This window comes from Salvia splendens, chromosome 1 (genome assembly GCF_004379255.2).
Source record: "Salvia splendens isolate huo1 chromosome 1, SspV2, whole genome shotgun sequence".
NCBI classification, from domain to species: domain Eukaryota; kingdom Viridiplantae; phylum Streptophyta; class Magnoliopsida; order Lamiales; family Lamiaceae; genus Salvia; species Salvia splendens.
Genome location: NC_056032.1, coordinates 28,918,500 through 28,976,875, shown reverse-complemented (window position 1 = coordinate 28,976,875; position 58,376 = coordinate 28,918,500). Strand labels below are relative to the sequence as shown.

The following is a 58,376-nucleotide window of genomic DNA, read 5'->3' as shown; positions in this document are numbered from 1 at the left end:
CCCGAACCCACGTTGAGCTACAAGAAGACCTAATCAAACACATATGGGCGAAATTCGGCCACGAGTAGTGGGATTTTTTAATTTTATGAATTTAATTAAGTAATTTTTAATTTTTAGGATTTAAATTATGTAATTTTTAATTTTTAGGATTTAAATTATGTAATTTTTAATTTTTAAGACTTTAATTATGAAAATTTTAATTTTTAGGATTTTAATTATGTAATTTTTAATTTTTTTGTAGTTTGTAATATTACTACGGTTATTTTTAATGCATTTTAATATTATGGAAATGTTTTTATTTAAATTGAATAATAGAATGGTGGAACTCAATTTTTTACTATCTTCGTCCCTTGAAAATATATATAAACTATTTCCGTTTTGAATTATCCATTAAAAATGGAAACTTTCTAAAATTTTTATTTTAGGACCTGGACTCCATAATCTACTATCAATACTTCCATTGCTTTTTCTCATCTTCTCTTTTACTTAACTAATTTTTTTCTTCTCCAACTTTACCAATTTTTCTCTTACTTTACATATTATGCATTAAAACTCGTGTCGTTTCAAATATTTTTATTTTTTGAATAGTTTATATATGAATAAAGGCCAAAAGTGGTCATAAACATATATCCTTTGAATTATTGCATCCTGAACAAATGAAAAAGTACCAATTTAGTCTATTTCGGACGGAACCGTTAACGATCAATTGTTATTCAAGTTATTTTGACTTAATTATAATTTAAATTAGAATATTTAATTTTCTTTCTTATTTTTAAAGATAAAATTCTCTCTCTTGACACTCTCTCTCGACATTCTCTCCTCTCCTTCTCTCATTGATTTAAAAAAAACATAGCAATCAAATGCGCCGCTGTCGACGCCGTCGCTGGGGCGGGAGCTGCCGGCAAAGACTCTGGTTGTGTGAGTTGCGGCGGTGGTGTTTCTGGTGGACGAGAGGCCGTAGGAGAAGCCATGGACAGAGATGAGAGAGAATGAAAATTTGAGGGTGGGGGCCTTTAATTTATTGAGATTGATTAATGCAGAATGGGAAGGGATAGAGAGGAGTTGAGATTGAATTTTCTTGAATTCCAGTTTTGATTCCGGTGATGTGTGAATGAAATAGGGATGAGTGGTGGAAAGATCAAGACTAAGTGTGTTGAGAGAGAGAGTGTGGATGAGCAGCGTTAATGGCGAAACCACTGGGAACAACCGGAGAGTTTTTCAGGCGGCGCGAAGAGTGGCGGAAGGACCCAATGCTCACGAATCAGAGGCACCACGCAACCCCTTGCCTCGGCATCGCGCTCGTCGCCTTCGGAATGTACCTCGTCGGTATTGTCAAAGAAAGGAGCAATGCCCAGATTCTGTGAAGTGTAAAGTGTTCAATAATGCAGTGTTCAATCATAATTTACTTCTTCGACTTGTCTGTTATTTTCCTCTTTTTTTTTGGAAGCAATCGTACAAAGAGAGAGAAAGATAACTTAAATATTCTGTCAAAATAACTTAAATAACCCGTTAATTTTTAACGGTTTCGTCCAAAATGGACTAAGTTGATACTTTTTTCATTTGTTCAGGATGCAATAATTCAAAAGATAATTTTTAGGACTAAAATTATAAAATCATCATATGTTTAGGACCACTTTTAACTCTTACTCTTTATATATATTTCTGAATATGTCTCACAAAATTTTTGGAGTAGCACCATGTATGGTATTATTTCATAAAAAAAAACTAAACAAAATTCACAGCTCAATCTGCACATTTAGAAATACATGCAGTGCTAAGTACATGAGTACTCAGTGAACATATTGCCAAAAAAATACAAATATACATTTGAAAAAAATTTGTCAAGCCATCATCACTGTAATGGTCGGAAGTTTTTCTTAAAAGACTCGAGCTTACTAAATTCTTTGCAAGCTAAAGTTCAATTGAGTAATCTAAGGTCTTTCTGTAATTCGTTATATCTGAACATCTTGTGACGGGAAAATGACATAGTCCACTTTCCACGGTCACTGAACCAACAACCCTTACGATGACATAGTCCACATGTACACTAGTATGAGCAGGGGCTCTCCCCTTACTGGGATCTGATTTCAACTTATAACTTTTGGTATAGCACATTCGGTATAACCAAAACAAATATGCATCATCACATAAAATATTTATGGCAAGACGACATAATTTGCATAATAACCATTAGAGTTTTACAGTATCCAATCACTCGAAAGGTGATTTCTAGTATACAAAACCCTAACAATCTTCCACTTATACTCAAAACAGCTTTCGAGTATACAAAATAGTAGTGCACACGTCTAAATTTCTCCCACTTATACTGAAAGCGAGTTGAGGTCTTGAATGAGTCGAACTCCCATCCCTTCAACGTGGCACTCGAACGGTTTTACCGCCAAAGCCTTTGTAAAAGGATCTGCCAGGTTGTTCTCTGACGCAATCTTAACCACTTTTATGTCCCATCTCTGCACTATATCTCTAATGATATGATACTTCCGCTCTATGTGTTTGCTCGCTTTGTGAGCTCTTGGTTCTTTCGAGTTTGCCACAGCACCAGAATTGTCACAATAAATGGTGATGCTCTTGAACAGATTCGAAACCACACCTAAATCCATAAGGAAGTTCTTGAACCATACAACCTCTTTTGCAGCCTCCGAAACGGCCACATACTCGGCTTCCATGGTCGAGTCCGCGATGCATTTATGCTTCACACTCTTCCAAATTACGGCTCCACCTCCTAAGGTGAACACATATCCTGAAGTAGATTTTCTCGAGTCCTGATCAGCTTGAAAGTGTGAGTCAGTATATTCCAAAGGACAGAGCTCGGCTGCATTGTAAACTAGAGCATAGTCCTTAGTCCGTTTAAGGTACTTGAGTATGTTCTTTACGGCAGTCCAATGTCCTTGGCCCGGATTCGACTGATATCTTGCCACCATGCCAACAGCGAAGCAAATATCTGGTCTAGTACAAAGCATAGCATACATGAGACTTCCAACTGCCGAAGCATATGGAATCCTTCTCATTGCTTGTATCTCAGACGACGTTTTAGGGCACATCTCTTGAGATAAATGGATGCCATGTCTAAAAGGTAAGAAACCTTTCTTGGCGTCCTGCATGCTAAAACGACTAAGTACTGTTTCGATGTAAGATTCTTGAGATAAGCACAACATCTTCTTCTCTCGATTCCGAAGAACCTTGATCCCGAGGATGTGTCCCGCGTCTCCCATATCCTTCATCTCGAACTGGTTTGATAACCATGTTCGAACTGATGACAACATCTTTTTATTGTTTCCAATTAGAAGAATGTCATCTACATATAAAACTAAGAACACCACATTCCCCTTATCAACTTTCTTATATACGCAGCTTTCACTTGGGCACTTTTCGAATCCAAACATGCAAACAGTTTGATCGAAACATTGGTTCCACGATCTGGATGCTTGCTTGAGGCCATAAATGGCCTTCTTAAGCTTCCAAACCATGTGTTCTTTGCCCTTTATGGCATATCCTTCGGGTTGTTCCATGTAGATGGTCTCCTCAAGACTGCCGTTTAGAAACGCAGTCTTAACGTCCATCTGCCATACATCCCAATCCATATAAGCTGCAATAGACAACAGTATTCGGATCGATTTGAGCATGGCCACTGGGGAGAAGGTCTCATCATAATCGATGTCTTCCTTTTGGGTATACCCCTTGGCCACTAGTCTTGCTTTGAAGACTTTAACTCGTCCATCGGGTCCACGTTTACGTTTATATATCCACTTGCTCACAATGGCAGTACAACCTTCGGGTAGGACGGACAAATCGTAGACGTCTTTGTCTATCATAGATTGTAGTTCCGAATCCATTGCTTTTACCCATTCGCAATGATCGACATCTGCCTGTGCCTCCGCAAAGTTCCAGGGATCTAATACATTGACGTCTGAGGAGTGATCCATAGATTCTCCCAAACCAATGTATCTGTCGGGCTCATGTGAGACCCTCTCATTGCGGCGCGACACTACAATATTTTGAGTAGAAGTTGAAGTTTCGGGAATTATTTGTACACTTTGGTACTTGTTCTTGGTTAATGGAACTTGTGACAGAAGTTAGCTCATCAAGAGCCACTTCACTGCTGGGTTTATGATTCATTACATAGTCTTCCTCTAAGAATGTCGCGTGAGTGCTCACAATGACTTTCTTATCTCGCAGACTAAAGAATTCATAACCTTTCGTTCCTTTGGGGTATCCTATAAACAAACATACCTCCGTCCTAGATCCTAGCTTAGTTGGATCCTTTTCCAAAACATGAGCCGGGCAACCCCAAACCTTGAGATGTGCTAGATTGGGCTTACGCCCAGTCCACAACTCATATGGAGTTTTAGGTACGGATTTTGATGGTAAATTGTCTAAAATGTGACTTGCGGAAAGCAAGGCATGTCCCCAAAATGAAATAGGCAGACGTGCATAACTCATCATCGACTAACCATGTTTAATAAGGTCCTGTTCCTTCTTTCAGCCACGCCGTTCTGCTGGGGCGTACCCGGCGCAGTCAGTTGGGATTGAATTCCCACTTCCGATAAGTAGTCCAAAAATTCGGCACTGAGGTATTCGCCTGCACGATCAGATCGTAGGCATTTGATATTCTTCCCATGATACTTCTCCACAAGAGTCTTAAAGTCTTAAACTTGTCAAAAGACTCTGACTTGTGACGCATCAAGTAGACATATCCAATTTTCGAGAAGTCATCAATAAATGTGATGAAGTATCGAAAACCACCTCTTGCCTCAGTTGACATTGGTCCACATACATCGGAATGAACGAGCTCAAGTACTTCCTTGGCCCTATTGCCCTTAGCCTTAAAAGGCCTCTTGGTCATCTTGCCTTCTAAGCATGACTCACACTTATGAAAAGGTTCCTCCTCTAGACCTTTGATAAGATCTTGTTGAACAAGAGAATGGATCCTCCTTTCATTGGCATGACCAGGTCTAAGGTGCCACAAGTACGTTTCGTTCATTGAACTTGAAGGTTCCTTTCGTTTCTTTGAAATTTTCGATGTTGTATTGAGTTCTGATTTGCGATTTTTAAACTGTGTAGAAGTGACTGTGTACAAATTATTTTCCATGATACCACGACAGATATAAGAACCATCTTTCTTAATAACGCATTTGTCATTAAAAGAAATCGAATATCCATCATAAACCAATTTAGAAACTGAAATTAAATTTCTTCTAAAAGAAGGTATCAACAAAATATTCTTCAAAATAAAAAATCTATCACTACTAAAACGCAAATAAATGTCTCCCACTGCAACGGCTGCCACTTTGGTAGCGTCGCCCAGCTGGACTTCGATCTCACGATCATGTAGCCGTCTTGTCACCTGCATTAAGTCAGGATCAAAACAAATATAATCAGTGGCTCCTGTGTCAATAACCCAAGTGCAAATTGATGTCGAAGTCAAACAAGACTCGTCAACTAGAGCCTGATGCATACCTGTAGCCTTGCCCCGTTTAGGACAGTCTGGCTTCCAATGCCCCTTCTCTCCACACTTGAAACACTTCCCCGTGGGCTTCTTGTTAGCCCTCTTCTTCTTCTTTCCCTTAGCTATCTTGGCCGGTCCTGAGTTCGGTGCCTGCCTTTTTCCTTTGCTAGGCTTTAAGCCAGAGGAACGAGGCGCCGAAATCATCATGGCCGCCTTAGCCTGGACCATAAGGTCCTCTGCCGACTGAAGTTCAGTCAACAGCTCTGCCAAGGTATAATTCCTTTTGTTCATCTCGAAGTTGAGCTTGAACTGTTGGAAGCTAGGGGGAAGACTTTGAAGGATGATAGTCACCTGGGACTCGGGATCGATCGTCCCTCCCAAGACCTCAATTTGGTTGAGGTGGCCCATCATCTCGAGGACGTGGTCCCTCACAGACGAGCCTTCCTTCATTGTCTTCGACATGATACTCCGAAAGGCTTGAGACTTAGCCGTTCGATTCTGAGTACCAAAAAGATTCTTGAGATTCTGCATAATCTCGGCGGCAGTTTCCATAGCAGAATGCTGATGCTTGAGTACTGATGACATAGATGCCAACATGTAGCACTTAGCTATCTCATTCGCCTTATGCCACCGTCTATGTGCATCTCTGACTCCTGCCGCAGCGTTAGCCGCCGGTACTGGAGGTCGCGGGATGGTGAGCACAAAGATGTACTCATCTGCTGTGAGAACGATGTCCAAATTTTGTTTCCATTCTATGTAATTTTGGCCCTCGAGTTTATTTTCTTTGAGAATTGCAGAAAGAGGATTGAACGACATATTGACGATTTGGATTGCACTGCAAAACAGAGTATTTTACTATTGTCATAAACTTATGTAAGAAGTTTGATTAGATTAACCATAAAACTTTTCAAAATCTTACAACTGTAAAATTAAAATTTTGTACCCTCCAGAGGAAGTCAATACGCATTAAAATCTTACAGTTTTACTGGTCACAACACCGACGAATAGTCCAGAGACCACAGAGTGGCATGGCCGCCAAATGTTGCCTAAGCAAGACCATCTCTTTAGCATTACAGAGTCTTGTTTCTACAACACACTCTCATAACAATGCTTATGTGCTGCTAACAAGATCAAGCTATCTCATAAATTCTATGTGAACTTCTGAATCTCGTGGTTTCTTAGGATTATTGTCTCCACAGAGCAGGTGGCGATAATATTGGAAACCACATTCTAGTTCATACTATTTATATTTGAGAAGTCCGCCCTCATGAACTTGCTATTTTCTTAGGATTATTGTCCCCACAGAGCAGGTGACAATAATATTAGAAAAAGGCTTCATAAATTGCAGACCAATTGATGGAGACCATATACAAACGTTGAGTTCGTAATTATAGCTTAGATATTTCGGTTATGTTTTTTCTTTAATTATCCTTAGTCTTAGGGCAGAGAAAGACTTGGTCAAATTCTGTTGGTATTTAATCTACTGGATAATTAAATATTTTATTAATTGATATCTTCCTTTAGGGAATAATTATTCTAGAATATAATTCTTATTCATGTCTACTATAAGATATGACTAAAATAAATGAAGTATTTAACTCTTAATAAGACATGAAAAATTAAACTCAAATTAATTCCATGTTCAAGATTAGGAAGAGATATTTCATTATTTAATGTATTCATACATATCTATCCTTTTTAGGATCTTAGATATAAAAATATTAGGAAACTATTAAATTATTCTTATCCATATCATCTAGGAATCAAAATATTATTATTTATTTCCATAGATATAGAAAATAAAAAAAATATTCCTTAAATCTAGATAAATATTAGGAAACTATCAAATTATTCTCATCTATATCATCTAGGAATAAAATAATAATATTTATTTCCATAGATATAGATAATAATAAAAATATTTCTAAAATCTAGGTAAATCTTCCAAAAAGATTTTATTTCCATTAAATAATAATATTTTAATGATATCTTTTAATAAAATAATTAAATAATCATTAAAATAATCTTTCATCGTTATCTCATCGTACGAGGTTCGCACGAACAATGAACGATGAAAATCCGACGAGTTCTTCGTCGGACCACGACGCACGAAGCGTCTCGGCCACCAGCGCGCAGATGGCGCGCCAGCGGCTCGTCGGGTGTCGCTAGCGTCTCGGCCAGGAGCGTGCGCGGAGGCGTGGCTCCTCTCGGCCAGCGGCGAGCACCCGTCACAGCGTCTCGACTCGTCGGGTGCCGACGTTTCTTGGCCAGACGCGCACGCGGCGGCGTGCGCCTCTCGGCCAGCGTCTCGGCACCCGTCTCGGACATCCGAGCCGTCGGGTGGCGCAAGCTCTCGGCCAGCGGCGCGCACAGTGGCGCGCCCGCTCTCGGCCAACTCCAACCTTTCACCTAGGGTTCGGCCTGGCATCTCGGCACCTAGGCACGTTCCCGGTTGAACTGCCGTGCCACTCCATCAGCCGTGTCGACCTCGACCCGGGTTCCGTCTGGTGCGTGTGGTCTCGGCCGGCGGCGCGCACTAGCCCTACTCGTCTGCGCGTCGCCCCATGATCACGGCTCCCAGCTCCCACTGTCTCGACATCCCTACCTCGATCGCACATGGTGCGTTCGAGCAATTCAAGTTCTTTGATTCGATAGTTCTTGAGTTCATCATGCATAAAACTAAACAAAAACACCAAGAACATGCTTCGCAATCAAATAACACATGCATACATGAATTTCGCGAAATTTAAATCCAAATAATTAGAGCCAAAGACTGGCTCTGATACCAACTGAAGGGGCTGGCAGCGGAAGCGTGCGTTCAAAACGGATCACATGAATTTGATCTATTTAGCAGATTATTTAGACAAAATCTATTCGCGTAATTATCACATGTATCATGCTCATAACTTTAATTAAAACATGCTTTAGCACATAAAATCCCTAAAACATGCTTACTACGGAATTAACCAATTTACCTTGTTGATTCAATCAAGAATCGATGATGGCTTGCTCCGTGTCCACGTGAAGATATTCAATACAAGATCTCGGATCTTCTGACTGGTGTCCCGGACTATACGCTGATATTTGTGTGGGCAAATCTCACCAACGTACTAGGACTCGAATAATGGAAGACAGAACTCAGCTCACGGATGAGGCACAAATTTCGAGCTCTCTCTTTAGAGGGGGACGAAAATTTTGATAATAAATTGTTATGTTTTCTGTCTCCTTTATTCTCCTATTTATATAAGTCACATATTGGGCCCAGTCAGGGATATAAGGAAGAATTTGGATCAGGCCTCACCCAATTAGCTTTTTACTAATTAAATTGAACCCACAATTTAATATAAGCTTATATTGGAATATTACGAGCAGCTACTACAGAAGTAATATTGCACTGCCTTCCAAATCCGAAATTACAAGTATTCCGGGTTTCCTTTAATTGCATTTGATTCATTTCCCGCGCTTAAGATGGAAACATCCATTAATCAATTAATGTCTGCTATAGACTTAATTAATTAACATATTTCGAATTCCAAGAGTGGACTTAGCAATAAACTCTTATTTATTATTCATAGAGTAATCAAACTCCAACTAGCTAGGTTCCGAATAATAAAATATCGTTTCGAGCTCCTCTTGTGGATATTATCAAACGAGACTCTCCCCGCGCACGTTTCAACATAATAGCAATCCTAGCACCTCTAGATAATGATCACCACTACCCAATATACCTGGATCGTTGGGTTACGAAAAACTCACACCTTTGGTAAGTCAAAGTAGTGGATCCTCAATATCGTATGCTCAATGCTAACGTACATTGATTAAGAAATTAATTTTCAAGACCTTGTCTTTCAGTAGATAGCATAAAGACTCGTCTTGCTGTTAGATCCATTCAGTGCTATACCACACCAACGTCATCTTATTTCAATAAGGTTTAGAAATAATCGGACTGACATTGCAACCTTTCGCGATAGGTAGTCTACGCCTATCTAGGTTGTGAAATTCTTATTTTTCTTTGTTTAGAACTGACCGTGTTACCTTAAATTGGACGACGCCCACAACCGGTCTACTAAAACAAAGACTTAGACTTTGTTACGTTTGCTCATACATTTAAATATGTAATAAACAACCATTAAATGTAAAACATAACAATATTATGACAAAAATAATCTGTTGCATTTATTGAAAAATAACCATTAGAGTTTTACAGTAGCCAATCATTCGAAAGGTGATTTCTAGTATACAAAACCCTAACACACATAACTTGCTTCCACTTTAGCACAAACAGTTAAATTGTATTAATGTCAACGTTTATTTACACCTTGCATGTGAATGGCGCCCTTTACCTTTACATGTGCACTTAAAAAATGTCTGATGTCCTTTGGCAGCATTACTAACCACTTGATTCTACCTTGCAACGGGCCTGGTATGGAACTTACGAGATAAAGATTGGGAAAATGGTTAACGAGCTGAAAGATCTAAGATCCCCCCCAAAGTCTTTATGCTGCCATAGTATTTTATGATGATGTACTCTTGTCACTGAACTTTACTCTACTGCATGTTCTTTCTATGTAGTATTAATTTCCAAACTAAATTGATGCTGCTCCTTTTGTGCTTCAATTTGATGAGAAATCCTATTGCTAATTCATTATTTTGATTATATGCAGGTCGCTGCAGCTGGAGATTTGTGTGCTATTTGCCAGGAAAAGATGCACTCTCCAGTCCTTCTACGTTGCAACACACATATTTTGTGAGGACTGTGCTTCTGAGTGGTTGGTTTCTCTTCAGCATAATTCCAAAATATGTTGAGCAGTCGTCATTTCTTCTGGAGCTACAAATATATCGGCATTAGCAAAACATATCTATATGCAATGTGGTTCTCACCTTTGGTTTAGCTTATTTTGAGTTATTGTTATTTTGTGTTCCCAGGTTTGAGAGAGAACGGACTTGCCCTTTATGCCGGGCATTGGTGAAACCTGCAGATCTTAGCCTATTTTTGCAGTTATTTTGATCCAGGAAGTTTTCTGCTTTGAAGGACTCAAAGCATCCCTGTCCTGATCACACCATTTGCATAGGAAATCTTGATTGTAACTCTTATGTTGCCATTGACACGGTCTAACGTTGTAAAAGAAAATGTATGTGTAACTGGAGTTGCACTCTCTGTCAACAGTATAAGCAATATAGCAAAACCACAGTTTTGATGAACTCTCATGTCCACAGTTGTTTATTGCACCTTTTCTTGTTCGTTGACTTGGATTCAGAATGATGATAATCTAAAGCTGGTATTGCCGGCCGCCATGGGTGTGACTTTCTTGTCTAGTTCTTCCATAGTTCCATGTCCCAACTTTGCTGTCTTCCCCCATCTCGTGTGATCAACTATGTTGGTTGGTTGCTTTTCGATGCCTGTTCCCTTCTTCGCACACACCGATTCACACGAGCATTGATATTGCACTTAGACTAGGTCATTGGCGGAGGTCCTTCACTAGGGCTCCCGTCACGCATATTAGTTTTATAGTTCCGTGTTTGATCGTTTAGTTTCTTTGGACGGAGAGGAACGGCTGCAAGCATCGCGGTCGCACTTTCCATCACTCACATGTTATTTGGCAGGTTACTTATCATCTGCACACTTTTGTGCTGGCCGGCAGGCTAACCCCGATTCACTGTAGGGGGCGTTTCTTTTCGGAATAGAGTTTAAGAAAATGCTTATTGTGTTAAATGGAGTAAAAGAAAAGTAAGAGAGGAAAAAATAGAAAAAATGAAGTAGATAGGAGAGAGAATGAAGTAGGAAACGAAAAGTGAGTTTACTATTACTCCCCCGTTCCGCAGTAGTTAAGTAATTTTGCTATTTTGGTACGTTACATAACAGTAGAGTCGTTTCCTTTTCTAGCAACATTTCTTCTCTCTTGCTAAATATCATCTCTTATTTTATTTTCTCTTTATACTTTTTCATTTTCTACTTTATTCTTCTTTTATTTAACTCATTTAACAACTCAATATTTGTGTGATAGGGAAGGAATATAAATAAATCTGGATCAGATTTACATGTGTAGGGCCCACAAAATTAAAATTAAAATTAAAATTAAAATTAAAATTAAAATTAAAATTAAAATTAAAATTAAAATTAAAATTAAAATTAAAATTAAAATTAAAATTAAAATTAAAATTAAAATTAAAATTGAAATTGAAATGCAAGATATAAACTCGGTTTTGACATAAAACAATTTATTTATTTATGTATTCCGACGAAAATGACGTAAGCACATACTCCATTTCTCTATTCTTCAAATTTCTCATCTCCGGCGGTGCCTAGACAGAAAAACTTCAGCGCTACACGAAACAGATCTCTTCATCAACAACGACCTCAACAGAAACACTTTGGCTGTTGTCCGACTCATCTCCTCTCCCTCTTCTATTCGGTCGCCGCCGAAATTGCGACACAAGCCGATGACAAGAGGGGGTTATAATTAAGAAAGCTTGAAAATGTGAAAGCTTGAATCAACACCAACAGCTTCACCTCAAGCTGCAAGCTCCTCCGTATCCAAACTATACCTAACAGTATGCGAAATACAGATTAAGAATTAGAGACGAGATAATTGGAATCAAAACCAGAAATCAAACAACAGCTCCATTGCAATGGCTTGGCGCCGACGTGGACCTGCCTTCCGTGCATGGCGGCGGGCAGAACCAGCCGCGAATCGCCGAGTGGGAAGGCGGAGGTGGTGTCGCGAAGACTAGCGATGGCGACGGTGTCGAGTAACCGCGAGAAAGAGGAGAGAAACAACCGAACTTGGTTTCTGATTTTTTTAGATTTTTTAAGAAAGGAGATAGAGATGAAATGCTCACCTCTACCGACCGACGGGCTAACGGAGCTAGGGCTGAAGGGATTTTCAGGTTGGGGAGAATTTGGGGGAAAGTGGTGTGGGTGGAACGAAAATGAGGGGTATTTTCCCCTTCAATTCTGGGTGTAAACAGTTTAGAGCCTTCCCAATGGATTTAGAGCATCTCCAGTGGTTCTGGACATGCAATAGCCCTCCCATAGTCTTGTCACTGTCACATCATCAGCACTAAAATCCTTCTGCCACATCATCTGGACAAGCAACTGGACATGCAATAGCCCAGCCACATCACTGAATTATGAAAAACAAACAATTAACAATCACACAAAATACGGAATTAAATATACGACACATATACGCGAAAATATACTATTTTCATTTAAATTAAAAAGTACATTTAAAAAAATTACATAATTTTAAATAAAAACTAACGCCTTGCAATCCTCCGCGCCCATAACTCTTCAATTAAATCCTCTTGGAGTCGAATATGAGCATCCGTTTGACGTATGTCGGCATGTGCTTGGAGCAGGGCTTCTTCATCGTGAGGTACCCCACCTCGTACGTTGGCGGCGGCGACGCCGTGGCTTGGACCTGCTTCATTATCGTCGTTGGCCCAATTAGTCAGTTGTACACCTTCATCTTCGACAATCATGTTGTGCATGATAATACATGCGTATATTATATCAGCAATGCAGTCGACATTCCACAAACGCGTTGGGCCCTTAACTGCAGCCTATCGAGCCTGAAGCACGCCAAATGCGCGCTCCACGTCCTTTCGTGCCGACTCCTGCCGCGTCGCAAAGTAGGCCTTCTTCGCATCTGATGCGCACCGGATCGTCTTCACAAAGACGGGCCACCTAGGGTATATCCCATCCGCCAAGTAGTAGCCCATATCATGCTGGTTGGCGACAAAACTGATGGCCGGACCGACGCCCTGGCACTGCTCGTTGAAAAGGGATGACGAGTTGAGGACGTTTAGGTCGTTGTTCGGACCGGCTATCCCAAAATACGCATGCCAAATCCACAGTCGGTAATCAGCTACGGCCTCGAGAATCATCGTGGGATTCTTTCCCTTGTAGCCGGTCGTGTAGAACCCCTTCCAGGCAGCGGGACAGTTCTTCCACTCCCAATGCATACAATCTATGCTGTCTAACATTCCCGGGAACCCATGCTGATCCCCGTGCATCCGCAGTAGATCCCAACAATCTTCGGGGGTAGGCTTTCGGAGATACTGATCACCGAATACTTCAATCACGCCCTGACAGAAATACTCCATACATTCAATGGCAGTCGTCTCACCGATGTGGAGGTATTCGTCCCACATGTCTGCCGAAGTCCCGTAGGCCAACTGCCTGATTGCCGCAGTGCACTTTTGAATAGGGGTGTGGCCGGGTCTGCCAGCCGCATCGTGCCTGAAACGGAAATACAGATATCGATGTTCCAAAGCGTTAACAATACGCATAAACAAGTCTCGCCTTATCCTAAAACGACGCCTGAAATGGTTGGCGTTAAAACGCGGCTCCTCTGCAAAGTAATCTGTGAACAGGCGCTGATGTGCAGCTACATGATCACGATCAACCACTTCTCGACGGTGGACAACTGGTCGTGGGCGAGGTACCGCCGGCTGCATATAACTCTGCAGCCATTGATCAACCTCACGGCTCGTATAGGTATCTAGCTCTTCGTTCATCATACGCTCGTACTCATCAGCATCCCTACCACGGCCACCACCACTACCATCGGCATTACTCATTTCTCGTTGTTGATCTTGTACAGAAATTAAGATAGAGAGAGTACTCGTTAAAACAAGTGATGCGAATGAAATTGACGTCCAAAGCGCGTATGTATAGTGTTTCGAAAAATTAAAAAAAAAATTAAAAATCTGACGCCGGTATGACGCCGATCCGGGGCCTACAATGGTGCCATGTGGATCGGCGTGAGAATCGGCGTCAGCCCAAGAATCAGCGTGGGCACGCTGATTTTAACGTCGGTGCCGACGCCGCCATTGGAGATGCTCTTAGGGGTAGCCAGCCACATCATCAGCACTAAAAACTCATCCTGCCACATCATCAGGACAAGCAACTGGACAAGCAATAGGCTAGCCACAATAAACAAAATTATAAAAAATAAATAATTAACAATCACACAAAATACAGAATTAAATTTACGACACAGATACGGGAAAATTCAATAATAATAGTAAAATTTAAAAATTACATTAATTAAAAAAATTACATTAATATAAAAAAAATTACATTAATTAAAAAAAACCCTCTTTCACACACGAGCCCCCGCCTCACTCCTCGTGGCCGTCGCCGTCGTCGCCGCCATTGTCGCCGCTATCCGGGACCCCCACCTCTGCGGCATCTAAGCCCGCGTCTGAGCTCCCCAACCGTGCCGCGGAGGCATCCAAATCGACCCGCATACTCTCGAGCATTGAGTGAAGAAACCTCTTCTCCACGGGTCAGTTGCCACCCTCCATTCAACTAAGATCTTGTGCATCTGAGCCCACGTTTGTTGACGCGCGAAGAAGGCGAGCTCGGTTGGAGACGAGCCAACAGGGGGATGCCGACTAGACCTCCTGGGACCCTGGGCGACCCCTCTCGCTACCTGTTGCGCCCGCCTTTGCCCAACCGGGCGAGTGCGGCGAGTAAATGATGGAGGGGACGGGAACTCCTGAACATCCTCGGGAAGGTCGTGGGAACCGCAGCTGCTCCCACTGTAATCACCGTCATAGTTCAGTCGCTGCTTCTTCGGCCAGCCAGCATCGACACATGCCCGAAACTTCTCGGAGTCCATCAGGACCTCATTGCAGTTCCAGTAGGTGAACTCCTTATAAAGCCCGGGCACGGGGAAGACTTTCTCTGCTATCCTCCTGGAGTCCTCGTCAGTTTGTCCACTGGTCTGCATGCGGAGGGCGTTGGTGTACAAGCCCGAAAATCGGGAGACCGCAGCCCTGATTCGGTCCCACCCCTTCCGACACTCCTCCCCTCCGGGAAAAAATGCCTTGTAGGCTGCTGATATTTTAGCCCACAAGTTGACGATCCTCTGATTGTTCGAATGGAGGGGATCATCGCAAACACTCACCCAAGCCTTGGACAGCGCGACGTTCTCCGCATCCGTCCACTTCCTCCGTGCCGGGCTGTCGTCATCAGCCGGCTGCGACGACTCGCCGACCACCCTTTTGCCCTTCCCCATGCCCTTCTTCTTCTTTGGTGCGCCCCGACCCCGCACTACTCCCCCCGTTTGAAAGGGAGTGTCCGCATCCTCGAGATCTATCCCCAACCCTCTAAGGAGAAAGTCTCAGACCCAGTGAACTGCGTCTCCGATGGGGTTGATGTGTACGAAGAAGCAATCAAAAAATCAAAACTGGGGCGATAGACATTGTCCCCCCTGGCGTCCCCTGCATCCCGGGCTGCCACTCCGGCATCATCTGCATCCCGGGTTGCATCCCCGGTACCCCCTGCTAGCCCTGCATCCCCTGCCATCCTGGCATACTACCCCCGGCTGCCATCCCGGGCATCATCTGCTGCCAAGGGTACATGTTGTAGTACCTGGCCATCAGACCCCATCCACCTCCCACGGGTACTGTGGGAGTTTAAGACCCGCTCGTCACTGGAAACCCCTCGTTGTTGTTCTCCATTTTGCTTTATTGCTCTTGTACAGAAATTAAGTGAGAGAGAAAACTCGTTAAAACAAGCGGTGCGAATGAAAATGACGAGCAAATCGCGTATATATAGTGTTTCAAAATTTTTTTAAAAAAAGTGATGGTCGATCGCTCGCCGATCGCCCGCCTACAATGGCGGCCAGCCGATCGGCGAGCGCTCGGCCAGCGCCCGAGAATCGGCGTCCGCTAGCCGATTTTTTCACCGATTTTGCCCTAGCCGACTCCAATGGTTTGGCGAGCGAATCGGCTAGCGCCGGGAATCGGCTAGCCTGTCCGCTAGCCGCCATTAGAGATGCTCTTAGATCATCAGTAGTGGCACGGAATTCCCGGCGGAATTCCCAAAAACACCTCCTACCACGTCATACGGACTTCCCACTGCACTGCCACATCATAAGGACTTCCCACTGCACAGTAACGGACATCCCCAAGGACTTCCCAAAAGACTTCCCACAATTAAAAAAACCACAAATTCACAAATTAAACAATTTTCGGAATTAAACAATTTACAGAATTAAAATTTCGACCCAAATAGGGAAAAAACTTCCATTAAATAAAAAAAATTTAATGCAATAAACGGGAATTCCGCGCGGACGTCCGTGGGAGTCAACGCAATGGCGGACGTCCACACGCCCGTCGCGATGGAATTCCGCGTAACGCCGCGGAACTGTGGTGTCCTCGGTGGAATTCCGTATCCGTGTATACCATGCACAATGGTGGACGTCCGCCGCGGAATTCCGTCGAGACGGGTGCCATTGCTGATGCTCTTAGATAGTGTGGGGCTTGGCTTTTTCTTATAAAACTATCAAGGTGAACACAAGAATTTCCAAAGAATTGACCCCAATTCTTAACTCAACTTTTCAAAATAGAAAAATGACTAAACTATGGTAAAGCGGAGGAATACAAAACTAGTTTGGATTGAGCTTATTAGTTGAAGTTGTCTCCAAATTTTTTTTAGCTTTTTATAGAAGATGATATTGCAAGAGATGTTATAAATGATATAGTAAATGGTGCTAGAAGAGTTTAATTAATTTATGGTTTGGTTGTTAAGCATGAAACATGAAAACTCCATATGATATCCATAATAAGGATGTATCTTGGTTTTACATGATTTTAGATAAAAACAAAAAGAAAAATTTATATTCATTAGAACATTTTTTCTGAAATTAGCCAAAACTAGAAATTACAATGAGAGGTGCATGATATTACAACTCTTGAGTCTTGATATGAAAATGAACAAGAATTGTGTTAGCAACATACAACATGCCTGAGAATCCAACAAATCCACATTACATTTTGATTCTGATACGTATTTGTTTTCTGGAATTTATATAACTTGAATAATTTGATTGGATTGATATTGATATTGATATTGATATTGATGATTAATAATAGTGACGTGTCACACCTCAACTACCTTTTATTCCTTAAGTTGTCGCTGTTTTCCTCTTTATCTATTCGCCCTTCACCGTGCTTTTGGTCTTCCCTTGCCCACCGCCGCCGCCGCCGCTGCACCGACGTATCTACGAATCAGGTACATCACTCTCTCTCTTTCGTTCTCAATCGGATCCTCTAACCTCGATTTTTCTTCAACGCTTTAATCTTTCCGATTCTCAATCGTGAAAAAGTGTTGGACTGCATTAGGTCTATTTTCGTTGAATTCGAATCATGTTCCTAACAAATCTGAAACCTAGATGAATCTATTCATATCTGTTGTGTTGCGTTGTGATGTGCAGTTGCAAATGGATGTTGAGTCCGTGAGCAATTTGGGGGATTCATCCTCTTGCGCTTTATGCCATACAATTCTCACATCGGAGAATGAGGCCGACGAGCTTGACGCTTTCAGTGTATGCGGCGATTGCAAATTGTTGATGGAGGATTTCGATACTGCCTCGCCTGAAGTGTATAATAGAAGGGGCGTATCGAGGAGGAGATTCGACAGCTCCGAGTCCATGGAGAGTATGTTTATGTTCTCTCAGCAATTCTCACACATGATCAGCCTCGCAAGGCAAAACCCCTCCAACGACGATGCTCATTCCGTGGATGGAGTGCGATCGAGGAGGTGGAGGAGAGTCTTGTCCGATAACGAAAGTGATGGTTTTGATTCTGTGTATGGTGAGTCTGAGTCCCTCAATGGGAGATATAATAATAGGGCTATTGACTCTGATGGGCTCGATACCGATAATGATATCGACCCCATGAATGCTGGTACGTTCCAATGGAATTCCGACGACAGTGAATGGGATGAAGCTGAAGCTGAAGCTCAGCCAAATATCTTGATTAATTGGGGGAGTCAGCTTGTGATAGAAGCACACATTGGTGACTTGGAAGAGTCTTATGTTGGGAATTCGGGAGATTATCTCGATGCCAGGGGCTTCGAGGACCTTCTCGACCATCTAGCTGAAAATAATCAAAGTTCGAGGAGAGGGGCACCTCCTGCTTCTCTATCTTTCGTAAACAATCTGCCATGTCTTACGATTAACGGAGACAAGCAGCAGCAGGAGTGTGCAATCTGCAAGGACTCCTTCACTCTTGGCACTCGCGTCAACGAGCTTCCCTGTTTGCACCTGTATCACCCTTCCTGCATCTTGCCGTGGTTAGCTGCAAGAAATACATGCCCACTTTGCCGCTATGAGCTTCCTACGGATGACAAGGAGAGAAACGAGAGTCAATTGATTGATGATACTGATGCTGCTCCAGTGGATCAAGTTGAGGTTGAGGATGATGCTCCAAGAAATAGATGGTTCTTCCTTGCTGCTCCAATTGTCAGTATTCTTGGCATATCCCTCATTCTGTGGCGACCTCCTCGCCGGAGGGATAACAACCAGAGGAGATGGTACTCGCTTTTCTAGCTATGCTTCAATTTGGTTTTTTTTACTAGGATTGTTAAGGCTGTATATGTTGTTTACATGTCATATGTTTCCATCTTTAGATAATAGTACATTGCTTCTTCTGTATTTACATTTCCTCTACTCTTTGTATTTTCAGTGTTATATGCTGATATAAGATAACAAATGTGGAGTTTGGAAATTTTAATCATATAATTAAATAGAAAGTGGATGCTTAATAGTACAATAAAATGAAGCATTTACACTGCACAGGGATAACTTGTGCCTCTACTGCTCTACATATACATCCTCGCAATTGGGGCAGTAAACGAACTAGTCGAAGTTGTAGACCTCAAAATAATATGTTGAGGTAAAGAATAATCCAACCAGCCATTGAGAAAACAGCAAAAATGTGAACCCAAAACAGGACGGAAGCAGCCTCCTTTCCACATCCTCGTAGATTGGCAACAGCCCCTGCGAATACGAATGTCTCAAACACGAGCAAGAATGTAATATTGATATACTTTACGAAATAAGGATTACCTGCTAGCACAGAAGTAGGCATCGTGTGTTGGAGTAGGAGCACGAATCTGAACATTTTGTCACCAGGGGGCAGGAATCCCAGTTTATCAGCCAACATGACAACCCCTAGTCCAGTTGGAGGAACCAAGCACAATCTCCCAAAAACAATGGCTGCAGTTGTCCGGGCACCAATTTTTGCGCTCCCTCGCCCTGGCCCTGCATAGAACAAACACTCATTTCTCATATCATGGAGAAGCAAGGATTATGCGATGACGATGGGAATAGGAATAGGACTAGGCAAGTTACAGATAGCTGATGTAGAATCTTACCATCGACAAGGTTGCCTCCTAAAGCCAACAATATACACGGGATCATTGCTTCTCTGATAACAAAAATAACCCATTAGAATACAATCATCAACAATACATGTAAACGCTGGCCTCATCCCTTCCTAACCAACAGATTAACAAAGATTAATCAAATGACATCATTCCATGGAGGGAGAACATAGAACATACCCAAGAATCATGCAGCTGTCTGTAAAAAAGTACAGAGGAGCATCTGCGGTGAATATTAATTTCTTTAAGAAAGGAACACACCCAATGAATATTGCGACAACCTGTACAAATAATAATATTGCAAGGAAGGTGAGATTATTCCAATCACATAGGCCCTTGGCAAAAAATCACGCAAACCAATACGCAGTAACCTTTTCTTGGACGATTACTTGAGCTTCAGTTATTCATAAATATTGACATATTTTAAGAAATAGACTTACCGAAGCAATAATTGGTGGTTGAACGATTTGCTTGAGCTTCAGTTTTTCATAAATATATTTCAGAAAATCTTTGACCTGCACAAAGGGTTGAGATCAGAGATTCAGTAGAAAACTAGTAAAGTAAATGTGATTGCATGTCGAGTTGCTCAATCAGTATTTAGGTCCAACATAGTGCAACTTAGACCTGGGTAGACCAAATTTCCTATATCTGGGCTAGACTGTTATTGTTGATATCCTCTTGAGAGAAATTCAAAGCCGAATTAGCAATGATTTAACAGTAGACAAATAGGAATTACAGAAAACTGCCTGAATCCATATCCTTCATCCTAGAAGTTCAAGAGACGAAGTTCAAGAGACTAAGAAGTAGTGATTAAACAGCCAATAACAACCAAACCTAGTAACTACATGGAACTTACATAATGGTCATAGACATATATGCATACATGAAGTTCCAACATAGTTCTATATATCAAATTTAACAGAAGCATGATACCAGCCTAAGATTATATGCAGAACTGGAATTTGTTAAAGTTCTTACCTTGTCTTTATTGGTGGAATTTGAATAAACTGGTGTTGCCTCAGCAAGCAGGGGAAGTCGCTCAGGAGAAGCATCACTAGCAAGTGCACTGGGGCTATTTCTCGCAGAATTTTTCAAGGGCATATTTCCATCTTCACCATCATATCCACCAGGGGGAGGGGCAAGCATTTGAAAAACATAGGTGTACAGGATAATTGCGCCAACCTGTGATAGAAACAAATTATCCTTTGCAAAGAAGTGTGAAGAGAGGTCGTAAAAGAGCATCAGGTGAGTAACAGTTTTTCTTTTGTCAGATAAATAACCACCTTTTACTATTTCAAACAATACTACAAGAATGATACCCCGTAGGCTCTTTAAACAAAGCATAATGTATGATATTAACATGCGTAAAACTGTAAAAGGCATATAAGAATGTACATCTCTAAAAATTTGCCAAATGTATCGACTTTCTAGGTGGGAGACTTGCTAAATATGAGACCTGAATAGATCCATAGATCCTTAACTGTGAGAACTTACCCATTGGCCAAATGAGATGTAGGCATTTCCATCTTGAGAACATTTATCAGTGTCACCAAATGGGTTTGATTTATCTCGACATAATGCAGCAATTAAGACGAGAGGCACATTCCCAATATTCCCTGAAATAATGGAAATTATTTAGAGGATCCAGGTTTTATGCTGAAATCCATTACCTAGAAGTGTAAAAAGCATGAATTATCAGAAATCCTAAATCGAAGGAGAATAAAATTCAACATCTAGCCAATATTTGTCAGGAGAGAGGAGAAACCATTGACATCCATCATAATTGAACTTTTGATGTAGTTGGCTTCAAGCTTGCAGTTTTAGATTAATTCCTCTTGGTAAGTAATAGAATCACAGTATTGTTTGCTCGCTTTTAGCTTTAGTTAGTTCCAACACAGATATTGGGACTTTCTCTGGCTTTGTTTCCAAGATATGGTTCTCATATACTGTATTACTACTTGTGTAGCCAATCATCCTGAATTTTAAGCATTACTTTTACTCCAACAAAACAAACGGACTACCTTCATGCATCAATGTATTATCTTTTCTACATGAAGCATATATATCGAAAACTTAATCTTTATCTAGTACACTAAAGAGAGAGAGTGCAGTATGTCCTATGTTGCATCTATACTACCACATTTATCACGCGACCATCACAAACATCGCACAAGATGATAAGAGAGCACACTTGAACCAGAAAATAACTAGACATACGACTATTTGCCGTCTCCTCCGCATAGTTACAGAAAGACGGGTAAATAGAAAGGAACTCAGCCAGTCCTGTTGTATAGTACCTATTCCAATTTGCACTATAGTAAACTTGAAGTACGGGTAAGGAGGTCGGACAATGGACGCAACAACAAGACCTATAATGGATCCTGTTATAGAAGCAATCACCACATTGACAGGAATGAACCACCTGCAAAACTAGAATGTCAAATGAGCAGCACCTAATACTAATTGCTTCTTAGTACTCCCTCCTCTCAGTTAAGATGACACACTTTCGTTTTCAGTTTGACCCAAATAAAATGACACATTTCTATTTTTAGAAACTTTCTCTTTCCAATTAATTCACCCAACCACTTTTTCTCCCCTCAATTAAATATCTAACTATTTTTTCCCTCTTCATTTAATACTTACAACCACTTTATCCCTCTTCAATTAAACACATAACCAACAACTCATAAAATTCTATGCCGATTAAGAAATGTGTAATCTAAGTCGGGACCGAGGGAGTACTATATTACTTGACAAACTCAAACTCTTACCATTCAATCATTTTTTCAAAAGTTATAGCTTGCCCCAATTGCGAGAATATCAAACATGGGAGAAGCAGTGAGAAGACCAACTGCAAGTAGTAGATCATGTCAATTGCATAGTTTAAAGCATGAGAAGTGAAGAATTGGGAAAGAAACAGAATTTGATTACCCCATTCAAGAGCTTTCTGCCATTAGAAGGCAAAATATTCACATACTTGGAAGCCATAAGAAGGCCAAGAAAGCACATGGTAAAAACTTTGGCTATGGGAAGAACCGCAATCTTTATTGTGGTGAGAACTGATTGGCCCCCCTTTTGGGGCTCGATTAAAACCTCGATCAGTAACCTCTGCACTCGATCCATCTTTTGGCGAGGTAATAAATCACTATGAATAGGGGAAACAATAACGAATTATGATCTATGAATCAAATAAATCAGAGAAAGGGGGGAAAATGAAAAGGAAAGGAAAGGAAAGAGGAAGTTACAGAGGAAGTACTTGACGGTCCAATTCCAAAATCGAGTAGCGGAAGAAAAGAATTTGTGAATTCACGGGAAAGAAAGATGGAGCAATTGTTGTGTTGTGGTGGTTGCAAGACGATGGCGTTTGAAGATCTTCCTCCTAGTAGACCCCACCAACCCCCTTTTCCAGAATTATTCTGAAACCCAATCGAATCAAATTAGACTTACAAAAGCTGAGGCCGTTGGTTGGTACTCCCTCCGTCCCACATAATTTGGGACACTTTGGCCGGACACGAGTTTTAAGAAATGTAATGAAAAGTGAGTTGAAAAAGTTATGGAATATGAGTCCTACTTTTATATATTAGTTTTATAATTAAATGTGAGTAGGAATGAGTTAGTGGAATGTGAGGTCCACTACCAAAAATGGTAAAAGTGAAATTGGTCAAATTATGTGGGACGACCCAAAATGGAAAATTGGGTCAAATTATGTGGGACAGAAGGAGTACTACAATTCTAATAATAATATTTCTTAACACATTAATTTTAAGAGGGAACATCATTTTAGGTCCACAAACTTTGTCAAAGTATCATTTTAGGTCCGTGAACTTTGAAAATCTTATTTTAAGTCCGTGAACTTTGAGTTAGTATCATTTTAGGTCCTTTTTACTATTTCCAAGTTTTTTTGGACGAAAATACCCTTAATACCTTAAAATGTAGTATATATTTTTAATAAATTTATCATATACTCATATTTTTTTAAATATCTTTATAATATATTTTTGACAAATTTTCTAAATATAATTTGACCATAAACATTATCACTTAATTTTGTGACATGCAAGTAAAATTGCTTCTTTAATTTTTTATATTAATTTTTTTAAAAATTGAATAAAGAACTTTTCTTTAATAATAAAAAAATTGAATAAAGATCTTTTTATAAATATCTTTACAATATATTTTTGACAATAAATATAATTTGACCTTCAATATTATCATTTAATTTTGTGACATGCAAGAAAAGATCTTTATTCAATTTTTTATTATTAGAGAAACGTTCTTTATTCAATTTAAAAAAAAATAATATAAAAATTGAAGAAGCAATTTTACTTGCATGTCACAAAATTAAGTGATAATATTTAAGGTCAAATTATATTTAGAAAATTTGTCAAAAATATATTTTAAATATATTTATAAAAAAATATGAGTATATGATAAATTTATTAAAAATATATACATTTTAAGGAATTGAGGGTATTTTTGTCCAAAAAAACTTGGAAATAGTAAAAAGGACCTAAAATGATACTAACTCAAAGTTCACGGACCTAAAATGAGATTTTCAAAGTTCACGGACCTAAAATGATACTTTGTCAAAGTTCATGGACCTAAAATGATGTTCCCTCTAATTTTAATTATTCTGAACTATCATACACGTCACTCCAAACCAACCATCATAGATCTCATACTTAAGACTTTAGAAGATATACTCCTTATGTCCCATATTTATATATTAATAGTATACTCCCTCCGTCCCAAAAAATGACACGAGTTTTAATGCAATTGGTAAAGTAAGAGAGAAAGAAAAAGTGATTGAAGTATTGTTAATGGAGATAAGACCCACCTCTTTAGAGAGACAAAAAAATTCTTAAATAAAATTGGTCTATTTTTAAGGAACATACCTAATGACAAATGTGGTAATTTTAAGGGAAGAAGTTGGTATAATGTAAAAATGATATATGCCGTAAATACAGAAGATATTTCATATACTATTAATTATATTTGTAATATAATACTACCTCCCTCCACATAGAAATTGTAAATGACATGAATTTTAATATTTAATTGATAAAATAAAAGAGAAAAAGGGAAAATGTGATGAAAGTAGTGTTAATAGATTGTGAGGTCCATATTACTAAGTATTGTTTAAAACATTTCATTTTGTTTAAGATTTTCTTTGCTTTATTCTCCCCACTTTAACTATTTAATATTATTTTTTAAAAATATATGAAAGAAAAGAAATGACTCAACTATCATGGGACGTAAGTGAGTATCAGTATTGTTCTAAATAATGGTATATCAAAATTTTGACTAAATAAGTATGAATTTTATTAATTTAGAATATTCAGCATAGGAATACTATAACCATTTCGATACGATATATGGTATGTATCAATTAATTCCTATCCGTATTGTTGCAACGAAGGGGAAAAGGAAAGCAGAAGGATTAATGTGTATGTAGCCTTATTGACCAAGTTTATATCAATAATTTACCAAGTTACGAATTGAGCACTCCATTAATACGTTTACATTTGTCAACTCAACAAATTACACTTTCAACAAAACAATAACATTGGATGACTCATACGGCACGTGATTTCAATTATTTTAATATCTCTACCGTATGTAAAACCAATTCATTCAATTAATATTTGGTCTACATATTTTGTTTATAAGCTTAGATGTACTAATTAATTTAAGTTAGATTGGATTGTATTGAATTATTGGAACAAAAATGGGGCTCTTAGTAGAGTGTTACGAGGCGTAGATGAATTTAAATTAATGTTTCAACTAGAAAATTGTTTTTGTTGGGAAATAATCTCAATTTAGAAGATCAAACAAGTAAAAAAACATGCAACAAAATTGAGAAGATCAAGATTTACAAATAGAAAATCCGGAAAAATGACTTAACCCAATACTGAACAAACTATGAATCAATTAGGAATTAGGAATTAGGAATTAGGAATGAGATGTTGTTGGTATAGTGGTTGGAATTCTAAAATATTTATCCAACAACCTGACCATTCAATCCTTAATTCGACCGTCCACAACTTAGATCATCAATGTGTTGGGGAAATCTCTACAAACATATTTGGTTGTGTTTTCTCATTGATGCTCAGCTCAGGCCTCCCTCCCATACACATCGAAATCCATTCTCACTATTTGCATATTGAATTCCATCTTTTCTCTTTGCTGCCTGCCATTGTGTATGATTCAGATGCCACAAAGTGAATACCAGTCTTCAAATAACGGAGGATACTATGTGTAAATACAAAATCAAGTATTAGTCTGGTAGAAGATATACATAAATGTGTGATGTGGATTACCAAATGCTTATTTACTTGTTCACAAATAGGTAGTCCTTTGGAGTAGCGATGTAGGAAGAATGTGAAGTTGACTTGTCTGCCCCATCATCATTCGCACTATATTATTCCGTCTAATTGAAGATGACCCACTTTTTTTATTATCTCAATCAAGATGACCAATTACTAAAAATGGAAACACATTTATTTATACTTTATTCCATCTATGTTACTACTTTACTCTCACCACTTAACACACAAAATAAAGTTGCATAAATTCTCATGTCGCCCAAGGAATGAGTCATTTTTCTCGGGGCAGAAAGAGTATTAGAGAAGAAGACTGCCATGCATCAACGTCGTCGACTTAGCTCGTGAAACTCGACTCATCACACGTGAAGAAAGTCGTTTATACAACTGTCATTGAGCTGTAGTTAGTTAGTTAGAGAGTTGAGTTAGTTTGTTACTTACATGAAGTTGTTATCGTGTGTTCTCGTTGCATCTACACCACCAACATCATAGTATATAAGGTGGTGTATCTGGTTGTACTTTCTCAATTCAATCAATAAGAAAACATATTCAAATTCTTCAAAATATCTCTCTCTTTCAAACGCAGCAATGCTGCATTTATAAGTTTGTTATGGCACCAGAGCTTATATCTTCCGCTACGTCTCTTTGATCTCTCTTATCATCTTTTTTTCTCAATTCAATCGATCAAAATGAATGGTCGCGGTGGTCGTGCTCGACCTCCGCCACCTGAAGACACCTCCAGTCCATATTTCCTTCATACGAGCGACAATCCTGGTGTTGTTCTTGTTCCACAACAGCTCATTGGCTCCAACTACACTACTTGGAGTCGATCATTCACAACTGCTCTGCTTGCTAAGAACAAGTTGGTTTTTGTTGATGGATCCATTCCCAGGCCTAGCTGAGAGGATCTTCTCTATCAACCGTGGATTCGCTGCAATAACATGGTCATAGCTTGGCTGCAGAACTCGGTTTCTTCTCAAATATGTTCAAGCATCATGTACTTAGATGATGCCCATGAGATTTGGTCAGATCTTAAGGAGCGTTTCTCTCTTGGAGACTCAGCTCGGTTATATCAATTAAGGCAGCAACTTATACCTCTCTTGCAAGGAAATTCTGATGTCAGCAGTTATTTCACGAATTTGAGGATCATTTGGGATGAATTCAAAAATTCTCAACCAATCTCGTGGTGCACTTGTGCTAGATGTACTTGTTACAGTGCTGCACGTTGGCATCAACATCAGGAAAATGACTGCACTATGCAGTTTTTGATCGGTTTGAATCCTTCATTTTCACAGATTAGATCTCATATTTTGTCTATAACTCCTTTGCCTTCATTTTCAAAGGTGTTTTCCTAGGTGATTCAAGAGGAAATGCAACGACATATTGAAGGAAATCAATCCACACCTCCAGTTCCTAGTGAGCAACCGCTTACAAATGCTACTTCAAACTATGGCAGAGGTTTGAGTAAGTTCCTATGCACTCACTGTGGAAGAACAAATCACAGTTCCTATGCACTCATTGTGGAAGAACAAATCACAATCACGGTTTTCCCCTGGTTTTGGCTGAGGGAAGAGCAAACCATCAAGTGCAACTGGATCTGGAGGATCTGGTTTTTCAAAACCACAACAACACAGATCAGTGAATTTTGTTGAAGAAAGTTCATCTGGTTCAGATTTGAAGAGGTCTCCTCTGACTGCTATGAATTTGCCTAGCATGGATCAATATCAACAACTTGTAAGTCTCTTGCAGAGCCAATTGCACACTCAAAGTCCTACTTCTACACCTGAGCCTCCAACACAACCTCCTAATACCTTTTCTGGTACAATTTCCTTATCCTCTACTGTCAATTCTATTAAATCATCATGCTCTAGATCATCTACTTGGATTCTAAATACATGTGCTACTCATCATGTATGCTATGATCAATCTCTTTTCTCATATGTATCTCCAATCTCTAATGCTTCTGTGAATCTACCAAATGGCCAAACAACACTTGTCACACACATAGGTAATATCAAATTGACACCTATTATTACCCTATCCTCTGTTCTATATGTTCCTTCATTCTCTTTCAATTTGATCTCTGTAAGTGCACTCACCAAAAATTCCTCATATACTGTCTCATTTACTCACAATCAGTTCCAAATCCAGGAAGCTTTACAGGGGACTCTGATTGGGAGGGGTAACCATGTTGGAAACCTATACATCTTTGAGCTTCCAGCTTCATCACGTGCTGTTGATCACAATCTGAAACACACTTCAAGTAACACCCTTGACAATTCTTCTTTTACTCATTTGGCTTCTGTAAATACTGTAGTAAGCCTTGATATATGGCACCAACGTTTGGGCCATCCATCTCTGAATAAACTCAAATTGATATCAGATAATTTGTCTCCAACAAATACTCATCTATCTACTTGTCAAATATGCCCTCTAGCCAAATGGGAAAAAGCTGCCTTTTCCCATATCCACATACAACTCATCTGCTATTTTTGATATGATTCATTGTGATGTTTGGGGACCTTTTTCCACCCCCTACACACACTGGCCACAAATATTTCCTTAATATAGTAGATGACTATTCTAGATTTGTCTGGACTTTCCTTTTCTCTCAAATTAGAAGTTCCATCCATAATGACACAGTTTTTCTCTACTGTGCTCACTCAGTTTTCTAAGAAAATCAAAATCTTGAGAAGTGACAATGCACCTGAATTTAACCTCACTTCTTTACTCTCTAAATATGGAACTATCACTCAACATTCATGTGTAGAAACACCTCGGCAAAATGCGAGGGTTGAGAGGAAACACCAACACCTATTGAATGTTGCAAGAAGTTTGTTGTTCCAATCCTATCTTTCCTTGGAGTTCTGGGGTGAGTGCATACTTACAGCATCCTTTCTCATAAATAGACTAACCTCTTCTGTCCTTCCACACAACACAACACCTTTCCAAATCCTATTCAACAAACCATCAATCTACTCCAATCTCAGAGTGTTTGGCTGCCTTTGTTTTGCTTCAACATTAGATAAAAGCAAAAATAAATTCTCTCCAAGAGCTGTAAAGTGTATATTCATTGGATATCCCTCTGGATATAAGGGATACAAAGTTATGGATTTGGAGACTAACCACATATTCATCAGCAGAAATGTGTTTTTTCATGAATCTGAATTACCTTTATCACATCAGTCCCTATCCTTTTTCCCTGAACACAATTATGCAACTTCTTCTCACACTGAAATTTCACAAGCTATTCTGCCTCAGCCTAACACAACTTCATCTCACACAGAAATTTCACAAGCTATTCATAACACCTCTCAGACTACACCTCACCAATCTAACTTTGGAAGAACTATCAAAACTCCTTCTCACCTTACAGACTACATATGCAATTCAGTAGTCTCATCTTCCAAATATCCCATCTCTTCCTACTTCTCTTTGGATAAACTCTCTGAGCCTTATCAAAAATTCATCATACTCCTTTCCATTCTCACTGAGCCTACTTCCTATAAACAAGCCGCACAACACCCTGAGTGGGTTTTGGTTATGCAAGAGGAACTGCAAGCTCTGGTGAGAACTGATACATAGCTCATCACTATTTTACCACCAGGCAAGATTCCTATATCTTGCAAATGGGTTTACAAGATAAAATTCAAGGCAGATGCAACGGTGGAAGGATATAAGGCACGCTTGGTTGCCAAAGGGTTCACACAACAGGCAGGGGTGGACTTTCATGACACTTTCTCACCTGTTGCTAAACTCACTACATTAAAATGCTATTAGCCTTAGCTGCTGTGAACGGTTGGCATCTTGCTCATTTAGATATTGATATTGCTTTTTTATATGGTGAGCTTGATGAGGAAATATACATGACATTGCCTCCTGGATTGGAAGTCCAACAACCAGCTCCAGAATCTGGTAGACTTGTTTGCCGTTTGAAGAAATAACTCTATGGCTTAAAGCAAGCCTCTAGGCAGTGGTATTTGAAGTTTTCTCAAGTGTTATTTGGATTTGGTTTATCACAATCAGCATCAGATCATTCTTACTTCTTCAAGAGATCTAAGGATGGCAATTTCTTTGGAGTAGTGATTTATGTGGATGACATTCTTGTTGCTAGCAGTGACACCACACTTATTGCCAGTTTTAAGGATTTCCTTGAAGCTCATTTCAAGCTCAAGGATCTGGGCAATCCCAAATATTTTTTAGGGATTGAAATTGCAAGAAATAAGAGTGGTATATTCATTTCACAACACAAATATGCTCTAGATCTTGTCACAGATGCTGGCCTACTTGGCTGAACCCTAAACCCTCTGCTACACCTATGGATTCAAGCAAACAACTGCAGCAAGAAGAGAGTGAACCTCTCACTGATCCAACTGCTTATAGGAGATTGATAGGTCGACTTGTGTATCTGTGTATAACTCGGCCTGATATCACTTTTGCGGTTAACAAGCTTAGTCAATTCCTATCAAAACCTCACACTGGACATATGCTTGCTGGTGAACATGTTTTGCGATATTTGAAGGGAACTATTGGCCATGGACTATATTACTCGGCCAAATCTGATCTTTCCTTGAGTAATTTCTCTGATGCAGATTGGGCTGCTTGCCCCGACACTAGGAGAAGCATATCTGGCTTTTGTTTGTTTCTAGGCACTTCACTTATATCATGGCGCTCCAAGAAACAACACACCGTGTCTAGATCCTCAGCAGAGGCCGAGTACAGAGCTATGGTTGTTGCTTGTTGTGAGGTGGTGTGGATAGTTGCTTGCTCAGAGACTTTGGCATAGAAGTGAAGCAACATGTGCCTCTTTACTGTGATAATCAAGCTGCCGTTTACATCAGCTCCAATCCAGTATTCCACGAACGCACCAAACATATTGAAATTGACCGCCACACCGTTAGAGAAAAGCTTGCCGAAGGAGTGATCAAACCTTTACATGTGCGCAATGATCTTCAACTTGCAGACATATTCGCGAAGCCTTTGGCGACAGGACCCTTCCGTAATCTGTTGTTCAAGATGGACTTCAAGTCAGTCTATAGTCCATCTTGAGGGAGGACTATTAGAGAAGAAGACTGCCATGCATCAACGTCGTCGACTTAGCTCGTGAAACTCGACTCATCACACGTGAAGGAAGCCGTTTATACAGCTGTCATTGAGCTGCAGTTAGTTGTTAGTTAGTTAGAGAGTTGAGTTAGTTTGTTAGTTACATGAAGTTGTTATCATGTGTTCTCGTTGCATCTACACCACCAACATCATAGTATATAAGGTGGTGTATCTGGTTGTACTTTCTCAATTCAATCAATACGAAAATATATTCAAATTCTCCAAAATATCTTTCTCTCTTTCAAACGCAGCAATGCTGCATTATAAGTTTGTTAAAGAGTGTTTTGTAACAAAATTGAGAATATAGTTTGATGCTCCATACACAAAGTAATTCAATTCCATTTTGGCCATCTCTATATCATCTTACAAAATGTAGAAAAACACACACACATATATATACGAATAGGGTAGCTCTTACAAGTTACAACATATATAGATTAAATGAAATGGATGCAAATTCCTCGCATTACCATTACCAACAAGGCACAAAACAGAGAGAGAAGGACACATAACTAAAACATCAACAAGAAAAAATTTAGTAGTATAATAGTTTATTAGCAAAAAAAAGAAATGAAGTCTAGGATGAAGGGACAATGACGTTGCGCATCATATCCTTAAACTCAAAGAAATCAACCCGTCCGTCGTGATTCTTATCGACGGACGAGATCATCTCCTCGACCCGATCGAGCTCGGTGCCCTCCTGCAGGCCGAGCTTGCTAAGCACGACCTGCAGCTCCGTAGCGGAGATGTATCCATCCCCGTCCTCATCGAAGACCTTGAAGGCCTCGGTGAGGTCGTACTCCTCCTGCTTGTCGTCCACCTCCGCGGCCTCGTCGGCCAGGCCGAAGAAGGCGTCGTCGAGGGAGCGGTGGAGGGCCTGGAAGTCGTCAAAGGAGAGGCCGGTGTTGCCGGGCTGGACATAGCTCTGCACCATGGAGTCGAGCTGGGCCTGGTCCGTCTGGAGGCCCAAAAGGGCAAGGGCCTGGCCCAGCTCGTCCACGGTGATGATGCTGTCGTTGTTCTTGTCGAAGATGTCGAAGATGCGCCGCAGCCGCACCGAGTTGAGGCTCGGGCTGCGGAGGCGGAAGGATCGCCCGCCCTCGCCTGCCTTGCACTGCCCGTCGTTTTCCATTATTTATTTTTGGTTTGGTTTGGTTTGGTTTAATTCATCTTGGATCTGAGATCGATGATATTATCGATTGATTTCTAACCATCACGCGCATTCTACGCCAATTGTTTCTCCGATTTATTCTCTTCTCCTTTACATTTCTACCGGTCAACGCTTCTACAATTATACTACATGACAAGCTGTCGGCGCCCGCCAGCCACCTTCATTATATTAGACTTAGTAGTAGTAGCATACACACAACGACTTTAACCATAAAATTTCAACTGGATTGTCGTTGTCAAAGCCCATTCCTTTTCGGACCAAATCACCCCAATATAATAATAACTCCGCCAAAGGCCCATCCATTTTAGGTCTTTGGAATGTGCGGCTTCTGCCTTTATTTGGTTGGAAATTTTCAACCTTTAGGTTCTTGGACTAGCCTAATGAACTACTCATATTTAAACTCAAATATAATTATACATTCCCTCCGTCCCATAATAGATAGCAGTAGGTCTGCAAATTCGGGTACCCGAATCAGAAAGGTTGCATTATACTAAAAGCATTCATACATGTAAATGCGATTAAATAAATTTATCCTTAATCTACCCTACAAGCAATATGCCATATACTAAATAAAAATATTTATCACAAATACATAATTAATCGGGTTTAATTGGGTATTAGTCGGGTACCCTAATACGGTTTTCGGGTACCCTAAACTCGAAAAATCCTAACATTAACTACCCAAACCCGTACCCGAACTCATATATTTGGGTTTCGGGTACCCAAAACCCGCCGGGTATTGGGTCGGGATCGGGTATACCCGAGAACTAAATTTGCACCCCTAGATGGCACACTTGGTAATTGAATGAAATTTTAGGAGATGTTGTTTTGTGTGTTAGGTGGAAAGAGAATATTATATTTATATTAATATGAGAGACTAACTTTTTTCTTAAAAAAGAAATGTGACATTTTTTGTTGAATAAACTAAAAATGAAAGTGTGACATCTATTATAGAACATATGAAGTACTAATTTTAAAATTTATATAAATAAAATAAAAACTAAACTTATTTCTTAACGTTTTTAGATTTCAAAATATTTATTACAGTTAATTCGAATTTTAGCGCATTTATTTATTTACTATATTAATAAAATCTAACCCATATACTACTAAAATGGAATTATAGAATTGTAGGAGGGGACACCTTAAGGTTAATTTTTTTTATAGTTAGTTATATTATACAAATCACCAATGTTTCGAATTAGTAGTCAAACAAGACAAAAGAATAAATAATAGTTATACCTAAGTCCAACCAATTAGGTTTCAGGTTAGCCCCACTTAGATCTTAGGTTGTGGGTTGCACTGACATTCCTAGTTGTACCCCTCATATGTCAATTAGAGCATCCCTAACTCTAGGTATCCATTTCATGCCAAGGGAACGGTACCGTTGCGGCGTTTTACAAGTAGTGACAAAACTATAAATTTTAATAGGTTGGTACTGAAATTTTAAAATAAGATAATAATATCCTTACAACTTTTACGCTAGATTGTAGATGTTTTCGATGAGTCGCCATGCCTTGAAATCGTTGAAAAATAATTTTATTGTCTTTTTTAAAAAAAATATTTTTCTTCACTATATGCAATTAAATTATCACTAATTCAATTGTCTATTTCACAAATTTATCATAATATATTTCATTGAAAAAAATACTCTCTCGATAGAAATTATCGCAACCGAAAAGGTTAGTATCATCTCAATCAAACTAGTCGTTAACTTCGACATCATAACTAGCAATAGATCTTTCCTAGCCGTCGGATCATTATTCAATAGAATATAACAATTTAATTTACAATTCCAAAATTGTACTACTCCATAAAACTAAAAATTAATTAAGTTCGAAGTGTAATAAGCATAGTATTATTATATTATTAATGGTGAAATTTGAAATTTAAAATCTTGAAAGTTCTTGTGCTCTTAGTGGGGTTCAACCTCAGGGGTTAAACAATCACAAAGACTGGCCGTGAAAGCATGAACTTGAGATATTGTCTTTGTGTGAGGTTCAAGAGTGTTACTGTCTTTGTTCGTCGTGGAAGTGATGTTTGGTTTGGCTAGACCTAGGGTCGGTCGTGTGTTGGTTCTTGGTAAAAGTTACAATTCTTACCTGCAAAGCAATCTTTGATAAAAGTATTTGTCACTCATGAGATCCGTGCTTGTTCTAAATTGATCCTTTAGATCTCATTATATTCCCTTGTAATTGTTTTGTACTTTTTCACCTCTTTCTAAATGTGTTAGTTCTTCTTGTATGTATTCTTCTTGATTTTGTATCTTATAATATTGTAAAGACTATAATGTACTCCGTTTGTCCAACTTAACTGATACATATATTTTTTTTCATATGCTTTGTGAAAATGATACTCCCTCCGTCTCATAATAGATGACATACTTGGGAAATGACACATGAATTTAGGAGATGTTATTTTGTGTGTTAGGCGGAGAGAGAAAATAGTACTTTATATTAATGTGAGAGAAATTTTTTTCCCAAAATATGAAATGTGACATCTTTTATGGGACAAACTAAAAAGGAAAGTATGAGATCTATTATGAGACGGGGGAAGTAATAATTAGTAAAAAAGGAAAAAATAAAGTAAGAAATTACTATAGATGAGACTCTCTTTTACATTATTCTCTCTCTTACTATACTTTTCATCCACTTTAACTATTTATTCCACCTGTCCGCAGATAGGAGTCCCATTTTTTCATTTTGGTCTGTCCGCAAATAGGAGTCCCGGTTCATAATTACCATAAATGGTAAAAAGGTCTCATATTTCACCAACTCATTCCACTCCCATATCATTTAAAACTAATATATACAAGTGAAACTCATATTTCACTTATTTTTTTCATCTATTTTTTTAACATTTCTTAAAACCCGAATATAAAAGAACGGAGGGAGTATTATTTTCAGAAAATACATATCGAAAAGAAATGTACTCACTTTAATCCATCTAACTCTTTTATATCGTGTTCAATTTATTTATTTATAATTCCATTATCTTTGACTTCCTTTCTAGTTAACAAAGAAAGACAGAAAGTAAACAATTTATTTATAATTCCATTATCTTTGGCTTCCTTTCTAGTTATACTCTTGATTATTTTCTTGAGTCATACATATTCTTTTCATTCCTTTCCAACGCAGACGAGCACGAATTTTGCGATGAAGGCATAAAGCTAGTGTGTGATTAAAGATAGAAGAAAGAGATGGTTGTGCAATTTGCAAATGACGATGGCTATAATAATTGCATCACTTTAAGAAAAGAAAAAAAACAGTATAAATTGGCATATAATAAAAGAGGGCCAGTAGAACAAAATAGAGAATGTAAAAGTAGTATAACCTCTATTATTAACAGTGTATCTCAATCTAATCTAATATAATTTAATTTATTAAAGCAAGAAAAACAGAATCAGATGTTGGTCCTGTAATGACACTTGAGATTCGAAAGAGTCCGATTGGTGAGTATGACATCCACATCACAGGTCGAATACGTGGCCACATGAATGCTCAACACTATCCTCACCTTCCCGGATAGCTTCACGTACGCCTGGATTGGCAAAGTCCCGGAAACGACGTCGTTGAACAGGGTCGAGTCCGAGACGATGCGGTCGGCCATCAGGGCGAGGGTGAGGTTGAGGGAGCGCGTGTCCCGCTCCCCGATCCTCCCGGCCGGGACGGGGACCTCCCCGATTTCGTTGCCGCGGTGGCGGAGGAGGGCCGTGCCGTTGTGGTACTTGAAGCCGACGCGGTTCGGGTTGTGGATGGTGATGCCTATGGCCAGGCTCACGTTCACCACCACGCGGAGGCGGGCGAGGTCGACCGAGAAGTCCAGGTCGTCCAGGGCCACGGAGTCCACCCGCGTGGTGGGGCGCCGGGCCTTGAAGACGGTGAGGCCGAGGATTAGGAGGAGGAGGAGGCCCAGGGCCAGAAGGGCTGCTGCGGTCGCGGAGAGGCAGATGCATCTCCGTCTGCGGCCGGGGGATTTGGGCGAGTTGGCCTCCATCAGCTTTGTCGAGGATGATTCTGTCTCCATCAATTGCTGCTACTATGATGGATTGATGATCGACCTAACAAGTAATATCCATTGGATTGGATCGCCTACTAATACCAGATCGCGGATCTTAATTTTTTGACGGCTGCTCCCACCTACACCTACACCTACACCTATTTAATACAGACTATACTATCATGCTTTAAATTCATATTCATTTCTCGTCTTATTTGATTTCGGCAAATGAAATTTGATGTTCATTTTCATTAGTTGAAATGAGTTGTCCTTACTCCTAATACTTTTCGTTAACGTGTAATCTCTAATATAATCACTAATCACAAAAAGGTTCACACTATTTGTGAATGAATAAAATTATAATCTGGGATGATGTGTTTATTTAATAGTAATTTGAAATGTGGTAGGTGTGGGTTTGGGGTGTATACATGAAGATCGCGATTTCAAAGTTGCTATGCTATGCTATGCTCTATGTTCACGCTTTTCTGCACAAGTCCGGGTCAAACTACAGGTGGCGGATAGAGTTAGAAGCTGAGTGTATTAACTCTTTCTGTCTCTCTCTGCCCCCCCATCTATATTTACATATTTCTTCTACATAACCGCCCATCTATTTAAACCTCAGATTGTTGCCTAAACCTCTCTCATTTTTATTGGTAAAGTAGGGGCGACGTCACTATCTCACTTTCCCAACATTTTCATTTTGGTAGTACTAACACTTACTCTCTCTCTATGCAATATTATAAAATCCTCCTTACTTTCGAATCATCCCATTTTAGTTCATCCCCAATTACAAATCATAATTCAAGGTCACTACCAGCACGGTTTCTTATCTGTCATTTCTATTCATTATTAATGGCCCCATAACACTTTTTACTCCATCTCTTAATTAAGAGACAATACATTCGTAGCACGCTGGCTCACCAGCCTTCACCATGCGCGAGCCCCCTTGGCAAGATGGGCCACACTCAGCGCTGGCTCGCCCGTGGCTTACCAAGCCAGCTTAGGGCTGTGTTGCGGGTGCCATAACAATTACTCCGTTATATCACCAATTATAATACCCTTCCAGTCCAACTGAATGTAAATCCAGTTCCGGTGCACTGAATATATTCTGCCAATTAATAAACAATAATAATAAATAATCTCTCTACCGCTTGGCCAACTCACACACACGATAATTTTATACAATTAGTAACAGATGTGATGGCCAGTGAGATGCATGCTGCAGACATAACCCAAAAGCAAGCAAACCAATGTTTTGCTCAAAACGGTAATTCAAATATAATACGTGTACTTGTTTTCAGCCGGCTTCCCGGTTTCATGAATGCTAATCCTTCCACAGGCAAAGAAATGTGAAAGATACAACTTAATATCGCTCTCTCCCAGTTACCACAGCTCGACTCTGACGTTAACTCTATGCTCACGCTAATAGATAGGCATGAGTAACTTGATTAATTGTTCAACTTAGCAACTCAGAAAATTTAGACTCCTCTTACCTTCAACAATGGAACCACCTAACTTCAAAACAAATGTTCTTCTTTTGCAACCCAACTCATCAGAAAAAGCATGCTCTTGATATTTGATGCCGCTTTTTCAGCACCTCATTAAACTGAAATCTGGTTTTGCTATATGTACTCTCAAGTCTTTTCACCTCTGGTTTTCATAAGCAAGCAGCAATATCACTTCTACGGATTCACATTACAATCACTCAAGAACTGATTCTGTGGGTTCAGAAACTTCCTCCAATATCTTTTGTACCTGGGGATGCCAAGATCAAGCCACGGCTTCATGCTCCCGTCAAAATGTAATATTGCTGCTGTTTCCAGGTCTTCCAAATCAATTCCATAGTTATACCCAAGACCAGGTAAGATCCAACTATCCTCAAGAGGATATACTAGACTGTCAAAGGTGAGTAGGCCAGCACTAAGACCAGTAGTTTCAGATAAATGCTCATCTTCCTTCAGCTACTCCCAACATCAAAATAGGGAAATTGTTTAGAATACTCCCGGGTCACAATAAAGAGAAATGCATGCATGTGAAAATGTGTTATTCAAGACATGATAGAACTACCAATTGCGAAGGGGCAGAATTTAGTACGCCACCCTTGTTAAAAAATCAGTTATTATCCTGATTCACCTACTAGAATAATAAATAAGAAATAAGGTGAGCAATATTTATATAAGTATCTACATTTTCAAAAGGGGGAGGCTAATATTCCGAACCCATGTAGGCATACATTTTGGACACCATTGTATATTTACAGACAGACACATAACATAAAATGACTTTATGGTTGTCATGCTAATGACATCATAACAAACATTCTCTTAGGTATTTAATCTTGCAATTTCTCCTTGTTTTCTTTTTCATTGATTCTCCATCTCTATACTTTCTTGCTTTATTGTTTTCCCCTTCACTCATGTACTTCCTATTTGGCAAGTCTTTGTCAAAATTATAAACCTAGCCTCAGTTTAGATGTCCAATTGCTTGTGTTTTCCGTCATGAGTAAGGAATTCACTATAGACAAGACATTATGATGCAAAGCAGAAAATCATAAGTAGTACTTTTTTATGGATTCTAGTTGGTGCATTGGCCTAACACTATTTTCTTCATATATATTTAGTCATATTTCTAAATTGTAAGTATGTCTTTTTATTAGATAACAAGGCATTCTGACGTGAAGCAATACAACAAAGTAATTCAAACAAGTTAAAACATCTAGGCACTCACCTCATCCATCAACCTCTGATATCTTCCAGTAAGATTCTGCACCCTCCACGTCAATAAATCAATAATATTTACTCCAGATGTCCAGGCACAAGAATTTTCATCAAATTTACGGCTTAGCAAATGAGATTTCAGGTCAAAGAGCTTCACTGCACACAACTGCACAGCACCATTCACTTTCTCCCCCATGTCAAGGTTCCAGAGGGCTGACAAGTCTCTCTGAACAATAACATCATCACTCAAGACCACAACTTTTTCTAGTGATGGAAATATCTCAGGAAGGAAGTAGAATGATTCCGAAAACATTGATATGTATTGTGTTCTAAAATGAGTAGAAGATAGTTTATCAACCCTCCGAAATGAAACTCGAAAGATTTCAGGCAATGACAGATGAAATGGTGCCGCCTTGTGATAATTATACAACTTAAGGTTCTCAATGTTCAGAACCTGAACAGCAGCATCCGCATACTTGTTTCTGAAAAACCATAACTTCATAGCAAAAAAGTTTTCCTTGTCAGTCAGTAGATGGAAAACCAGTTTCTCACTTCCCTGCAAATTTATAACGCCTTCAGTAACGAAACAATAATCCAAATAGCAAAAGAAAGTATGGAATTAAAAAAAGGGATATAGATACAAAAAAGGAGAGAGAACCGAAGATGGAAGCTGTACTTGTGCATGTGCTACAGTTGAATTGATAGCTACAGATGATGCAAGTACATTCTTGGAGAAGATGACGTAGTGGTGCAATGCTGGATTGACAAATTTCTCGACCATTTTGTCATCAATGTCAAAAGATCTGAAATACTCGACCGTTAATCTCATCGATAAACAATGGAGACTCTTTGGCATTGTTTGAACTGCAAGTTTATAGAGAAAGGCACTCTGCTTCATGTGGAAATTAGCTTCATCTTCTGTCAAGTCTACCAGCTGTCTAAACTTTTTATCAACATTATTACAGTCCACAGGGCATGACTTAGCTTTAGCAATTGTAGCCTCCATCATCCTTATCTTCTGCTTATTCCTGATTAGACGTCAACCATTTTCAAGGGTGAAAAGTCAATTTGTATTCATAGCACAAAAACTAAGGGCATCAAAGAGCTTAATTTTTCATAAGAATAGTTCAATTGGTAAGAGCTCTACTAGTTTGCATCGAATATTAACCGTCACATGTTCAAGAATAAGTTTCTCATGATGGTAACAACACCGGTAAACTCTCAGAGGTTACAGGTGGGTCTACTTGCAAATATATAATACAGAAGCAACGATCTTAAGAATAAGCACTTGATGACTCAGTGTGTTCCTTGATGATGAAAAATAGTCTGCACTGTCCTATATAATAAGACATATGACAACCATATGCAAACCTATACGTAATATAGTAAGTGAGGTACAGGCATTGACTATCAAGTAAAATGATGGAGGAAGTTCCCTAGAAAGTGACATTGTTTTAGTGACTACTCTTATTGGAACATATCACATACCAAACTTTACCCCAATTACTATCTTAACATTATTTAAGAGGTCATTACTATGTAGCTCAGCATATAAGAGAAGGAATCCATATCCCTGCCACATTTGTATGCAATGAACAGCATCTGAGGATGCTTTGTCTACAGGTTTGCTGGCATATTTCCTACCGATGAAATAGAGTATATAAGACATATATATATATATATATATATATATATATATATATAGGAAAATGATCAATACAAAACTTGATCTCAATACAAAATCCAGACCAAATCCTGACCATGAGATTTGACAATCCAATGGTCAATAATTAAACAAAAACACGGAGGGTCATTGTAAAGCAATTTTAGGTCATATTATAAACTTTGGGTTTGAGGTCATGTTAAGATCATTTCATGTCATCCATACTATAATGACGTAAAAATAAGCTTACAATGACCTAAAAATGACTTTTGTATGCTTGGTTCTGCATTTTTGTATTAAGAATGGTTTTGCATGGATCAAAACCCTATATATATATATATATATATATATATATATATATATATATATATATAAGAGAAACATCGAAAGTAACATAAAACTGCAGTGAGAAACCAAAATCTCCTTGCAGTCTTGCAGATCGAGAAGATTAAGATGAAACCAACGAAATAGACAACCAAGTTCAGTTTTAAGGACAATTTAATTTTAAAGCGAAATGCAGTCCAACACAGACAGGTAATATTTCGAGGATGTATACAAAAAAAATGGTAATGAATTACTTCCACAACATGCGAAATCATTAGACAGAGTGCATCAATAACAGTGACCAGATATGCATGCTTTATATTAAAGGGCTGCATTTCAACATACTGAGAGGGGAGATCTTTGTCTGTGGTAGCTTCGCTAAGAACACGTTCAAAATCCTGAATGTTTTGCTTCATTTCCTGAGACAATTTATCAAACTTTGGAAGTTTTGCAATACTTGGATAGTAAGCGCGAGCAACAAAAAGTAGGTCTTTCATCGTCTTCACAACACTGTCTTCCATTTCCACCCTCTGTTCTCGGCGCCACAAGCAGTAACTCCCGAATTTCAATTGACAAATCATTTCACTCTCGTCCACAGCAATTGTATTGTCACGGACTTTGTCTCTATCAAAAGATCCACTTGTCTGCAATACAACTTACAGTCAGATGATATTAACCAATCCAGCAACAATAATGCAAGATTTAGGTTCTTCCAGTATCAAGTGTGTATACCTTTTTGGCTGGTTTTGGTAAATCAATTGGCACGGGATATCCTGTAGGCAAGCAAAATGATAAAAATAAATTAGAACACACAACTTTTGGAGAATAATGTCACGGGTACAAAAGAAGATATTCCTTTCTTCACAATACATACAGGAACCGTACCATTTGTGCCATTTCCAGTTGCCTTTAAAGATGCATTCCCAAAACCCTGCAAAAGAGACATAAATCAAATGAGTTCACTGGATTACCATTTGTAAGAGATAACTATTAGCTTCACTTGCAACAGAACAATTTTTTTATGCGAGTAACATTCAGTCAATTGGCTGAAAAAGTTTGATGGGATAAAGCATTTCATTAGCTCAATAAAATGTGCAGAAATTTAACTGATGCATGATAAAACCATTTTTTCTAGGTCGACATAAGACCATGCTTCCAGTTGGAACATCTCCCCTAAGATCGCTTTAATTTGATGAACTTATAGCAACACACACATCTATATACTGCAATAGTGCTGCAGAGTTAAAATTCCTAGGAAAATTTACACTTGATAAATTTGGTATGCATACATTTATACATACATACATATCAAATAGGGGTTACTTTTTATAAGTAGCAGGTGCAGTGACTTATAACATAGTGGTCTTCCCATATGCAATGAGAATAGGCTACTAATTTAGATTTTGGAATATCATTGATGTGAACAACTAAAAAATTTTGTGCACCACTTTTATATTCATCTTCAGAGCTTATGCAGTGACCAGTAGAAACAACATGAACTACTGTATTTTCTGCTTTATCTCTTGTAGTTTTTCCTCCAGCCAAATTCATTGACAAAGAGAGCTTGGGAAGCCTCAGCATAAACTAGGTGAATCAAACACATCAACCGAAAGTGCTGATTTCAGAGCATATTGAACTGTAAAAATATTAACAGGCACAAACATGAAAGAGTGTCTTTGCATGCTTAACGCTCTGCTAGATACTTTAAGTAGTACTACATGTTCTTCAGTTAGTTAGGTTTTTGTTTGTTATTGCTCCAATATATGAAAAAACGTAAAATCTTTATTATATGTTTGTAAGGCCTAATCTTAAAAGGAGCATCAAGAGTTAAATGTATTCTTTACAATAAAAAATAGCAGGAGCTAACCTTTGGAAGAGTTGGAGTAAATCTTTTTATAATAGCATCCACGTAATTTGATTTGTCTTCCTATTGAAAAATAGTAAATAATATAGAAATGAAATGAGGTGGGAATGAAGTTCAAGCAGGATGAGAGAAATAACAACATGATCTGATGTTTGAAAATATGTGCAAACTTGTGGCATCTGAAAATAAGACAGCTTGCAGTACATAGACATACATGTATAGTTTGCAAATGCATCATCAAAGTGGATTGATCTGTTGTATTATGCAATTACAAAGTCAGGATGAGTAACCAGATAGGGCAGAGCGCCACATACCTTGGGTTGATTTGTTGTATTATGTTGATCGAATATTTTAATGCGAGTCTGATAGCATCAAATGAGAAAACAAAAAATGATTGAGTTCCAGTTGATGAATTATTGAAGGAGAAATTTTATTTAAAAAAAAAGTTGTTACCGGGGCAGAGTTGCGGTGGTCAGTGCCATAACCTGCAGAAGTTATGAGAAATCAGAGAAATAAAAAAGAGTTGCACATCGAAATCGAGATCCAAATCAAAAGTAGGGGGAGGGAGAAGAGATCTAGAATACCGGAAGTGGAGTGGAAGCCGTTGTGGAGGCCGAGGAGGAAGACGAGAGGGAGGAGCATTGAAAGGAAGACTAAGGCGAGCACCGCAATGACGAGACCTCTCCATCTTCGCTTGGCCGGAACCGGAATGGCGTAAGACGATGAAACGCCACCCTTCATATTCGTATTGGAATCGGCCTTGTTTTCTCTTCGATCGATCTGTCTATCTCACTCTCCACATTCTCAATTTCACTTTACCAATATCCCAGATTTCTCCCTCGAACCCAAATCCAATTCACCAGATTTTTCACTTTCTTCCATTTTATCGTCCAATCATTATTTCATTTTTTCCACATTTAATTACCCCTTTTTATATACTTCATTAATTTACTATTACAGAAATTTCGGAATATGGGTTTAAATTCGCTGACCTTTCGAGATAAGGGATTCAATTCGCTTACCTTTCGAAATATGGGTCCGAGATATGCGAATTTTTCGGAATAAGGGTTTTACACCTTTTTATATTTATTCTCTTCATTTTTCTCATTATTTCTCTTCCAATAATTATAGATTTACTAAACTATCCTTTAACCATCTCTCAAAAATTTCATTTTACCTCCCTCCAAACGATTTGCGCTCCACTCTTAAAAGTCAATCTTCTCTCTCAAATTATGCGGTTTTGTATTTGACGTCTTTTTTTCGTTTTCTAATTTTGATGTATTTGATTTGTTCGTGTAATCTTATTAGTTCTTGTAATTGATTTGTTTGTGTAATTCTAATAAAACAGAGGCAGCAAAACCAATTAGGAAGAATGATCTGCAATTTTCCAATGAGAAGTAGGAGAAATTCAGAGGTTTAATATCAAATTTGAAGCGCATGATTAATAGAATTAATAGGATGAAATTAGTTCATTTTTTCTGCAATTCTTAACTTTTATATATATTGTTATGGACATTTTAAGAATCATTCATTCCTTATTTTTGTATCAGCGGAGGCGGAGTGAACGTGAGAATTTGAGAGAAGATTGACTTTAAAGAGTACAGCGCAAATCGTTTAGAGGGAGGTAAAATGAAATTTTTGAGAGATGGGTTAAAGGATAGTTTAGTAAATCTATAATTATTGGAAGGGAAATAATAAGAAAAATGAAGAGAATAAATATAAAAAGGTGTAAAACCCTTATTCCGAAAAATTCGCATGTCTCGGACCCATATTTTGAAAGGTAAGCGAATAGAATCCCTTATCTCGAAAGGTCAGCGAATTTAAACCCATATTCCGAAATTTCTCTTTACTATTATTACCGCCGATCCCAATTGTTATATTTGATTCATAAAGACTAAGAGCCAAATGTGGTCCTAAATATATGACATTTTTATGATTTTGGTCATGAACATTACGTTTTGAATTATTCGATCCCACACATTTAAAAGCGAGCTGAATTTAGTCCTTTTCGGACAGCTCTGTTTAAATTGACGGTCAACGGTTGTTTAAGCTATTTTGCCTAAATTAGGGGCAAGATTAATTAAATTTTTTTCTTATGTTTGAAGTACAAATTCTCTCTCAACACAAAATCATCTTCTCTAATTGAAGGCTTGAAGCAAACACAGTGGATCCCTCCACCAGATCGCCGATAACCCAACTCACAAACTCCTCTTCAAGCAGTGGCTCAAAGAGGAGGAGCTCATCCTCAATCGCCTCTCCCTCAAGGAGACCCAAATCGACGCCACCCGCAAGGAGATCTCCCACCTCTACTGCATCTTCTTCTTCTTCTTCTTCCTCTTCCACTCCACCGCCCTCCTCATCCCCTTCTCCTCTGCCGCCGCATGCCCCCACCTCTGTCGCCCCTCCTGATTCCCCTCCCTCTGCTCCTTGCTCTTCTCCTTTGGGTTTCATCTAGGCCATCCGGTACAAGACTGACTCCGAATCCCATCTCAAAGAAGAAATAACGCCTGCAAAAAGCAGAGTCTCCTTCTCGGAACCCCTTCTATATCGTGTTGGTCAAGTGCATCCACCTCAACAGCACCTCCTAGAACTCCAGCACGGCGGCGATAATCGCCACCCTCCTCAGCGATAGCGCCCCCTCCCCTTGTATCTCTCTCTCTTGAACTCCATAGATTTCCCCAATCCCAGATTTAAATCTGCCCTTTTTCTATCTAAGAATCCTCTTTTATGAGAAGAAATTTTTAACATAAAAGGGAAGGGATTTTGTAGATAGAGAGAGGATGAGGGAAGATGATTCAAATTGGTTTTCGAAATGGAATGAAGAATTGCCGTCGCCGGAGGATTTGTGCCGCTATCCCAATCCCTAAGAAAAAATAAGAAAAAAAATTAAATATTTTAATCTAATCATAATCCAGTAAAAATAGCTTAGATGGTTGTTGACCGTTAATTTTAAACGGAGCCGTCCGAAAAGGACTAAATTCAACCTGTTTTTAAATGTGTGGAACCGAATAATTCAAAACGTAATGTTCATGACCAAAATCGTAAAATCGCCGTATGTTTAGGACCACATTTGGCCTTTACTCTTCATAAAACCTACTACTAGTATTTTCTAGATATATAGTGAACTTTGTCAATGTATTAATTTTAATATATAATATTTAAAAATATCTTTTGGAGTGTATCAACCTCAATATAATATTATTTGAGCTATTTTTTTACTATTTTAAACTTTTTTTTGGATGAAAATACTCTTAAGCGCATGAATGGTATTTCAAGCATCTTAGAAGGTTGTTTTAAATTAGTTAAACATTCATTCATTTTTTTTATAATTACCAAGGATATCTACTATCCACTAGTTGGCCCAATGACTAATCCTTGCATTGATTTGTACATTCATTCAATTTTATTTATATTATTACTTCAGACAAAGAGAGAAGAAGAAAATGGAGAAGAGGAGAGGATGAAAAATGGAAAAGAAGAGAAAAAAAAAGAAGAATGAGAGATACAAATCAAATATTTTGATAAGAAGAGAGAGCTAATAGACTGAAATGCCCTTCATGGCTGGGGTATTTTCATCCAAAAAAGTTTGAAACGATGAAAACATAGCACAAGCGATATTACGTCGAAGTTAATGAACCTCAGAATATATTTTCAAATGTTATGGACCAAAATTAATACATTAGCTTAGTTCACGGACAAAAAAAAAAGTTCCCTCTATTTTCAAATAACAGTCCTCCCCAACCAAACAATATTACTTTCTTCGTTTCATGGTAGTTGAATCATATTTCTTTGTTGTCATCCTAAAATAGTTAAATAATTTTTTTGGATAAAACTTTATTCTTTACACTACTTTCTCCAATTGATATTAACACTTATTTCTTGACCACTGTGTCAAAAAAAAATACTCCAACTAAAATGGAACAGAGGGAGTATTTTATTATCTGATGGCCTATTATTTGGTCTATCATAATCAAGATGAACTTTTAAAAATAAAAATACTAGTACTATTATCCACTCCATATAGCCAAATAAATAGTACTCCACAAATTTAGAAATAAATAGTACGTATAATTAGAAATAAATAGTACTCTATAAATTTAGGCATTAAAACTCACATACACTTATCTCTTACTCACATCCATCTTTTAAAAATAAACTTTTGAAATAACATAAATAAGTTTTAATACACAATTGATAGAGTATATAAGAGAAAGAGAAAAAATAAGAAAAATAGTGTTATTTGATTTTGGATTCTACATTATTAGCGGCACTGCTCCTAGTATTTATTTATTAGTGTTAGTGGAATTTACAAAATATTAAACTATTAATTATAATCATATAAGTTGGTAAATAAAATTATGTGTAAGGTTAATATGTTAGTTCAAAAGTTTCATACGATACACATTGCATAGTTTTAAGTGATGGATCAGATTGAAAACAATTGCTACTTTTAAAAAAACGAAGATAGTACTCCCCCGTCCCATCATAAATGACACACTTTCCTTTTTAATTTGTTCCACAAGAGATGTCACATTTCCCTTTTTGGAAAAAGTTCTCTCTCACATTAATATAAATATACTATTTCTCTTTCCACCTAACAGACAAAATAACATCCCCTAAAATCTCATGTCATTCCTCAAGTGTGTCATCTATTATGGGATGGAGGAAGTACTATATTTATTCATCTAACCACTATCCACCTAACAAACAAAACAAAATACCTAGACATACTCTAGGAAAGAAGTCATCTTTCAAATGACACCTAGTTAAGTCAATTAGATATATAGAGACACTAATATGAACTTAAAGCACCCACATCGGTTTTCTCTCGGATGGACGGCGTCCGTGCCGCTGGCGCGGCAACACCCTATCCGCCGCTGGCACGGCGCTGCTCGATACATTGAGCACGTCCGTGCCGCTGAGCAGGCGACGTGGCGCGTTTCTATTCGCCAACGGATTAACCGTTGGATTTTCTATTTTTTTTAAAAAAATCAAAAATTATACCAAAAATAAAAAAAATATTTTCGGATTCCAAAAAATATAGCCATTTTATTACCTTTTTTGATTTTTTTTATTTTTTTTGAATTTTTTTAATCCCAAAATCATCTACAAATACACACATTCATCATCCATTTTTGACATCAAATTATCTCTCATTCATATTTTTCATACAAACTCATTTACATCTTCATCTCTCACTCAAACCCTCTCTAAAAATTCAAAAATAGATTTCACCGATATCATTGCGGAAGCTCTTCAAGCTCCTGTAGCTGTAATTTCCTCTCTTCAGTGCAGGCATCTGCGTTCAAGTTCATCTCCTTAATAGCCCAGAAGGCTTGATGCTCAACCCACACCGGTAGATGACACATTTTCCCAAATACCAGTTGGTAAGGGGACATTCCGATCGGAGTTTTGAAGGCGGTCCTGTATGCCCAGAGCGCGTCCTCCAGTCGGTGGCTCCAGTCCTTCCTCGTTGGGTTCACTGTCTTTTCTAAGATCGCCTTGATCTCCCGGTTAGACACTTCAGCTTGGCCATTCAACTGGGGATGGTAGGGTGTAGACAGTCGGTGGTGGACGCCATATTTTCTCATCAGAGCTTCGATGGTCCGGTTGACGAAATGAGTGCCTTGATCAGAGATGATGGCCCACGGTACCCCGTACCGGGTAAAGATATTTGACTTCAAAAATTTGGCTACCTCCTTGGACTCACAGGTCTTGGTTGCCTTGGCCTCGATCCACTTGGACACATAGTCTACCGCCACCAAGATATATAGATTCCCCTCAGATGATGGGAATGGTCCCATGAAATCCATCCCCCAAACGTCGAAGATCTCGCAGACTATCACGGGGACCTGCGGCATTTCATCTCTCCCGGACCTTCATTCGGGTGCCTGTTGTATCTCTGATTTGAAGATCCTCCACCGTGGTTGGGCTGAGGGTAGTCTAACGGCCCATAATGATCAGATGATACTGGGACTGACGGTATGGTTGGTTCCCTTGGTGCTGTTGGTTCCCTCTTTGATGCGGCGAAATGTAGCTCACCACCTGATTGTTCGGTTGTCTCCCGGAGTTGCTTGACTGGGGGCCTTGATGTCTGTATCCCCAATTCCCTTCCTGTTGTCTGTCTGTCCAGTTGGGCTGACCTCCACTGGACCAGTTACCCTGGGGTCCGCCTGACTAGTTACCTTGACCACCTTGCCCTCTGTTTCCTCTGGTGTTTGGTCTTTCTTGAATTCGAGCAGGCCAATTGGGCTGCCCTTCGGAGGGTTGTGTCTGCTGAATAGACGGTTGAGGCGGTTGTCTTTGGCTCTGATCATTCCACCTGAAATTTGAATGATCTCTCCATGGAGCATCCATTTGTTTTTCCTGGATCCAGTGGCCATCCGGGCTCCAATGGCCGACAGCGTTTACTTGATTCGGAGCTTCTGGCTCAGGAGGAAACTCGCAGTAGTAATAATGATGCTCCTCCGGAGGTGGTGGCACATACGTCTTCTCCTTAGGGGCTGGAGGTGGAGGTGCTCTGGCCTTCTCCACGGCTTCTAGCAGCGTTTTCTCCATTTGCTCAAATCGAGCCTCCAACTTCTAGTTGCTTCGTGCTTCTACTGCGTGCACCTCTCCTCTTCTGTACTGGCCTCGGGAGGTCTCATAGGATCTTTTTGCTTCGATCAATTTCTCCAGAATATTCTTTGCTTGACTGAATGGGGTTTTAGAGAAATCCCCTTGGGCAGCTAGATTGAGGTCGTTTTTGCTGTCCACAGTCAACCCACCATAAAAGGTTGAATAGACCTCCCGCTCTCCCATTTTGTGATTAGGACACGCTTGCAGCAGTCCCTGGAATATGCCCCAATATTGCCCGAGAGGCTCATCGTAGTCCTGCCTCGCCTCTGTAATTTCTCTCTTCAAGGCACTTGTCTTTGATGTTGGAAAGAAGCGGTCCAGGAAGATCATGCGGAATTCGGCCCAGGTTCTAATCGAGCTTTCTGGCAGCCTTCTCAACCAGATTCTTGCATCACCCCCCTGTAATCTTCTGACGTGGATCCAGCTGGTACTGGTTGAATGTCACAATATCTGCAAAATTCCTCCAAAAAGGCATAAGGACATTCCTTCGGAAGTCCATAGAAATTTGACAACATCGCGAGCACCCCCGATTTGATTACGATTGCCCGTATTCCTGGGTTAACTGTGATGGCATGAGTGGGCTCCTTCTCGTCATGAGCGTGTAGGGAGCCAATTCCCCAATCGTTGTTTACGACGACCATCTTTGCTTCTGCTTCTTCGAGTAATGGTATTTCTTGTTTAACCGGCGTGGACAACTCTCCTTCCTCCTCACTGGTCAGTTGCTTAGCAGTAGGTGACGATGCGACTGCTGCTAACGTGGCTCTGTAGCGAGTGGTTACTACACCGGCCTCCTGGACTCGCCACTGAGTGTTTGTATTTCTGTAAATGAGAGGATGATTCCAGTGTCCTCTGCGGTGGTACCTTCTCATGAAAAGAAGGAAAAACTAATTAAAAACTATTTACACCTATGCATTAAACACATCCATGTAATAACACCATGCTTCCCCGACAATGGCGCCATTTGGTGGAAGATGGGAATTTCGCGGATCAAGTTATATGGAAAAATAACCAACCGGGTGGATCAGTTTGCAATGTCGTTGCGACTTGATCAAGGGGCTTCTCTCTCTCACAAAAAATATTTATAACTCCCTAACATGCAACCTACTTTTAACGGTAAAGCAACAAATACGGGGTCGATCCCACAGAAAAACTGGTGCGTTGAGTGTGTGTTTAGTGAACAGGGTTTGGCTGCGGCCACGCTTTAAGTTGGGTGTTTTAAACTACTGGATTAAACTAGGCAGAATGTAACTATCTACTTGATCAAGGAACATACCATGCTGAAAATCGTAAGCTGATCAAGTAAGCGACAGATGGAAAATAAATGACTTAGCTACTTTAACATGCTACGAATCTACGAAACACTTTTCCATTCAACATTATGCAAGCTCAAACTTTGGATCTGGGTATTTAAGACTAAACTAAGCTCAAACAATCAACAAGATTTCCGAAAACAAACAACTTTGATTTAAAACAGAACTCAAAACAGATCTTGGAAAATGCGGAATACAAAACAAGAACGATTGCTTTCAACTACTTAACAAACACGAAATTTAACTAAGTAACTAGAACTGAAATGAAAAAAAGTGATAGATCCGAGAGATCCTCGGTCGGAAACTGAAACGGCGGCGAACGGATCTGGATCTCTCTGTCGTGCTCCCTTCCACTCTCTAGCTAACCATTCTAACTCTCTACTGGAAAACGAAACTAAAACTACTGATAAAAGAAAAGAAAAATAAACGGGAGAAGAAAGAAGATGATAAAAAAAGCTCTCAGCTATGGCGATGCGCCCTCTATTTATAGGCTCTTCGTAACAACCTCCAGCTGTGATAACAAATTTGGCAGCGAATCTTCATCCTTGCTGGAATTGCGCGTCTCATCCGTCGATACGTGTCCTCCTTCTAGAATGTAGTGGTCCTTGATAACCGATTGAGGATCGCTTGCCAGCGCATCGGATATACGTGCCTTCTTTCTGTTTCGCAGTGGTCCCCCGGCTAACTGCTTGACCGTCAACTTGATCAACTCACACTCTTTTTAGCCTTTTCTGCCTTCTGCGCCAGCATGATCAGTTTGGCCTTGTTGCCATTGGTCAAGCGATATTCCTGCACAATTAACACTCGCTTTCCGCGTAAAACTGATCAAGTAGCCTACATTTTACCCTCTAAACCAATGCATGAAATAGGCCTTATCAATCCGTCCAATCGATTCCTTCATTCTTTGTACGTCATAAGCTATTCTGGACCTTATCCCATCAGCAATTGCAATTCCATCTATTATCTTCGCAGTCTGGTTCTTTGCTGTCGCAAACAAATTACATTGGATTTATTTTGTAACAAAAAACTACTCCATCCGTCCCACAAGAGTATGCACTTTCTAATTTTAGAAACTTTTTCTCTCTAATGAGGTGGGACGGACTCATTCTCTACTAACAATACATCATTTACTTCTTCTTTCTATCTCTCTCTTACTTTACCAATAGTGCATTAAAACTCGTGTCCAACCACAAGTGCATACTCTTATGGGATGGAGGGAGTATAACTCTAAGTGGAAATCATGGAGAGCTTTTAACAACTACTCCCCCTGTCTCATTAAAAATGAAACGTTTTATGGAAACAACATCATCTCTACTTTTTCGTCTACCTACTTTATTCTCTCCTCATTAACTCACAAAACAACACTATATAAAATCGAGTGCCGAAAAGCAAATATTTCATTTCTAATGGGACGGGGGAGTAACATACTAGACGACGACTTCAATGCTAAAACTTCTTAAAGCGTCCCAAAGTAAAAGCTAAGTGTCCAGTGATGCAATAGACATCAAATTCTAGCATGCATCTTTCATTGCTCGTATCAAACAATTTTTAGAATACATGGTTGTTCAGGTAGCTTGGAAGCAGAATCCCATGAATCTACAATGTCAACCGAAGAAAGCGTAGGTGACTTTATAGTTTTGTAACAAATTGAGTGCAAAGAAGCTAACAGATCCTTATGCTGCTTGCTTTTCGAATTCAGTTCAATTTAATTTCAGCCTAATTGTAGCAGCAAGTCAACTAAGAAAAGGAAGAAAAAACAAATTGAAATCACCAAGATAATTAATCAAGTTGCATTTTGCAATGCGCAGCTGAGAGAGAATACGCTAATTCAATATACATCACTTGTTTCCATCAAATCAATGATCTAATAAATGGAAAATTCATTCATCAAATTGACGACCAAGCCCTAATCAGTTCAGGGGATACAATAGTACTCCTATATCTAATAGCAACACAATGGCAAATTCAAATTTAGGATAGAAGATATGGATACCTTTCTAGGATCGCCTCTCCTTCTACACATTTTTATTCTTCATCTGAAACACTAATTTTACAGCGTTCTATAAAAACAAAAAACTTGCTCATTAAAAACATGAGTAAATTTTATTTCCTGAAGTATGTTTTGGATAATGGATACTTTTGGTATTTAATATTAATTTTTATTGTATTAAATTGATCATAATATTTTACTAATCTATAGTAGTAAAGAGGGTGCATTTGATATATCTATTTTATGAGGATTGATACGTAAATATGTTAAGTAGGCTTCTTATATGAGCACCACTCTCGTTTGACCCGCATTTAGTGTTATTCGTTTCGATTTATATATTTAGTGTGATTCTAATACATTAAAAAATATTATTGAAATTTTTAATTTCACAACATTCATAAAAATCAAAGCTTGATTTGTTATTTTATTATAATTTTTTGAAATTATAGAGAAAATGAGTAAATCGAGCTTTGAATTTATGAAATTAAAAATTTCAATAATATTTTTTAATGTATTAGAATCAAACTAAATATATAAATCGAAACGAACAATATTAAACATGCATCAAACGAGAGAGGTGCTCACATAAAGTCTTGTCACATATATGTAGCATATTATAATATTTGAAAGGTCATTTAACTTTGATTTAATATCTATTAAACCACTTTTTCTTTATTTGGAATTTTTTTAGCGAAAATTATAAAAGTTATTTTAGTTTATTTATTCTCTATTCTTCGATAAAATATTTAATTTCTATTTATATATTTTTTAATCATTTTCCCCCTTTCTTCATTCTCTCTCTCTCAAGTTTTTTTTCCCTACCTGTACAAATACACTACTGCCAAGGAAGAAAATTTCCCTCCATATCGATTGCACCATCTCATCCAACACTTCACTCAGCTCAATGGAATCGTACAACGATCCTGTAGGGATCAGACGAATTCCAGATTCACTATTTACCGAGACCTCTTTGGTCTTGTTACAAGATGGCTCAGTCAAACCATCAACCAAGCGACTGATATACACAACGAGTCTAGCTATTACAGTCAAGATACACAATAGCTATTACAGACTAAGTCTTCGAGCTTAACCACTTCAAGATAAGCTTCAATAACCCTGCACACTCAAAACCCTCGTTAGAAACACAAGATAACAGATCCACTCGGATCCAGTGCAAACAATTAAGGAATACCGAAAGAAACACAAAGAAGACAACTATCAACGGCTCAGCCACCCGCCGATGATACAAGCCTATTCTCCATAACACAGATCCAAAGGAGCACAGCTGAATCTACCGGTGATTAACCTCACACTCCAGATTCCAAGCCTAACTGACTCCTACACCCCAGATCTACACCGTTCGAGAACAACCTCGCACAGAAACACTCCAAACAGAAAACCCTAGTTCTCACCCAACACCAGCAACCGAAGTGGTTACCTCCTTTATTACTGTAGCAAGATCTGAAGCACTTTTAACCGTGCAAGACCACACAGAATCGCCAGAGAAATGTCGGAGAAGAAGGGAGGAAGAAGAGGAGTGAAGAACTCTGAGAGAGAGAAAAATATCCGGAGAGAGAGAGAGAGTGAAGAGTGTAGAATAAGATTGAGAATCAGAAGACTCACACACATAACAAGCGCACTCTACCATCCAACGGCTGAGAGTCATGATCCTAGAGAGAGTACACGTGGCTGCATCTGGAGTGGAAGGCATATGTATTGGGCCAAGCCCAAATCAGTAACACATGGGCAAAATATAAAACCAGCCCAAATGAGAGTCTACCAATATTCAACATGCTCCACCTTGGACTTCATTCTGGGAAACCAGCTTGCACCAAACGGCTAATGTGTAAATTCATCACATCCTACATGGTAGCCCCCTCAGCCCCAAAGAACAAAGTTCACTGGCATTTTGGGAACCACCAAGTTGCCTCTAGACACCAGAGGGTTGAAAACCCATTAGTCTAAGAGGACTTGTTGCCTCAAGTCACCTATCACCCTTACCACAGTAGATAAGGTACCTGAGGACTTTTTCCCCGGGACATGCAACATATCCTAGATCAAAGTGTAAGAACTTTATGCAGAAGAGAAGTTTCTCAACAGGTAAGCTTTTTGTCCCCATATCAGCAGGGTTTTTATCAGTATGAACCTTTTGAAGAAACACTTCACCCTTTTCTACAATATCCCTAATGTAATGAAACCTTACATCAATGTGCTTAGTTCTATCATGGAAAACAAGATTTTTACACAGTTGTATAGCAGATTGAGAATCAGAAAACACAACATGAGGAGTTTTCACAAAGTTCAGTTCAGAAAGCACTCCCTTCAACCACACTGCCTCTTTCATGGCTTCTGTATTGGCAATGTATTCTGACTCAGTAGTGGACAGAGCCACTATGTGCTGCAGTTGTGACTTCTAACTAATGCAAGATCTGCACACAGTGAAAACATAGGAAGTGGTGGAATTCCTCTTATCTCTGTCATTAGCATAGTTAGAATCAACATAACCAGCAAGTTTAACACCTTCTTCACACCTAGAATAGCACAGACCATACTTAGCAGTATGCTTAAGGTATTTCAATAACCATTTCAAAGCTTCCCAATGCACAGGACCAGGATTGGACATATATCTACTCAAGCAAGACACATCATATGCAATATCAGGTCTGGCACTAACCATCAAGTACATCACAGATCCAATAGCATTAGTATAGAGAACTTTATTCATAGCATTGATGTCATGTTCAGTTTGAGGACAAAGGTCTTTACTTAACACAAAATGACCAGCAAGGGGTACTGAAACAGGTTTAGCTTCATGCATATTAAAATTTTTCAGAATTTTGTGCACATAGGGTTCCTGATGCAAAACAAGAGCATGTTCTTTTCTATTCCTGAAAATATTGATTCCTAATATTTTCTGAGAATCCCCTAAGTCTTTCATATCAAAATTCTCACTCAAAGCAGCTTGCACAGCACTTATGGTTTTCAAACAAGGACCCATAATCACCATGTCATCAACATACAAGAGCAGGAAAACAGGAACAGAACTCAGATTCTTCACATACAAGCAAGCATCAAAAGTACTTCTAACAAAGCCCAATTTATGCATACAAGTATTAAACTTAATGTTCCACTGCCTAGGAGACTGTTTTAGACCATATAAAGTCTTTTTCAACAAGCAAACATGATTAGGAAACTTTGGATCTACAAAACCTTCTGGCTGTCTCATATATATAGGTTTATCAAGATCACCATGCAAGAAGGCAGTTTTAACATCCATTTGCTTTAACTCCCAGTCAAAATGAGCACACAAAGTAAGCATCAACCTCACAGTAGTGAATTTAACCACATGAGCAAATATTTCAGTGTAATCTACCCCCTCTTGTTGAGTAAAACTTTGGCCACTAATCTGGCCTTATACCTCAGCCCCTCCACCTCATTCTTCAGTTTATACAACCACCTACAGTCAACCACAGAAGCACCCAGAGGCAGGGGCACAAGGATCCATGTAAGATTTATTTTCAGAGAGTTCATTTCTTCCACCATAGCATTATACCATTTATCCCAGAACTTAGACTTTTTAGCCTACTTGTAGGTTTGAGGCTCATCCCCATCAGATTCATGCACATTAAAAGCCAAGTTAATCAAAGCAACAAGCCCTACATATCTAGCAGGTTTTTGCACATTCAGCCTTCTAAGCCTATCTCTGGAAAGCACATAGTCATTTAAATTTGGTGCATCAATAGCATTCTGAACTCCAGAAGGACTGTTTAACACATTCTGAGCAGGTAAGGGAGCATTTACTCTTATGGGACTAGCATGCACATTGTCATCAGTAAAGGCACATTGTTCACATTATCATCATGTAAGTTGCCCTCATAGGGTGTGTCACTAGGAGTATAGGCTGGCACTGAGTTCCAAAAAGGTTGTTCCACCTCACTTGAAGCATCCACTGGATGCTCCACTTCAGTGGGTATTTCTGTGAACTCCACCTCACTAGGAGGGTCACTGTCCACACTCTCTAGAGCTGAATTATCAGCCAATCTCAGATAGGGAAATTCATGCTCATTGAACACCGCATCCCTGCTGATAATGACCTTAAAACCAGGCTCATCTCTTAGCCAGACCCTATATCCTTTGACACCCTCGGGATATCCCAAGAAAACACCCTTTCTAGACCTAGGTTCAAGTTTGTCAGTCTTAGTATGCACAAAAGCAGAACATCCAAACACTCTTAGGTGAGAAAGATTCAAGGGTTTTTGTGCAAACACATATTCAGGGCACTGCCCCAATAAAGGAACAGAGGGAGACCTATTTACCAGATATGTAGCAATTAACATAGCTTCACCCCAAAATTTCTTTGACAAACCAGACTTTGAAAGCATGCATCTAACCTTTTCAAGTAAAGTCCTATTCATTCTCTCAGCTACTCCATTTTGTTGAGGAGTATAGGGTACAGCTTTATGCCTCTTAATTCCAAAACCAGCACACAGGTCATCCATTTGTTTATTACAAAATTCAAGACCATTGTCAGTTCTGATTCCTTTAATCCTCTTTCTAGTCTGGTTTTCAATCAAGGTTTTCCAGGTAGTAAATTTTCCAAACACATCATACTTATGTTTCATCAGAAAACACCACACTTTTCTTGAAAAGTCATCAATAACAGAAAGAAAATAGACTGAACCAGAGTGAGAAGACACAGAAGCAGGTCCTCAAATATCCATATGCAGATATTGCAACACATTTCTACTCACATTAGCAGGAACAGGAGTTGGAAAAGTCACTTTATGTTGTTTGCCAAGCACATATGTGTCACAGAAAGGTAATTCACCATGGACATCAGAATCAGACAGTATGGCATGCTTTTTCAGAATGTTCATCCCCTTTTCACTCATATGACCTAGTCTATTATGCCACAACATTAGTTTTTACAACATTGACACAAGCTTTTTCACAAGTAAGAGGAACAGCAGTACAGACATACAAGCCACACTTTCTTTTAGCCTTAAACAGGCACATAGACCCCTTACAAATTTTCATACAGCCTTCCCCCCACTTACCACTCATTCCAGAGTTTTCAAGAGCAGTGCAGGACATCAAATTATAGCATAGATCTGGAACATATCTCACATCCTTCAAGTTTAGCACATAGTCATTATCAAATTTCAAACACACAGTGTCAATCCCAAGAATTTCACACTTCTTGTCATCAGCCATTGACACATAAGTATTTGACACAGGCTTTATCTCAGTAAACACTTCTTTGAAGGGACTCACATGATAAGTACATCCAGAATCACATAACTAGTCATTTGAAGTAAAAGGACACATAGGAGAGGCATTTATATTCAGCAAATCATGCACCATAAAAACAGATTCATTGTCAGCCTCATATTTGACCATATTTGCAACATTTTCAATCTGGGGGTTGGAATTGTGGTTTATATGATTATTATGGTTAGGATGCCTATTTTTCTTTGGCTTAGTACACTCCTTCTTGTAGTGCCCAGTTTCTCCACAGTTATAGCATTTCCTAAAGGATTTAGGGTCCCTACTGTTTGACCTAGACCTGATATTCCTCCTTTTAGAATTAGACCTAGAACTGGAACCCCCATTAGATTCAAATCCCCCTCTTGAGTTAGATCTAC

General features: G+C 39.1%; 6 protein-coding genes and 1 long non-coding RNA gene across 9 annotated transcripts; 2 read left to right on the top strand and 5 right to left on the bottom strand.

Annotated features, from left to right (window-relative positions):
- Window positions 1-11,564: 11,564 nt before the first annotated feature.
- LOC121804656 lies at window positions 11,565-12,404 on the bottom strand. Its single transcript, XR_006051188.1, has 2 exons — window positions 12,305-12,404; window positions 11,565-12,010 (listed from the first exon to the last, which is right to left on the bottom strand). It is a non-coding gene; the product is annotated as an uncharacterized LOC121804656 (long non-coding RNA).
- Window positions 12,405-17,327: 4,923 nt separating this feature from the next.
- LOC121746562 lies at window positions 17,328-18,924 on the top strand. The gene is made up of 2 exons (XM_042140452.1): window positions 17,328-17,495; window positions 17,698-18,924. Exons 1-2 carry the CDS (start codon window positions 17,343-17,345, stop codon window positions 18,811-18,813), a joined length of 1,269 nt encoding a protein of 422 aa, XP_041996386.1. The 5' UTR covers window positions 17,328-17,342; the 3' UTR covers window positions 18,814-18,924.
- Window positions 18,925-18,983: 59 nt separating this feature from the next.
- On the bottom strand, window positions 18,984-23,051 carry LOC121746547 (protein PIN-LIKES 6-like). 2 transcript variants are annotated; one of them, XM_042140432.1, is made up of 11 exons: window positions 22,895-23,051; window positions 22,581-22,794; window positions 22,421-22,500; window positions 21,947-22,071; window positions 21,144-21,265; window positions 20,628-20,831; window positions 20,090-20,164; window positions 19,830-19,930; window positions 19,641-19,693; window positions 19,333-19,527; window positions 18,984-19,263 (listed from the first exon to the last, which is right to left on the bottom strand). In XM_042140432.1, the coding sequence occupies exons 2-11, from the start codon at window positions 22,770-22,772 to the stop codon at window positions 19,142-19,144; spliced, it is 1,269 nt and encodes a 422-aa protein (XP_041996366.1). In that variant the 5' UTR covers window positions 22,773-22,794; window positions 22,895-23,051; the 3' UTR covers window positions 18,984-19,141. The 2 variants fall into 2 exon arrangements, with proteins under 2 accessions (XP_041996366.1, XP_041996374.1); XM_042140440.1 differs by having other exon boundaries at window positions 22,906-23,051.
- Window positions 23,052-30,290: 7,239 nt separating this feature from the next.
- Window positions 30,291-30,758, top strand: LOC121765436 (uncharacterized mitochondrial protein AtMg00240-like). The gene has a single exon (XM_042161638.1). It carries the CDS (start codon window positions 30,291-30,293, stop codon window positions 30,756-30,758), a length of 468 nt encoding a protein of 155 aa, XP_042017572.1.
- A 624-nt stretch (window positions 30,759-31,382) lies between these two features.
- On the bottom strand, window positions 31,383-32,390 carry LOC121798233 (calcium-binding protein CML42-like). Its single transcript, XM_042197141.1, has one exon. The coding sequence runs from the start codon at window positions 32,205-32,207 to the stop codon at window positions 31,653-31,655; it is 555 nt and encodes a 184-aa protein (XP_042053075.1). The 5' UTR covers window positions 32,208-32,390; the 3' UTR covers window positions 31,383-31,652.
- A 3,258-nt stretch (window positions 32,391-35,648) lies between these two features.
- On the bottom strand, window positions 35,649-36,272 carry LOC121765360. Its single transcript, XM_042161518.1, has one exon. The coding sequence runs from the start codon at window positions 36,270-36,272 to the stop codon at window positions 35,649-35,651; it is 624 nt and encodes a 207-aa protein (XP_042017452.1).
- Window positions 36,273-37,498: 1,226 nt separating this feature from the next.
- On the bottom strand, window positions 37,499-43,699 carry LOC121746535 (probable galacturonosyltransferase 7). Of its 2 annotated transcripts, XM_042140419.1 has the most exons (10): window positions 43,398-43,699; window positions 43,267-43,298; window positions 43,128-43,175; window positions 42,817-42,876; window positions 41,835-41,880; window positions 41,682-41,722; window positions 41,295-41,593; window positions 39,639-39,990; window positions 38,973-39,518; window positions 37,499-38,206 (listed from the first exon to the last, which is right to left on the bottom strand). In XM_042140419.1, exons 1-10 carry the CDS (start codon window positions 43,552-43,554, stop codon window positions 37,928-37,930), a joined length of 1,860 nt encoding a protein of 619 aa, XP_041996353.1. In that variant the 5' UTR covers window positions 43,555-43,699; the 3' UTR covers window positions 37,499-37,927. The 2 variants fall into 2 exon arrangements, with proteins under 2 accessions (XP_041996353.1, XP_041996361.1); XM_042140427.1 differs by lacking the exon at window positions 42,817-42,876.
- Between the last annotated feature and the right edge of the window lie 14,677 nt (window positions 43,700-58,376).

Bases quoted from the DNA above. Each gene is read 5' to 3' on its own strand.
- LOC121746562 (XM_042140452.1), top strand. From the start codon at position 17,343: ATGATTAATAATAGTGACGTGTCACACCTCAACTACCTTTTATTCCTT. The intron at 17,496-17,697 runs GTACATCACTCT...TGTGATGTGCAG, and splicing joins CCGACGTATCTACGAATCAG to TTGCAAATGGATGTTGAGTC.
- LOC121746547 (XM_042140432.1), bottom strand. From the start codon at position 22,772: ATGGATCGAGTGCAGAGGTTACTGATCGAGGTTTTAATCGAGCCCCAA. The intron at 20,165-20,627 runs GTAAGAACTTTA...CCCTTTGTGCAG, and splicing joins ATTCCACCAATAAAGACAAG to GTCAAAGATTTTCTGAAATA. The intron at 19,264-19,332 runs GTAATCCTTATT...TCGTATTCGCAG, and splicing joins GCCTACTTCTGTGCTAGCAG to GGGCTGTTGCCAATCTACGA.
- LOC121765436 (XM_042161638.1), top strand. From the start codon at position 30,291: ATGGATTCAAGCAAACAACTGCAGCAAGAAGAGAGTGAACCTCTCACT.
- LOC121798233 (XM_042197141.1), bottom strand. From the start codon at position 32,207: ATGGAAAACGACGGGCAGTGCAAGGCAGGCGAGGGCGGGCGATCCTTC.
- LOC121765360 (XM_042161518.1), bottom strand. From the start codon at position 36,272: ATGGAGACAGAATCATCCTCGACAAAGCTGATGGAGGCCAACTCGCCC.
- LOC121746535 (XM_042140419.1), bottom strand. From the start codon at position 43,554: ATGAAGGGTGGCGTTTCATCGTCTTACGCCATTCCGGTTCCGGCCAAG. The intron at 43,176-43,266 runs GTAACAACTTTT...TGATGCTATCAG, and splicing joins ACCACCGCAACTCTGCCCCG to ACTCGCATTAAAATATTCGA. The intron at 41,881-42,816 runs GTTAGCTCCTGC...TCTCTTTTGCAG, and splicing joins TTACTCCAACTCTTCCAAAG to GGTTTTGGGAATGCATCTTT.